The following is a 72089-nucleotide window of genomic DNA, read 5'->3' as shown; positions in this document are numbered from 1 at the left end:
CTCTAAAAATTAAACAACTAAAAAAAAAACAATAACATTAAATCCAATCTATCATATCCTACAAGATGAAATATATTTCTTTCCTGTAGTCCTTGAGTTGTCAATACCTTAGAAGAAGAAAATAACTTTTATTAAGAACAACAACATAATAGCCTCACAAGAAGAAATGGACTGCACAACTATGTCATTCGTGAAAACATAAGAAAAAATGTATGTATTTAAGCCATTAACAAGCAACATAGTGTTGCACCTGTCTCATTTAACTCTACAGAAGACCAGAAAAAGATAGTTATTTTGTTATTTAAACATTAAGATATTAGAAACACTGGTTCAATTTAATGTAATCTGTGTCAAGAAAACTCAAGGGATGCAATTATAAAAAGAAATAAATATATTTATGATATAACAATGCATGGCATTATTAATTTAGAAATCACATCTCAGATCAACAAAGATTAACCAAACCAAAGAGTAAAAAGGTCAAATAGGCAAACCACTTAGAAAGAAAATACAGGATCCAGCAAAGCTAAAGTCTTCACTGCGTAATACCTGAAAGCCTTTTCTACTATGCAAATGCCCCTTGTGTTTCAGCTGCATGTTTCTGAATGACTATGAATTTTTACTGTATTCTTTTATGTCTTTACTGGTGCATCCAGGCCAGTAAAGCCAAACTCCACAAACCTAATGTCCATAACATTAGAATGAATGCAAAATATCCCAAATAACATCCAAATCAAAAGGTAAAAATGTTACACGGACTAACCACTTAGTAAAAAGTACAAGAATGGTCCAGCAAAGTTATACCCAAAGTTATAGTCTTTATTATGTAATACCTTATACCCATTGGATACATGCAAATGACCCCTTAAAGACATAACATTGTTTTAGCTACAAGGCTTCTGAATATTCTTATCCCTTTAAATGTTATGTTTTAAGTGTTTATGGTACATTTAGGCCAGTAAAGCCAACCCCCATACATTAGAAATGCAGACTTCAGCCTTTTTTCACTCACCAGTGAAGCATAACTGGATTGTTTGGCTATACTTTTGAAACACAGAGTTTTAAAAAACAAGACTATTTTCTCTAAGAAATAGGGTGCCTGCAAACTACCCCAATAACATCCAAATGAAAGGGTCAAAAAGTCACATAGACAAATCACTTAGTAAAAACTATAAGAACAATCCACCAAAGTAATAGGTTTCATTCTATAATAGCTTAAACCTACTGTAGTTGAGGCCCATGGTTTACTAGCAAATTTCCTCTTAAGGACATACCAGTGTTTTTACTGCATGGCTTCTGAATGCCTATGACTTTTTGCTGTCACTTCTTTTCAGGCTACTAATGCAAACCCTGTGGATATGCAATGTATTGCCCTTTTTCTGGGCTTGTCAGTACAGCATAAATGAAATATTAGGCCATGCATTAGAAAAACAGAGTGGAAAAACAAATGTGATGCCCATAACATAGGTGACCGTTAAGGACATCAAGCTTGTTAATCATACTCTCTTGAGATTTTGATTAAAAGATGTTTAATATTCAAATGATAAGAAGAGCAGAGTGCTGACATCCGCATAATTTAAATACTTATAAAGGTTAGCATGTCTATCTGGTGCAGCTTAAACAGTCAGTTCTGGTGGTGCCCTATTATTATTTGAATACATGATTAACTTAGCACTGATGCAATTATTATGACATCTTGGCAGAATAAATAACAACCTTATTTTTAAAACAGAAATTGGAATCAAATTGTCATTACAAGAGGGTGATCAAATATTAATATTTATTAGAGGAACTGAATCTGAAAAGGAGAAAGGTGAGAAAGAAAGTAGAAAAGAAAATAGAAATGTATATGAGCTTATATTATTTTAAGCCTAAACTATGATTCCATTCTACATAAAATACAGCTATAAATTAAATCTGAGTATTATATTCAATAAATTTGTAAACATGCTAAAATTTCGTTATAAACTTATTGGGAATGAAAAGTGACTACAAATTTTAAATCTTAAAAAAATAAAAATGTATTTCAAGTTTATTGAATAGTCGTGTGCAGTTTGTGATGATGTCAGATATTGCCAGCTATGCCATGAGAAGTAGGGCAGTGGATGTGTAACATATGCCAGAGCAGCTAGCTGGAATTTTGTAAAGGATTGAATGTCATTTGTATATCAAACTGATTTGTACAGATGCTTGCGTTAAAAATGTATTTGTAAAGCTGCTTGAGTTAAAAATGCACCAACAGTGTGTCTTGTTGGACAGAAAAAGAAATACACTTGTATGCCAGACTGTATTATAAATGAAGCAAAGAGAAAGTTTTGAAGCCTTAAAAAGTGATTCTTCCATCAGAATCATGAGAGCAGACAAGGAGGGTCTATGGTGGTGGGAAATATAGTTGATTATTTCAACAGTGTATATGATCTTTTAAAGGATATGCATTCATACAAAAAAAGTGACAAAGTTGGAAATAAACAAAGCATATAACTAGATTGATGCATGGTTGGTGGTGATCAACTGGATAAAGGGGTTATTTTGGAGATTATGTTTGAATTTTTTCAAGTGAACAAACCCAAGGTTGGGTATTTCTTTGGAATACCCAAAGTACATAAAAATGAGCAGAATCCACCATCTAGACCAATTGTTGCAGACAGGGCATCCAAGTTAGAGCTCCTATCTAAATATGTTGACAGGGCCCTATTAATGTTGGTACAAGGAACCAAGTCATTTATTAGAGACTCAAAATACTGTTTGGATAAAATAAGAAATTTATAGATAGACAAAAATGACATATTAGTTACTACATATGTACAATCCTTGTAGACCTGCATCCCCCATGAAAAAGGTTTGGAATGGGTAGGTTATATGTTAGTTGAAAGTCAGCAATTTGAAGTAGGGAAAAGTAAGTTTATTTTGGAAAGCATAGAACACATTCTGTCTTATAATTTTTTTCACTTTTGAAAATGAATTTTTTTACAGACAAGGGGGGTGGCTATGGGGGCAAGGATGGCACCCAATTATGCCAGTTTAGTTATGGCTTATTGGGAGACCAATCTCTTGCCCCACATAGCAGGGTACAATAATCTTTTATGTTATTGCAGATTTATTGATGATTTTTTTTGTGTGTGGAGGGGCACAGAAGGTAATTTAAAGGATTTTGTTAAAGAAATGAATGACAGCACAAGTTTTTTTTTTTTTAATTTTCATTGGAATATAATTTCTTTAGGATTAGTTATTTATATTTAGACATCATAAAGGAACAAGGACAACAGACCTTAAGTACAGTTATAAGTTACAAGAATGTGGCTAGTAATAGCTTACTTCATTACACTAGCATGCATCCTACGTATGGCAAACATAATATAGTGAAGGGGCAGCTAATTAGGGTAGAGAGACTAACAAGTGATGCTAGCAAAATAGACAGATTTGTGGGAGAATTACATGAGAGGTTTAAGCACAGGGGATATCCCAGTAAGATAGTTAGTAATTTATTGGAAGGTGCAAGAAAAGAGACGAGGGAAGGAGAAGGAAGGGCAAAGCAGGATAAGAATTGCCAAGCGGCCATGGCCTTAATCTTCACGGTGGACAGCGAAGCTATCAAAGGAATTATTAATAATAATTGGAGAATTTTAGTAGCAAATAAAGAAGTTGAGGCTGCAGTGGGAGAAGAACCCATATACATTAATAAAAGCGCTAGGAATTTCAAAGAGATTCTAGAAAATAAACATGCACCCAGTAATAGTAGTGTTAAGGGTATGTATAAGCGTTTAGACTGCAAAGAGTGCAGATTTATAGCAGAGGGACCCTATGTAGAAGTAAGTACCTATGAAAAAAACATTACAGTGCCAGGTAGGTTTACTTGTCATTCAGAATTTGTGGTATACATGGCAAAGTGCCTAGCATGTAATTCCTTCTACATAGGAAAAAACAATAGATCACTGAGAAGTAGAATTTATGAACATTATAATGGAATAAAAAAGAAAGATTATAATAATGCATTGTTTAAACATACATTAGAAAGTCCCAAGTGTTCAAAGTTTTTGTTTTCAGTAATAGACTATGTTTCTCCTAATTTTAATGGGGACAAAGAAGGAGAGTTTGAATACAAAGATCTTAAATGGCAGATTCTGCTCAATGCTTATAACAAACCTGGTCTTAATAGTGGGGCAAATTATAAAGTTGTTTTGCATAGAAAAGCAAAATATAATAAATGCAAGTAAAATTGCAGTTTTTATAAGTGTCTTATAGTAGTGTTTTTAGTTTATTTATGTTACTTGTATAAAAATATATTAATTGGTTAATTGAATAGTAATTTTTTGTTACTGAAGGGTATTTAAGTGTTTGCCATTGGGGTTATGGGTGCTTCTGATGAAGCTAAGAGATGGCACACCACCCTCTAAGCTATGTTTATAAAAAGCAGCGAGATGACCATGGCTCGAACAAGGCTGGGTGTTTATTAACAATACATCAATAAAAAACTAATCCAAAGTACGATACAGTTAAGCGCTTTCATCTGCATAAGCAGACTTCCTCAGAACAATAACCACAGTTTAAATTCTTCCTTTTAAAAACTTTTTGGCGCCAATAATACATCCGGATATTTAAAGTGCTAGTGCATATATTCAAATGTATTCAAATTAGAGTAAAGTAATGCAATTTGATGTTAATATATTGTTTTTAATTATCATAGTAAACACAACATGAGGAGGTGATTTGAATATATGCACTAGCACTTTAAATATCAGGATGTATTATTGGCACCAAAAAGTTTTTAAAAGGAAGAATTTAAACTGTGGTTATTGTTCTGAGGAAGTCTGCTTATGCAGATGAAAGTGCTTAACTGTATCATACTTTGGATTAGTTTTTAATTGATGTATTTTTAATAAACGCTCAGCCTTGTTTGAGCCATGGTCATCTCGCTGCTTTTTATAAACATAGCTTAGATGGTGGTGTGACATCTCTTAGCTTGATATTCAGGTGTTGTCTTGGCTCTATTTGTGTTGTTTCTGATTAAGGCCATTTTCATTGCTTAAAGTGCTTAAGCCTGTATTTGTGTTAATAAAAGGAAGTTTTCTTTGGGATTCACCACTTGGCAGATTTTGGAATTTATTGCAATGCCTTGCAAGTGTTTTTTGGTTATATACCAGACTGTATTATAACTACTGAAGTTAATATTATTAAAGACTGGAAGCAAAAGGAGTCTGCAGCACAAATAAATTCTTAAGACTGTTTATTGTTAGCGCTTTCGGCTCGGACTATTCCAAGCCTTCTTCAGACAAAACAGTTAAACACTGACAGCTAGAGTTTAAATACTAACATCCATTAATCCGTTAATTAATTAATTGGTAAAATGCAATTAATCTAAAAGTGTGCCTTAAAGCACCAAAACATCTTTTATGTACAAATCTATGTTATAAAACCATAGTATGGTAAAAATCCATAGTGGCATACCAAAAATGTACCTTATATGGTATATTAAAAATGTGCAAGATAAAATAACAACCTAAAATACAGGTACCCATATTAAGAGTCCTCATAATAATAATAAAATACAAGAGATCTTGAATATAAATGAATGTTACACAAGTTTGTAAATATTGAAAGTGATTATGTGCAATAAGTTAATACAAATATAGACCCATTGTAAGGGTTACATTAAATTGTATAACTATTAACCTCTATCTTCTTAATGCCAACAGTTTTAATACACATTTTATGGAGAAAGCCTCATTTAATCCTGGAAAGGCTTGAGCATTTGTGGTAATTTGCCACTTTAATTCATCCAGCTCCAATAACAGCTGCCAGGGGCCTCCTCTAATATCTAGTGTTCTTTGCTGTAAAATTAAGAATTTGAAACAGTGGGATGGATTATTATTAATATGCTTGGCTAAGGCATTATTAGGGTCTTTTTTGTTGATTGCGTTACAGTGCTCATATATTCGTTGTTTAAATTTGCGTTCTGTTTTGCCAATATAGAAGGCATCGCATGTTTGACATATAGCTGCATATGTAACTGCCTTAGTATTACAATTGAATTTGTGGTTAAGATGGTATTCATTGCCATTGATGTTACAAACATTAGTGACTAGAATGTGTTTACATTGTTGGCAAAAACCACATTTAAACATGCCTTTAACTTTAGAATGTGTGTAACATATGTTGTTTTTCTTTTCCAAAATCTCTTTAAGGTTCGACCCACGTTTGTAGCTTATTTTTGGTTTACTCCCTAATACTTTAAGGAGCGTTTCATTACTGCTAATTATGGCCCAGTTTTTATACAAGATGTTCTTTATGAGATCAGAATCCCTAGAATATATGTGCAAAAAACTCGTCTGATATGACACATTAGATCGTGTGTTAGCATTATTAGAATCATTCAATGTGACTTCTAAGCTTGAACAGCTGCCAACTACTGTTTGGATTGGATTCAATTCATTCCTTTTATATGTGTTCAATAATGGAATGAAATGACCATGAGCTCTTTTTTGTGTGACTTCAGACTTTATCTTCGTAATGATATGGTTGGGATAACCTCTATTCAAAAACATTTTTTCCATTTTACCCAGGGGGTAGTACAGGACCATTAAACAACAAACCTGACAATAATACTTCCTTAGTTAATGAAGAGAACTTATTGGAAGAGCCAGTTCGCCGTAGCGAAAGGCTTATTAATCGTAACAACAATAGTAACGACATTGGAAGGGGTAATGAAAAGGCAGATCAGGGTTTTCAGTCCAGTTCCAACCCCAAATCCAACAACGGGAGGAAGAACAGGAACTGGACAACAACGAGGAACCCCAAGAAGAACCGCAGGAGATAATCAACAATGGGCCTGTGGATTGTGAAAAAGTAAAAATTTTCACTTCTTCTGAAGGCGATTTTAAAATATTTAATTACACTAGCCTATCGGTCGAAGATGATATGGTCGATTTTCTTTCAAAAGGACTTCCATTTGTACCCTCAAAGAGTATGAATCTAGCGGACACTATAATAGATTTGAAACTGTTTGTCCGAAAGCTTAATCTAAACCTGTTGATGGGTAACAATTCTAATGTTATTAATCCCATCAGGATAGTAAGTACATTTAATCCAATATTGCATTCTGATCTTACAACCTTTGAAAGAATCTGTGAGTTTGATTTCAGATTTCACATTGAATGATTCTAATAATGCTAACACACGATCTAATGTGTCATATCAGACGAGTTTTTTGCACATATATTCTAGGGATTCTGATCTCATAAAGAACATCTTGTATAAAAACTGGGCCATGATTAGCAGTAATGAAACGCTCCTTAAAGTATTAGGGAGTAAACCAAAAATAAGCTACAAACGTGGGTCGAACCTTAAAGAGATTTTGGAAAAGAAAAACAACATATGTTACACACATTCTAAAGTTAAAGGCATGTTTAAATGTGGTTTTTGCCAACAATGTAAACACATTCTAGTCACTAATGTTTGTAACATCAATGGCAATGAATACCATCTTAACCACAAATTCAATTGTAATACTAAGGCAGTTACATATGCAGCTATATGTCAAACATGCGATGCCTTCTATATTGGCAAAACAGAACGCAAATTTAAACAACGAATATATGAGCACTAATCAACAAAAAAGACCCTAATAATGCCTTAGCCAAGCATATTAATAATAATCCATCCCACTGTTTCAAATTCTTAATTTTACAGCAAAGAACACTAGATATTAGAGGAGGCCCCTGGCAGCTGTTATTGGAGCTGGATGAATTAAAGTGGCAAATTACCACAAATGCTCAAGCCTTTCCAGGATTAAATGAGGCTTTCTCCATAAAATGTGTATTAAAACTGTTGGCATTAAGAAGATAGAGGTTAATAGTTATACAATTTAATGTAACCCTTACAATGGGTCTATATTTGTATTAACTTATTGCACATAATCACTTTCAATATTTACAAACTTGTGTAACATTCATTTATATTCAAGATCTCTTGTATTTTATTATTATTATGAGGACTCTTAATATGGGTACCTGTATTTTAGGTTGTTATTTTATCTTGCACATTTTTAATATACCATATAAGGTACATTTTGGTATGCCACTATGGATTTTACCATACTATGGTTTTATAACATAGATTTGTACATAAAAGATGTTTTGGTGCTTTAAGGCACACTTTTAGATTAATTGCATTTTACCAATTAATTAATTAACGGATTAATGGATGTTAGTATTTAAACTCTAGCTGTCAGTGTTTAACTGTTTTGTCTGAAGAAGGCTTGGAATAGACAATAAACAGTCTTAAGAATTTATTTGTGCTGCAGACTCCTTTTGCTTCCAGTCTTTAAAAGTTTTCAGTCTTTGCTCGTGTTTGTTTTGAAGTTAATATTACAGCAGAGGATACTGGTAGAGAAGAGGTTAAGCTCAGCGCCAGCTAACTTTTAAAAATAGTATGAAATTACATTACTTAATTTAGGCCATAAAGATTGTATCTTACAGTTCTGATTGCAACCAGAGACAAAATTTCTGGGACAGAGAATGGTTTAATAGCTCCTGTAGGAAGAGAGGAAGTGTTTTATTGTTTTATGTCTTCCAGAATCTGCAACAGATCTTATCAAATCTATGTGTGTATTGTTGACACTTATGTGGGAGATTCTGGGTCATTTGCTAGGAAAGGGGGTAATATGGGAACCAAAAGTCAGATGAGCAGATGTATGTGATGTCATTCTGTAATCCAGGGCAAAAAATTATGTTTTAATACTAGATGAGACTGTAGTCTCAGAGCAGTCTGTTTTTGGAACCTGATATAGAAAGATCTCTCACCTACTTCATCTTGCTTTGCTTTAGTAAGTGAAGCAAGCAATAGCATTTCTTCAGATCAGTCAGGAAAATATAAAGAGATTAGTTAAGTACTATTTTTCTGTATCTGTGTGAATCTACACATCTGTGTTATTTTTAATATTTCCTGTGATTGAAACTCATGTGATTATTATAAAAAGATATTCCATATTCTCATGTTATTTTATTATTTATTGTTAAATATATTTAAACATTTCATTGCGGCAAGTCCTTTAAAGAATATGTTAATCTTCAAGAATACTTATATCTATTTGTTGACTCTGAGGCCACTCCTGAAAGCCTTACTGCATTGGTCAAACACAACTATTGGTATTAATATTAATTTCACTCAGTATAATTGGGTACCCTTGTAAGAGCCTTAGAGTAGCTAGCTTTGGAGTGCATGGTGGCAGTGTAACTACTTTATAGTCTGGGTAAAAGGGAGCATAGTTAGTAAATTTGTGCCAGCCTTTCCCAGGTGAGTGTGTGTGAAATTCTAATCTGTAAGACTGTGTGTGTCAGCTGCTTGGAGTAGGGACAGAAAGCACTAGTTTCACAGAGAAGGTGCTAGAAGACTTGGCTTGGACATTCAGCTGAGGACTCAACTATACAGCTATGCCAGTGGGGAGTCTCATTGGGGCCCTGGAGAGAGACAGAGAGAGAGAGAGAGAGAGAGAAATCCCGACTCCAGAGTGAGTGTGTTTCCTGTGAGCTCTTAAGGGAAATTGTGCTTGATGCAGAGAGCTGCATCTGGAAATACTGGTTTCACTTCCTGTTTCATGGTTCTGATTATGTATTTTATATAAGACAAAAGCACTAAACCATGACTGATTTTTATCTCCAAGTTTTTTTTGTTTTGTTGTTAAAGTTTCAAGTTTGTTAGGCTGCTGGTGTTCAGTTGTTTTGTTTTGGTTTAGTATTAACATCAGTACTGGGTTTCCTGCTCAATTTGGGATTTTTTTTTACTTTGCAATGGTTCCCTGGTTATGTCAGCCAATAACTCATAGGAGCTATTCCATGGAGGTTCATTTTCTTCCAACATGGATCATGGAGATTTAACAGGCTTGATTCAGCAACTCGCACAATTTTTATCACAACACACCTCGATTTTTAATACTCAAGACAGCAGAGATGTTATTACACCTGTACAGAGAGTAGCTCCTTCCAGTAATACACCTATCCAGGTCTCAGGAGATATTCAGGATTTTCCATCCAGTACTAAAGTTAATAAATGGATGGGCATTCTGGAATTTGGTCCATGTAAGGAATAAATCCAATCTGCTGATGGACAATATTTAACATTGCAACAGTAGATTCAAACTTTAGAGTGTATTTAAATTTCAATCATTGCAGCTTGATAATGTTTTTGGGGAGGAAAGTGTGAAAAGGGGTCATGTCCCAAAGGGTCTACAACTCTGGAAATTTCCACAGGGTATCACTGAGCATTCCCCCTTTCATTCTGAACTCCTAGAATATTTTGATCATACTGGGTTGGAAATCTGTCGGTTTATTATCAAGGAGAATGAGAGAAGGCTGCTTAAACTTACAGAGAAGATTAGCAAGTTTGCTGACTCTATTACCAGCAATTTGGATTTTGTTTTTAACATAAAGCTCATTTTAACAAGATTTTTTATTCAATGGACCAGAAGGCTGTACAGGTAAAACAAAAGAAAGACAGAAAGTTGGAGCATGACAATTTGGATTACCAGAATAAGACAGTCTAATCCAAACCTCAGGGCACTGATACTAATGCACATGCCACCTCTCACTACATTTTTGATGAAAACTTTCCCATTGGGCAAGTGCACCATTCACTGTTTTTGAAGGGATTAAATTTCATCCCTCTAGTAGAGCAAATTTGGAACATGCTTTATTGGATCTGAAGCTCTTCACTCATAATTTGAATTTCCAGGTGTTGTTTGGTGATAAGGGTGTATTACAAACTGTGGATAATCCCTTCAAAAGGAAAAGCTTAGCCAATCCCCCTTACTTCCCACTATCAACATACTTGGGAAACTATTTGTGAGAAAGAGATTTGAGAGCTTCTCAGTTCCAACTGAAATAAGCAATTCTATAATCTCTCCTCAACAGACAGGGAAACCCTAAAAACCATCACTACAAATAAAGAAATAAGATGTATGAAGCCTGATAAAGGTGGTGGCTTAGTGATTATGGGATACCTGGACTATGAGGGACGTATGTGCAATTTATTAGGAGACACTCAAACTTATATTTTGGTCTCCCTCAATGAAATATCTATTGTATACAGAAGTATCAAGATCACTCTTGATGAATTGCTGTTATTTGACAACATTACACATGAATGTACGAGTTTCTTTCTGTGGTCACTTCAGTAGTTCCCAAAAATTTTGGAATCCCAAAAGTGCATTTGAATGTCAAAGACTCTCCATTCATTGTAACTGCAGAAGTGCTGGCAAAGTTTAACTGACCAGAACCTGAAAACTTAGTTTACCAAAAGTCCTAGTTCTCAGTTTGGATATCACAGAAGTAAATTCCAAAAAAGGTGGAGTCCCAGTTCAGAGCCCTGGAAGATTAATCTGGTTACCTGGATATGTTCAGGTGAGACACGTGCAACATGAACTATATAGATACTGTCTTTCACCCAGTCTGCTATCCACTATCATCCTTACTACATAAGGTTGCATATTTAAGGCTTTTAGTTTGCTTACAATGCTCACATTGGGTATGGTGTCAAAAACCTTGGTTAGGTCAAGATACAGTGAGTTAACACCATGGCCACTTTCAACAGTTTGTGTGACAATCTTGATGAAGTTAAACAGATTTTAAACAGGATCTTCCTTGGAAGAATCTGAACTGCTGCAGGTCTAGCCTAATGACATTTTGATATCATAATAGAGAACATCTACGATACATGCAATAGGTTTCAGGTTGAGCTTGTAAAGCTGATGAGTCTATAATTACCAGGGTTTATAATAGGACCACCTTTGTGGAGTGGTGTTGCCACTGCTGTGTGTCATAATTTGGGATCATATCATATTGGTAAGTTTAGGTTAAACAATTTCAGGAAAGGTACAGCAAGGGCATGTTTGCCACTGTTTACTAAACATCCATGTGTGTCATCAGGTTCCATTTTTGTTTTTTGATAGTGCATTCAGATCATGTTTCTTTGTCATAATAGGGGGTATCATGATATTAAAGATTATCTAACAAACCAAATAAATTTAACCACATTGATCAACCAAACAAACCAGCACACTACTAACTATGCAGATTTCCTTCCTCCTATAACTGGCTTTCTTTTCTTATCCATATTTTATTTGTTGACTGGGGTAGAGCACTGACCTCTCTGGACTATACAACTAGCACTCTTCCTGTATCTACCAGATTTATTCCTAAGGAAGTTCTCCTAAAACAGAAAATTAGTTTCCTATGACTGCCTTGCTTACACATTCTACATCATTCACTTCTGAACGTGTCTAGTTTCATTGCTTGTCCTAAGTTATCTTCTTCCTTGGTACTCGACTCGACTGCCCCGCCTAGTCTTAGCCTGTATCTCCTTCTGGGGCCTGTTCAGTCTCTTCAGTATATTGTAGGTGGTCCAGCACTGTTCATTGTCATCATCTGACTGTACATGTGATATCAATGATCTTCCAGCATTTCAGCTGAATTTTATCGTAGGTCCTGTTCCTAGACAATGCACATTCCCTCCAAAAGTTTCTCACTCGTTCTCTTTCAGTTGGCATTAGCCCTTAACATTAACCTTCTCCTCATTCCTTGTTTCCAGTCTGTGTCCTGTGGTTGCTTTCATATCTGTGCTGGCTTTGCTCTATTCAAAGTATCACTCACTGTCTAGTGGGATTATGTAATCTTTTTTTCTTGTTTCTTCTCTTTACATATTCTTTGCTTATTTTGGATGATGATTGGGTGTGTTTTGAAGTTCTCCTTCTGTTGAACTAAATCCAAAAGTAAGCAGGAAACCTGGTACTGATGTGAATACTATTCTGAAACAAAAGAACTGAACACCAGCAGTCTAACAAACTCAGAATTTGCATAGCAAAACAAAAACTTGGAGATAAAAACAATCACAGTTTAGGGCTTTCGTCTTGTATAAAAGACACCATCAGAACAATGAAACAGGAAGTAACACCACTTATTAAAGGAAATTCATAAACTGGCTGATCCTTCAATATTCCCTGTAGGTTAAGAATATTGAGTAGATTATTTGTGAGAATCAGCATGTTTGTCCTTGTAACAAAGGACCCAACAGTTGGTTAACAGCCATCCCATATTCATATACAAAAGGAAGCCCAACATCAAAAATTTTTTTGGAGAGACCTTGTCTTGACCTTGGATCCAGATTTCCTGTGACTCTGAAATGTGGGAGATGTCCTCAATGCTGTTACACTTAGAACAATTATTTGAGTCCCTTAGTAGACATTATTATGAAACATGCGAAAGGGGTCAAGTTTAATTGCTATTCTGAAGCAGTGGTATAGATCGTGGTGTGCACCCAGTGTCAAGTGTTTCATGTAGGCAAAGCCAACAATGCCTTCAACAAAAGAATCCATCAGCATGTTTATGGCATAGAGAAGGATGACTGCAAGAGTGCTCTTGCTATGCATTCCCTATTCTGTTTAGGTTTTAAAAGATATACTTTTTTTTTTATTTTGGAACAAGTACAAGCAGCTGCCTACACAGGGGACTGGAAGAACAAATTATTGCATTGTGAAATGTTGTGGCAATTTAGATTAGATGCTACACATTTGCCAAGGATTAGTGATGGCATTTTTATCACCAGTGAACTTAGAGCTTCCAAGTTGGAAAAAGGGTAAATAGTGTTATTTTTGTATTCACTGCCTCTTTAAGATTTTCCTGGGTTTCATTGATTTCTCTTACCTCAGTGAGTGTTTTTTTTTTTTGGGTGTGTTTATGAATTTCCTTTAAAAACTGGTTTCACTTCCTGTTTCATGGTTCTGATGATGTCTTTTATATAAGACGAAAGTGCTACACCATAATTGTTTTTATCTCCAAGTTTTTGTTTTGTTATTAATGTTCCAGGTTTGTAAGGCTGCTGGAGTTCAATTCTTTTCTTCTGTTGAACTAGTTTGCTTGTTTCAGTAAACTCAGCTATGGCCAGTTCCTTTGACCACTCTTGCTATGTCTTTGCTATCTGGCCTGCAAAAAGACTGGCTGCTTCATCCAAGCTTTGAGTCGAATGTCTCACTATCTGCCCCACCATTGCTAGGTAAGTAACCCATGATGGGATATTCCAGATTCACTTATCCATGGTTCTGCTGGTGAGCGTGTCATTATTTTTTTTTACAAGTCTAAATAGAAGCCCTCCTGTCATTTACCTTCTGAACATTCCTGTTTCTTTTTGGCAACTAGCCTGTGGAATTTTCTCTTTGATCAAGAATAAATTGCAGGCTTGTACCTGGGCAGCCTAACATTCTCTGTCTTCTTCCCAGCTTTGTGAACCCTTTCTCCTTATTTACTAGGCTCCTTATAAATGCATCAGCTGTCCTGTAGCAACTATAAGCATTAGATGCTGCCTCCTTGATTTATTTTCTAAATTGTCCAACGTCCACTTATATTTGTAGTTGATCTTTTTTCAGTAGGGAACTTCTTTCATTTTTCTCTTCCATTCTAGTTCTTAATTTCTCACTTTCTTCACACTAATGTTTTATATTGCACTGAACTTCATCCAGCTGTTTCTGCTGCCAGCGCTCCATGGATTTCAGTTTTGCCATATCTTTAGTCACAACAGAGAGGATTTACCATATTAGGAATATGTGTTCCTCTGTTGAGGTGACTTTAACTGGTTAAATTGCACCTCTATACTTTTATTTCCTTTTTTCCACCATTCTGTTCTAAATAATGGGCCAGATGCCAAAAGAATTGCTCTTAGTGTAATTCTGTCCTAATTCCAAAAGACTTGCTTTTAGTGTAAGTGACTTACTTCACTGTATGCCTGTTTATAGACAGGCATTACACTCGGGTCCAGATTTCAAAATACCTTCTTTCAGCCTTCTCTTGGTGTAAGTGGTCACTTACACTGAGAGCAAGCCTTTTGGAACTGGACGCAATATTTCCAGGCTGTTCTTCCTGAATGATGCTTATTTGCTTGCAACTCAGAGCTCATGGATCAAACTGCCAACTTTTTAACAGTTGGCAAAGCCAAACTCAAAGAAATATCAAAATGTCTATATGGGAAAAATAGGAACAAAGGGATAACGCAGGGCAAATGATCAACAAAGGGAGCATAATGAGATGTCCAGGCATTTATATGTATATCCTTAGGCCTTTTTAAAATTTCTTGCCAAACTCTTCAAGCAAGTAATTGTGCTTGCCTATTAAGTTGGGTAGGGCCATAAATGATAATTTGGATGAAGAATGAATTTCTGTCTAGCCATCCAGTCATCAAGACATGCCTTAAAGGTAGCCAAAGTTGTATTTTGTTTGATCTGCAGTGTTAACCTATTCCACAGGTTGAGAATATGTTAAAAACCTACCTCTCCAGTAAGGCTTGTTTATTTACTGGTCTTAATTTAGGTCCATAGTGCAAGTGTTTGGGGAGCCACTGGTTTTGCAAAGAAATAGTAGGTCAAATAGATGAGGGTCTTTCATGGTCCAAAAATCAAGACAAAGGTCACCTTGGAGCAGCCAGTACACAACAGAGTATAAGGAAAGATATGCTATCAGCCAAATTCATCTTGGACAAAGAGATTAGCTTTCAGCAAAACACAGTGCAACAAATATATTGTCATTTTTTTCTGTACTATGCAATTTACACGTTAATCTTAAAAATACACAGGTTCAAATACATACAATAGCAAATGCTGGGTTTGTGCACTGAACAGATACCATCATGTAATCTTGTAAAGTACTAACTCATGGGGATCTAACATTTCTGTACATGCATTTGCAGTAATGCCTGTTCAGTTCACATGAAGCTTGTTTTTTGTATGTGTGTGTGTGTGTGTGTGTGTGTGTGTGTGTGTGTGTGTGTGTGTATGTGTATGTGTGTGTGTATATATATATATATATATATATATATATATATATATATATATATATACCAAGAGAGAGAAAGCTGTACTTCGAAACATTGAAGCACACAAACGTTGAACAGCGAAACATTAAGCTTGAAAGCCAAAACACCCCAAAAAAACCCCCCAAAAAAACAAAACAGTGTGCCCCCACACACCCTACTAATTATAGATACCAACTACCCATCGCTATACAGTTAGGAAAGGGAAAATTACCAGATCTCCACTATTCACAATCTTGCATGGACTTAACACAGGCAGAAGTGAAAAAATGAGCTTTGATCACTTCTGCTGAGTTAAAATATTCAATTATATGCACAATGTCCATGTGTGTATATATATATGTATATATATATATATATATATATATATATATATATATATATATATATATATATAACATAAGCCAAATATAAATATATAAATATATAAATATAAATATAAATATATATATATAAGCCAAACTTCCTATAATCTATGCCTCTCATTAACATGGATGTATTTGTACTACCTCTATTCAATTGCCCTATTTTTAGCATTAATGATGCTGTACCTATCTTTGTCTTTGTCTTGTTCTATTGTACTTAACTTTGTGGAGCTTTTCTCCCCGGGCCTCTACTGAAAATGGACATATATCCAGCTAGACTAGCCCGGTCAACAAATGTAAAATAAAATAAATAAAAAATAAACATATATATATATATATATATATTAATAATTTCAGATGAAATATAAAAGCATTAAAAAAACAGCATTTTAGGCAGTGACGCAAGCCTCCGTACATGCCCTAAACCCCCAGGTAATTATATATATACCAACTTCAAAATCACAAAACACTGGAGAAAGGGCCAACTCCGAGACCCTGCTGTACAGTCTTGTACTCAGTGCTGCTGGCAGGTAGAAAACAGAAAAACAGCATTCAGTCTTCTGAGCATTCACTCTTAAATTATACCCATATATAAATATTGATAGATGCATGTATGCATGCATACACAGTGTGATGGTGTACAGTGGCTAATGCCAAATAATGTTTCATAAATCTAATTTGATATTTTAGACATAAATATGTTTAAGTAATCTTACTTGCATTTGTTTCAGATATCATTAAGTATACTGTGCTACTTATTCATTTTACAGAGAGAAAAGTCATGTCATTAAAAATATAAAGTTTTTAATAATATTGATAATATTTATAAATACTGGTGTTTATATCACATAAGAACTTTTTGGCTACTGTAGTCTGCCAGTTCTCTATCATTGGTGTAAAATCTGAATTTTGATTAATTCCTGACCATGCACACTTGGCTTACTTGTATAATTATTTTTATGCAATAAATTTGTAGTCCTGAATTCATTTCTCTATTTAGGAACCTATAGCTAACATCATATTGTTTGGCCATACTAATTGCTCTATCAGTACATAAACATTTCTTTATCTATCCTGATCTTTCTTCCCCCTTTGTAGCAGCTCCCCTTTCCTTATTAAACAACTGTTCTTTTGACAGAAAATATGTGCATTCTAGCCTTACAAAATGACTAGCCTATTTGAAAGGTTTTTTTTCATACATTCCAGACTTCCCCCTGAGTCTATCTATATCTCTGTTATAGATCTGATCCATCTCCTTCAATAACCTGTATTCAAAACGTCTCCTAAAATTGTTTCAGGCACAAAGCTACCAGTACCAGGGCTAAAGCATATCTGATATCCATTACAAAGTTGCAGACTGCGGCATTTTAATGGATTCAAAATGAATGAGACAAGTCTACATAAAATGTATGATTGTAACAACTTAACTGCTTTACCTTCTCATATGCACTATAATTTTTTTATGTAATTGTTTGAATTGCTTTTAATAGTCACTGTAATTTAAGACAGCTTTCTTTACGGTTGTACTGTGTGTACTTTGAGTCTTGTTAATTTACATAACCCCAGGCCCATTATGGAAATGAGTTGTAATAGCTAGCAGAACTGCCAAACCTGTAGCATTTCAATGAGAAGCATCTGGAAATTATAAACGAGTTTTCAATATGCACCTTTGTAATTCAGTGCAAATGTCTTTGCTTTCTTGTTAACTTCTTTTCCTCCAACATGCTATTGTGTTTTAGTCTAAAAGAGTTTCTTTAGATACTATTAACATGCACATCAAAAACTGATGCACTGTGACCTCTTTCATACCAAACCTATTCCTCCTGCTGTAAGGCACTAACATTTTTATTATGATGTCAGCAAATATAGGCTAATTTCATTCCTAAGAATAATTCAAAAAGACTACATAAGACAGCTGTGTGTGAATGCATACACATGTGTTAGCTTCAGAACAAGTAGCAATGTTTCAGTTCATCAAGCACAAAGTTTGGACAGCGTAATTACATTGCTAACGTAAATATAACAGAATGACAGCTTGTCTCTAATCAATACGCAAAATTAACCAAAGCATAAACAGATTTTTCTCACCAGTTAAACACTGCACAGTAATAACATTTGCAAATAAGATGATAATATAAAAATAGAATCTCAGAACTTCACTGCAGGTAAATTGCATTATAATTATTTGATAAAAGCACTTTGCTTAAGCAAGACAATTAGAAAATTGAACAATTTCACACTAATGTTGTGTTGTTCATTACATAAAATGTGCAAGTAGCATTTTTGCCATGGGGACTTTTTTCTTTTTATTTCTTAGTTCTACTTTGCAGCTGTTAGCAGTTTTACCATTAAAATCTTCACACTAAATTTCTTTACTTTCTGTGATGAGCTCTGTATGTATAGTCTGTCTATTATGTAATTGTTTGTGCAAAATATCTGTGTGTTCCTTGAAGGGTTTCATTTAAAACATTTTTTTATTTGTTTAATTTATTTATTTATTTGTTTGCATTTGTTTACCATTCAGCAGTGACCCAGGCAGGAATGCTCCATCATTTATAGTACTTGTACAAAAATGCTGATACCACCTCTGTAATGGTCCCTGAAGAAACATTTCAAAGATTATCTTACCATGAAAATATTTTTTCATCAGCTATGATAGTGCCTTGAAATAGTTCATAAATAATTACAGTCTGCCTACTATATATCTAATGAGGAGAGAATCATTGCTGACAAGACTAAATAAGGAGAAATCTGATATGAGGAACAACAGCTTGTAGCATGTTATTCATAGATGTTTATCAGACATTATCAACTAACAAACTGCATGTTAAAAGGAGATGCATTTCTGAACCTGTAATTTAATGTAAACAGTATTGTTGAAATGTTTGGATTATTAGCTATTATTTTGCTTAAAATATATTCAGTGTCAAAGACATGGGCTGGGATTTGGACACACCTGGCATGGTCTGGCATTTAGAGACACCCGGCATGGGCTGGGATTTGGAGATACCTGGCATGGCTTGGAATTTGGAGTCAACTGGTAGGGTACAAGATTTGGAAACACCTAGAAGGGTATGGGATTTGTAGACACCAGATAACAATGGTAAGGTATGGGATTTGGAGATACCTGGAATGGTCTGGGATTGCGAGACACCAAGCAGGGTATGGGATTTAGAGACACTTGGCATGGTCAAGGATTAGGAGACACCAGGCCTGGGCTGGGATTTCAAGACAACTGGCATGGCCTGCAATTTGGAGGCACCTGGTAGGGCATGGGATTTGGAGACACCTGTAGGTATGGGATTTGGGGACAACTGGTAGGGTATAGGATTTTGAGATGCCTGGTAGGCATCTCAATTTGGAGATACCTTGTAGGGTCTGGAATTTGGAGACATCTGGTTGGGTGAGGGATTTGTAGACACCTGGTAGGGTATCCACCACAAGCCACCTGTACATGGTGTCTGTGAGATACTAGTAATCTTCTGAATCACTAGTCAAAGGACTGCATTGGTACTCATGCACACTAAGCAGACTGTCATGGGGACATACTTCATACAAGAAGGCTGAAATTACAATGAATGTGTTGATGGGAGTGATTCAGAAAGAGCTGGGGCAGTGTGACAGTCATGATGTTACATGCTTGTAACTATATCGTTGTTTGCCTGCAAATGTTGATGCCTACTGTCTTATCCTGTGGGATACTTTCATCAAGAATCATGAGCAAATTGTGGATTTGAGATAATTATTCAGTTCTGCTTCCCAACCTCCACCCTCTGGCCCCCACATATATAATAATAAAAAAAAATACAGAGGAAATAAGATGAATGAAAATTGGCTTAAGCCAACATCTGCTCAGTCTTCCCAAGTCTGGGCTTAAACTGAATCTTAACAATCAGTTGATGGATTGACTTGAGACAGACTTCAAGGTTGGTAAAGCCTAGTGCAGACTCTTAAGTGAAAGTGAGGTAAAGCTGAAAACCATTAACACATGACTGCTAACAGGTCTAGTTCTTTGATGACCTCCTTAAGGATCAGCATATACTTTTTGGACAATAATGGTACTGATCTCAAGCCCTGTGGCACCTGCACTCCGTGGTTTCAAGAGGAATTAAGCCATGACACCACCTGCTGTGAGTGGACTGAAAGATATGGAGCAAACCAATGATGTATGGTGTCAACAACACCATAATATAATTTCAGATACCAGTAAAAATGCCATGATTCAGGGTGTCAAAAGTGAACAAGAGATCATAAGCTACCAAGACCGAATATAATCTTTAATCTTAAGCCATAAGGAGGTCACTCATCACCTCATAAGAGTCATTACGGTGCTGTGTTAAGTTCTAAAAGCATGACAAATGAGGTTTGGTAACAAACCAAGTTGTCCTGGGACATCTTCAAAAGGGGTTTGGCTGATATATTAATGGGAGTTAAGTGGGTTGGGGAGGTGAAAGGGTTAAATGGAGGGAGGGATGATTGGGAGGAAATGAGATAAGGGTGGGGAGGGGCTTAAGAGGTTTAGACAAGTGTAGCTGGGTAAGTAATCACATTTTGGCATGAACTTGCTCAGGCAGGTACCATGTCCTAGACGACCTGGGTGTATTTTGGTGCAGGTAGGCCTTGGGGGCAAGTGGGGACATGGTGAGGCTGGTGAGTGACATTTTATGTATAGTATTGGAGGGTCAGCTCAGTGTTTTGAAGGTTCTGTGGCTGTATAAACTTGTTCTAACTACTAGAGGTTTCAGGGGGCTGCTGGTGTTGCTGTGTTTTAGCTTGGTGTCTCACAGCTGAAGATTTGTTGGGTTTACTACTAAATGGTGCAAGTTTTTCCCCAGCATGCTACCTTATAATTGGGGTCCGTTCTTTGTAGCCAATACTTCATTTGTCTGCTGTTTAGTCTTAAACTTTGGTAAGAATGCTGACATCTTCCCTGAAATAAAAAGCGGTAAGTAATGAACAAACTTGCTTCACATGTAGGAGAGGATCACGTTGTTAAGCTCTGTGCAGAAAGTTAAACTGCAGGGCTGTTTCCAAAGAGGAATCAGCTGTTGAACAGCTCCTGTAGCTCAGGTTACTGGTTGATTTATCTTGACGTTTCTTGCTAGTCAAGTAGCGTCTTTTGCAGTTACGGAAGTACTTTTAAAAGGTAAAGGTTTTTTTTTTTTTAGTCAACCTAAGTTCTGACTGGCCTTTCGCGGGCTTGAGGGAGTCTAGTAACATCATGCATGGAGGAGTGATGAGGTTCTTCACTTTGGAAAAAAGAAATACGGGCAGTTAACTGGCCCAGACATGGACATTGCTGCAGAGATGGAGGGAGGCGGGTTACTTTTCTGTTCCTCATTATCGCTTAATGAGACAAATCTGTTGGAATGTACTAATTATACAAGGCCATGTGCTTTTTGCTGCCCGCCCGTTTCTGTGAAGGAATTAACTCAACATGCTGGGGATAGCCCATTCCTTGACTATTGGTGATAACAATGGAATTATGACTTTATTTAGTTGTTGTCCCAATGTTTAATCAGTGTTTGTGGGTGGACTGAGTGGTTACTTTTGCAGGGATGATTCCCCAAAAGAAAAAAAAGGGGGGGCACGGGTTTCCTTTCACGGGTTTTAGGTTGACAGTGTGAGCTCTGCCTGAGGTAACAGTGTGAGCCGTGCATGCGTGGTGTTGCGGGGGAGGTGTCAGAGCAGCTTTAAGTTGTGCCCTTCACATTAAGGTATGTATTCCATTAAAAATAAATAAATCATTTTTTAGTAAGCTGAAGAAGGGTCATGTCTCTCAGTTATCCAGGGTTTAGAAGTGGGGGTTTGATCTGGAGTTTTGGATCAGGTTTTGTGCTGGTTATCTTTCTTTGCTGAAATGTTTCAAAGGTTAATCCATTAAGAGCAGGTTTCTGATTCTGGAGCTGCCCGCAGGAAAATGGCAGAGCATGAGTGGTGAGGTACTAATCGGTCCTGGGGGACATTTTGTATTTTAGTGGCAACCAGTAGTGGGATACTTTTAATGGTCAAGATTTCTTTCAGCTGTATAGTTTTTTGCAGAGTGTATGGATTTTGCTTTGCAGTTTTGGTCTGTTTCACATAAAGTTTGTGATTTCTGGCAAATCACTAGAACGATCTGATGACTGATGTCATTAAATAATGACAGACATTTGTGTTTCAGACTTTATATCCTTCCAAAGGGCATGCCATGACAAATGGTTATGCTAGCAACTTTATAAGTCTATAAGAGCTATATTTTAAAAAAAAAAATTGTCCCTAGGTTGTGCCTTTGACTCCTTTTCTGTGAGGCTTCCCAGAATTTGTACTAACAGGTTGAGGGGTATGCTTCAATCTACAAATTATGCAGAGTGGTTGGATCCAAAGGGAGTTTGGCATAAGGGTAAGGTGTTTATTCTACACATGCAAGGTGCAGGGTTTGACTAGCACAATGAGGGTTTTGCCTTGGCATCCCCTACCTCGGCAGACAGTCGACTAGGAGATATGCCACATACACACCTAATTATAAGTGGGTAAAGGAGAAGGTGGCTGTTGGCAAGGTGAAGACTGGGATAATGTTAACTGCAGATAAGGAGTACTCATTCCTTTTCAGCTTGTACTTTGAGTTTTCTTCAGGGGTGCAAGGACAGAATTGTAAGAGCAGTATGTTACGATATGCACAGAGAGGGTTTTTGGCCACATTTTGCTCATGGAGGTATGGCTCTGAGACTTGTGTGAAGATCATTACTACACAGTGGGCTACTGGCAGTTGGCCATGCAGTTGTGTTTGGGGAGGAATCTGTTGGGATGTTTGTGGTGCTCACGTGTTCCTTTGACTGAACTCCTCAAACTGGTTGACATTTTGAACTTTGGGGGGTGGGTGGTGGATTACTCTCATAGTTTAGTCTGTTCTCGTATCATTTTTCCTTCTGGTTAATCCTTGCTAAATGGAGTCACTAACAATGATGGACTTTTCATTTCAGGAAGTACATAACATAAGATCATAGGAAGTTACTAGGCTATTGGCCCTGAGGCCCTTATAAGCCTAGCCAAGAATTTAGCTCACATTTAGACAAGTCCACATTTAGACAAGTTGGCACTCAGAGCCCCTGTCCAGCAGGGACACAGGTGGAATCTCAGGGGTGGATTTTCTGTTATGGAGGTTTGCCCCATCCAGTTAACCAGGTTATGCTTGAAAAGGGATAATGAGGTACTCTGATGTGTAGAGGGTGCATATTCCACAGATGAGGGAGTCTCTGGGATACAAATCTGTCCTGTTAACAAGTCCTATTGATGTCATGGCCCAGGTTGAGGTCGGAACGCTGCGGCTGTAATTTGGAATAGGTGGATATAATGTGGAGCCTTCTCGTTACTATGAGGGTGTCATTTTGTCCTTTTCTTTGTAGATGGTGGTGTGCCGAGTACCAGTTGTGGCGATACAGTGATTTCACAGACGATGGAAGCAGTGGTAAGTGAGGAGGTTATAAATGGGCAACAGTTACTGACAGAAATGGGGGCTTTGGAATGCTGCTGCTATAATTTGGAATAGGTGAGTATCAGGTGGAGCCTTCTCTTTACATTTTAGAGTATTTACTTTGGTCCTCTTCTTTGCAGATGGTGGGTGATGAGTACCAGTGGTGGCACTACACGGTGATTTCTCAGATGATGGAAGTGGTGGTGAGTGAGGGGATTACACATAGGGAGCACAAGTGGGCAACAGTTACTGGCTGAGATAAGTGGATTTCAAAGTTGTTGAGTTTTGGTAGAGGAGTTACATTGCTAGCCAGAGAAGGACAGGCACTTTAGTTTCTAATGTCAAGGTTAATTGGTTGTACAATCTGATCTATTAACTGTTTCAGTATGTTAGATCAAGGTTGGTAAGTTGTCCCTGATTTTTAGGCATTTGCATTCGATAGTGAAGGGAACAACAGCCATTGGCCATAGGGAAGAGTTTTGGTTCCTGCAGTGGGCATGATGACATTAAAGGTAATTCATTTTAGTGCTCTTTAAGGCACGTCATGGTGGATGGGGTTCAGGTAGGTGGGATGGAGTCACAGCAATCTTAAGATTATAGGAAGTTAGTAGGCTACTGGCTCTGGGTGATTACAAGCTAGACAAGTTTGGCTCTTATTTTGAAAGGTAATGGATTTCTTGCATGGATTTTGATTGTTGGAAATGCTACACAATGGGGTTGTAAAGGGAAGTATGTTTGGGGCAAGGTGACGTGGGGGATTGTTTATAGAAGGTTTGGGGATTACAGACAAGGCAGAATCACAACAGTCATAGGAGCATAGGAAGTTATGGGGTAATGGTGTAGGGTCTGGTAGGTAGCCAAGATCGATTTTTAATTCCACATGCTGCTTCTATTGTCTTTCTTAGGACAGGGGTAGAACCCTAGGGTGAGTTTAGTCACCCTTCCAGTTGTTTGGTAGTGGGATAAGGAGGTATTGTTATTGTATATACAAGGCAGTGTTTTGTTTTAAACATGGGTTTTTGGGGAGTTAGGCATTTCTGAAGTTGCATGGCAGCTAGTTTAAGGTGGTTACTTTGGTAGGGTTTAATAAGTTGGTGTGTTTCACCGTGGAGGTTACCTATGGGTTATTTCACCGGGATGTTCTTTGGGGCAGATGGATAGTGTTGGTCATGGAGTTTGGCATTTTGTTGACAGATTCGGTAGTTTTAACTTTCCTGCCCTATTTAACAGTTAACAGCTTGGTTGAGAAACCTCATGAGATGGTTAAAGGATACCAGAATAGGCTTGTTGATGCAATGAACTTGGTATGTTTGTATGTGTATCAGTCTTATCATGAATATGGGTGGTAATAAAAAAAAAATTGATAAGATATCTTACGTCAGGGGGTTTTCCATTCAGTAATGCATGCATTTCATACTCTTAGTGGTGCATAATGTCATTAAGAAATGGACTTTGCAGGTGCAGAGAATTTACAGTTTTTCTTTAACAGATCACACTGAGGTTGCAGATGGGGACTTGCTGAGCTGGCATTTTTGGTGGTCTGAATGAATTTTGACTCGACAGGTGAGTGAGGCTGCTGAGGAATTTATCAGCTGATGGAGCATTAAGAATGAGGTTATGGATTTCCAGCAGAGCAGCTGTATAGGGGTTTGATTTGTTCATTGCTGTGGAAGCATCAGGGTGAATTTCATGCTGTCTTGTTGATAGTTGGGGCGTGTTTTTTTTTCCTTGAATGGATTTGGTGGGCAGATTACTATGGTAGCATACCAAGTTATGTTACTGTTGAAGGAGATATTAGGTGAGCTGAGGCAGGTAAGATGATGGTTAGGATTACATGATTGTGGCAGGTTTAAGGGGACAGTTATAGGAGAGATTTTGGTAAAAGATTTGTTGTCTTAGGATTAACAGGTTGCATTGAATAAGTGGATCAGGATGGTGAGCTAGGTGGTGCTTTGTTTATAGGAGGAACTGGCTTTGAGTGACAGTTTTACAGGAGGTAGGGTTGGATTATTTTACCACATTTTGGAGGGTGAGGGCTAGTCACTGACCTGGTGTGGCTGGAGTCTGTAGGCATTTCAGACTAGTAAAGGCTTTGTATGTGGTGTATGTATCTTGTCTACATGGGCTACTTTATTTAGTTTCATTAGAGTGTGTTTCTGTGCTGGTATGATATGGTGGGTTTGTGACAGGATTCTAAGGTGCTTTACAGATGATGGTACACCGAATGATGTTTGATTTGATTCTTCCCTTTATGGGAAGTCATGGGTTGAAGAATTTGAGTTGAAGGGAGGGGGAACAGCCTGGTCAGGCTGGTTGATGGAGAAGAGGGACAGGCTTGCCCTCTTCTGTCCCCCCTCTGGTGTGTGGAGATTTATTCCAAGGATTTGTGGAAAGGAAATGAGCAGCTGGAGGATGTCTGCTGAAAAGGTAAGCAAACGGAGGTAAGGATGCTGCTTATTTGGTTGGTAATTTGATGAATGGTTTGTGAAGTGAGATGGGACGCTGCTTCATAAGTAAAGTAAGCGAGCAAAGGTATGGGCGCTGCTTACTGGGCAGGATGAGCAGGTACGCCATCCTGAATAACATTACAAGGATGTTTATGCTGTGTTTAGAACCAACTATACTATGTCCAGTTGTAAATAAAATTGGTAATCAAAGTTATGGAAGTTTAATAAAGGTCGTCAAATGTCATTCGGTGCGATGTGTTTATTGAAGGGGACCGGGACAACTTGGGCTGAAGATGTGATGAGAATTGACATAAGAGAACGTTTGCACATAAACCACTATCTCATAAACCTTACCTATAAAAGATAAGTAATTAGCCAGGATGGTAGGGCCCAGAGTGGACTTCATTGGATGGGAATAATCAAACTCTTATGGATGTTATAGACAACCTTTCTATCCACTAAATAAGGTTCCTCAGGAGTGGATATTATTTTCTATGCAGTAGGTCAGTGCTCAGTCTTAATCTACTGACTTTAACCTCAACCACTAGGAGGTATGATGTCAAGTGTATTTAAATTGTACTGACCACTGGCCTGGTCATGTGGTGCAGAGCGAGATAACCAAAAGGAGGTATGACGTCAAGTGTATTTAAATTGTACTGACTACTGACCTGGTCCTGTGGTACAGAGAGAGATAACCAAAAGGAGGTATGATGTCAAGTGTATTTAAATTGTACTGACCACTGACCTGGTCCTGTGGTACAGAGAGAGATAACCAAAAGGAGGTATGATGTCAAGTGTATTTAAATTGTACTGACCACTGGCCTGATATCAGGAAAGCAGGAGCTTGCACGCCTGCAAAAATAATTGGTAGAATGTGCATTACAATAGATCTACAGCAATATATTGTGTCTGCAAATAACATTATTTATAGATGTTTCTGTTAAGATTATTTGCAAGATGCAGCTAATTAAAATTAATCCAACCAAAGCATTCAATTCTTTCTAAAATAGCCTACATTTCGTTTCTAAAGTGCTACAGGATCCATCTTTTTCATGAGTCCTAATTCTAAAGTGAGGTCCTACCTTGTCAAGTTGGGAGACGTACATTTTTAAAGTCATTACATGGCCTTCAAGGTCTATGCTAAATATTCAGTCTAACTGGCATGAACAATACAGTAGTGGTATGTTTTTCTTTTAACCTCCTAAATAAACATTGATGATTACATATTGTGTAGGTTCATGGAAGATTAATTTTAATCATTTTTGGAGCATGTGGCTTTGTTAAGAAAGGATTGTTTTCTGTATTTGTTACTCTGAATTATAAGAAGAAAGGCAAAGGAAGTAGATTATTTTTCAGGTGCAAAAAAGATATTTTATCAAGAACTATAGTTATTTTCAGTCTCTGTTCTTTTTGGACTACTTGTAACAGGCATTAAAAATGTTTTTTCTAAGCAGCAGTAGCAGCAGTGGGTAGAACTGTGGCATTACAGAGATTTCCTGATACTGAAACTGTGTTACATCTTAACCCCCTTCTCAACAGCAGCCTGCATTAGTATAGAAAACATTTTTTTCTCATTGTGGTTTTACACCTATGAGACATATATTTTTTTTTCTGCAAAACAAATATTTTCTCCAGTATACCATTCTTATTGTCAAACTCTGTTTTGTCTTGCAATAGTGGTTTGCAGGAAGCTTAAAGCTGAGAGTTTATTATCAGGTGTAGTACGCTTAACTTCCCTAGTAACCCAGTAATCTGCCTGTCCCTAACAGAAGTATGTACTGCATATCAGCAAGTAACAGCCCTTGTCCTAATTGAATATTAATTTCTGAGATGCATACTGTTTTATCGGGTAAGAGATTTTATTCCTCAGTTATGCAATCAGTTCTGTCAGAGTAGCAGCAAAGGAGGCAACACTATTTTTGTTGACAGTACAGCTTCACTTTGCATATACCTAGCATGTAACCCTTTCCAAACATGGAATGTCTGGGTTACCTTCAGTATAGAGGTAGAATGGAGAACATAGATGTTCATACCAGTCTCTTCTTATTCCCATTCTGTTTTCAGGACAGGTAATGGTAATTTTAGATGGTATACAGAGAGACCACTTCTCGGGGTGTTTAAATCATGCTGAACTGGTACCACATTTTGCTGTACCCCTTTCCCATTCCCTTAGGCGTGCAAAAGGGTCGACATTTCCATTTAAAGTGCTACAAGAACTATCTTTTTCATAAGTCCTACTTTCAAAGTGAGGACCTCCCTTGTAATGTTGAGACAAGTATATTTTAAAGTCATTCTATGGCCTTCACAAGCTATGCTACATATTCACAAACTGTCAGCTGACTAAGTTGCATTGCAGTTGTCGCAGAATGTATTCCACCTCCTGTAATGGCGAAGGTAACATCATTATCTTCTCCTCCCACAGGGGATGAGGGAGTGGTACCAACATGGTTCTCATATTTTCACACTTGCACTGGCTATGCAACAAAGAGCAGCTTTGGGTAGAACTGCTACTATATTGTGCTCTGAGATTCAATACCAACTTTTCGTAAATACAAGCACCCAGGCATGTGACCTAAAGACAACAGTTCACATGGTGAATTTAATTTCATGCTAATGTACTTGCGATGACAGGCAATATCTCAGGTAAAATGGGCCAGCTATGACATCCCTGTTGATAAACATTTTTAGAAGTACCCTATAAAGATGAAACTAGCTGTCATGTCAGGTTGCGTAATAAATACCTGTAAAAGTTTAACATCTCAGGGTCCACTTTGCCAAGTCCCAAGATGCAGAGACAAAATTAACAAAAATTTTGTCTTACATGCAATAATTCTGAGCTTGTCATTTCTCAGAATACTCTCTTTTCTCTGAGGTTTGGCAATCTTGGGGTTGGTATATATAGATTCAGGAAGGAGCTCGTCCTTCTCATTGGGGTGCAGAGTAGCTACACCTCTAAAAAAACAAGTTTAAAAGAGAAGACTTGTTAGTCACTCTTCTTCTGTATCTTCTGTCTGCCTTTTTGATTGCTGGAATTGGCAATTCAACCTTTGAAAATTGAATAGAGAGGCATAAATTGCACACGGAAAGAAAGTAAAAAATTAAAAACTTCATGAAGTATGAACCTCTACTGGATTTTCTGGAATTTTTGTGTACAAAATGACATACAAATCACTGTAGTTAGCTCATTACCATTAGGGCTATATAGGCATATGTTTTGTGTGTGTGTGTGTGTGTGTGTGTGTGTGTGTGTGTGTGTGTGTGTGTGTGTGTGTGTGTGTGGGTGTGTAAGACTACCAGATCTGCAAATTGGAGACAAAGCAGCAACCCATTAGAAAGCACACAGCCTGAAGCAAATATTGTTGGTAAAGCAGATGAATCAATGTCCATTGTAGTGTGTCAAAAGTGGTAGCACTATAGCAACAAATCCCAGACATTTGTAGAAGAAACTTACCAATCTGTCAGACTTCCCTCAAAAAATTCAACAACTTCCTATATAACACATGCCTGGATGTTATCACTTTATTAATTACTAAAAGGAAATGTGTTAAATTTGGAAATACACTCACAGAATAAAGATTTAAACACCATGGTAAGACTGTGAAGCAAACAGTAACAACAGCTACTCAGTTTGGAAAATCTACTTGCTAGTAAATATTTAAGCTTATGGAGACATAAAACAATCAATGCTTCTCAGTAGTATCACCACAAAAGGGAACATGTATACAAACCTGCTTTCTATTGCACTTTTTTGTTTCTAAGGCAATGACTTAAGACCCAAGAAAATGAAGAAACAAAAGTTAGCATATTGGGCTAGTCTGCATGAGAGCCAATTAAACACAATGCTGGCCCATCATGTGTTTATACCTGGTACAAAGCTTATAGCTGATCTTGCTGGTCAGTTCTGAGACTTACATGATATTAAGGATTGAATGTTGATATTGCATTGGGACATTGGGAATCTGAAAGGAAGTATAGGATAGTATATATATATATATATATATATATATATATATATATATATATATATATATATGTGTGTGTGTGTGTGTGTGTGTGTGAAATCCAAATAGGTTACAAGTGGAAAAACTCATATTGCATGGAACCAGTAACTCGGATTAATTCCAAACAAGTCATACCGGCACTTGATTCCTTTTTTTGTTTATTAAGACTTCATCCATATAAGAATAAACATTATAATCATCAAACAGCAGAAGTCAATGCAATAAACCATGGTTTCATCCTGAAGGGCTTTTTCAATGCTTCATCCCCTGCTAATTATATATACCAGCTCTGAGATTGCACTACAGTGGGGAAAAGGGAAATTCCCCAGTACCCACTTTACCACAGTCTTACACAGAACAACTGCCTGCACACACCACAATATTGACTTTATATATAAATAAATTTATATATATATATATATATATATATATATATATATATATGTGTGTGTGTGTGTGTGTATATATATATATATATATATAAAGTACACACACACACACACACACACACACACACACACACATACATAAATATATGCTTGTGCGTGCGTGCACTCGTGTGTGTGTGTGTGTGTGTGTGTGTGTGTGTGTGTAGGTGCAATGTTATCTATGTGTATAAGGGAATGTAGGCTTAAGAAAATGAAGTTTGCCTGCCATACCCTGCACTGATTATAGTGTAATTTCTTACAGAATTTAAAACTTTTGTTGACTCTCAGGAGGACCAGAGCTTCATAAGAGAGTGGAGGAAGAAAGAGCAGGTGAACCAAATGGGATGAGGAAGAGTAAACTAAATAAAGCATTAGCATGAGGTGAACTTAAAGCATTGAAATGACTTGTTGGGCAGAAGGCTTTTCTAATTTTAAAGACAAGAATGATGCATCAGCAGCATCTGTCAAAAGCTGTTGAACACCCAGTGCAGTGATTAGCTGTTGTAGCAGCGATTGTATTCATTATCTCTATGGGAACTTGTTTATGCCACATCATGTATAAAGGTCATTTGGGGGTGTGCATGATGTTTTCACTATGATATACAAGTATGATATTTTTTAACTAAGTAATTATTGATCATCGTTTCAAGTGATGCTGCAATACCGGGTCATTTAGGTGTGTGATATCATATGACTGACTTGGATTATAGCACAAATTTATTTATACTGAAAGCGTTTTTTTTACCTGAGACTGCAGGCACTATTATATTAGATTGAACTGAGCTGTCATTGTATGGTATAATACAAACAATGAATGGCAAATTTCTAATGGCTAATATTTCAAATAACTGCATGATAACTGAGTGATTATTTAAGGTAGTAAATGAAAAACCACTATCAAAACAACAGATATGAGTGACACATGATAAACCTAGTTATCACCAGACAGCTGTGCTGGTACAATTTTGTCTGCTTGGCTAAATAAAGTTTATTTTCCTTTTTGTAGTTAGAATTTTAGTATAACATACCTTGCAAGCTTTACGGTGTTTTTTTTTTATTGGGTTTCCAAATGTTTAAAGGGGTGACTTTGTCTGTCACTATTAAAATACAGAGAATGGCGAAAGCTGATGTTGTTGTTTTAAGGAAAAAAAATGAGTATTAGCATTTGAAATGTTAATGGACTACTGTATGTAGTCCTCCTAAGTTAAATAGAGTTCTGGGATACCTAAGACAGCGGAAATCATAAATAGCAGCATTATAGGAAATCCACTTTGATGTGCACAAGGCCCTCGTGACACATTACTGGACTTTTGGAGAACTATCTTTTTTTTTTTTTAAGCAAGGCACAGGAGTACAAGGGTATTATTTACTGTACCTGTACACTACTAATGGGTAAGGTAATGAAAGATGGGACTACAAGGGTATATGGGAGTGCCTCATGTTCTAATTTAGAATGTGCTTACTGTCAAGCTTGACACAAAGAGAATGTTCAACCATTCTCTCTCTCTGTGTTTCATTCTCCCTCCTTCCTGCTCCTCCCTGATCTCCGGCAATGACTTATGACCATTAAGCAGGTTAGAAAAGAAGTGACACAGCATGTCCTGCTACCTCATTAATTCTCCCCTGCTTTAGTGCAGCACCCTCTTGCAAACAAATAGTCAAACAGACCACTCTCTACGTTTTTCTCTGCTGTACCTTGCCCCCATCTGTATGTAGTATTTTTTTTTTGTTGGATGTCACCAAACACCTACCCCTGTTTTTCCTTCTCTACCACTTTAGAAATTTCCCTGCTGTGACTAAATGTCTCTGTTCCTCTGCTCTATATATGACCGTTTTGTTCTTTATCACCCTCAGTGACTAAGTTGTGCTTTGTTACCCTGTAACATGTGAAACCTTCCTCATACACATGCCTTTAACATGTTAAACTTCCCCATGTAATACATTTTCAGTTTCAGCCCCACTCTCTTGCTTTTCAGGGACTGCTAAATATTGCTGCTATAAAGTGTTTATACAGATTCTCACAGTAATGGTTCACAAAAGACTGCTCCCTGTGGTACTTCCCTGGTCTACAATACTATCCTCTAGGATTGGTCTAAGCCCTCACACATATGGTGTTCTTACTCCCAGTCCATTAATGTTACTGTTGACAGTGTGCACCATATTTAAACTTCTGTTTTACTCTCCTCTGATCAGATCTCCTCCAGCTGGTTATAATTACGTAACAGCAAGCATAAGGGTTAAAATTGTTTCATATTCTTTTGCTGTTAGCAGTCTCCACTGGTCTGGACTACTTGCTTACCTCATGTAGTTTCCTTCTTAACAGATAAAGGATTTGTTGCTTAATGTGTAGAGTGACTGTTATTAGCTATTTTGTTTAAATGATTTTTACCTTTATTATAAGTATTTGTATAATTAGGGATCCATGTATATCTGTGATGAAACATTTTACCTAATTACTAAGATGATTGCAAAACAAATTGTTAAGCTATATTACTTAGGTTAGTTGCCTGCAGTGTTAGATGATTCACATGCCCACAGAATGCACTTTCACCATCTCATGGTGCATTCTAAGTCAAGCTCCACCTCTGTTATGATGTATGAATAGAAAGGAATTAACATTGTACTGTTTACCTGCTATACCTACATAATTGCACAATGTTATAATTTGTCTCGCAAAAGTGCTTGCTTACTTTAGAAGAGGAAGATATGTTTGTGTTATATGACACCCTTTTCTTTCTTAGGTTCATAGGTTAATACTAGGCTATTGATCCAGGGGAGCATTTCCAGCCCAGCTACAAGATCTCAAATCGTGACTACTTACAGACATGAATAATTAATATCCAGTTACAACCTACTTCAATGAAAGCTTGAGAGGCAGACCCAGGGTATATTTCTTACATTTCGGCCATTTCAATCAAGGCTTGAGGGGTTAGGATGCATTTATAATTGGCCAGAAATTCCTCCAGGTTATACTTAAAGAGGGTCAAGGAAAGAGGGTCAGGGAGCTACCTTGTTTTACATCCAAGGGAAGTCGATTCCATAACAGGATTTCTCTGGGAAAGATAGCTATCCCACAAGCTTTGGTGAAAATGTTGATTATTTGAGTAGATGTCATTTATGTTGTTATTTGTTTTGTGGAAGTGCAGAAGGTCACTTAGAACTGGATCCTTTGAGGCCCTGTAAACTAGGCAGAGGTCCCCTGTCAATAGTATGCATAAAACAGAAAATTGAGACAGACAGAGAGAACACTTTGAAGCAATCAGTGCAGCTCAAGGAAGATATGTCATTTATTGTCTAGAAGAGGATAGTTGCAGCCTGTCAAGCTGAGTCATATGCTTAGACAAATGAAGACAATTAGAAAATTACACTCTATTATGGGCCTAAAGATGGAGGAATAGAAAGGGTTGATAACTTGCTTGGAGAGTGAAGATCTACCCTTGATGATCTGCCTGACCAGATAAAATGATTTCTAAATGACACTGGATATATGGCCTTCAAAGGATATTTCATCATCAATGAATGTGTACAGACTCCTGATGACTTAGCCAACTTTCAATGGGAATGTCACCTACGTGAAAAATGAACAGGTACTCTTCTTTATTAAAGCATACAATGTTGCATTTCATAGCATTCTGTTTAAGGTTATGATCCAGGGACCATTTGGTAGTGTGTAATAAGTCCTCCTGGAAAATCTGAAAGTACACCGAGGAGTTTATGACTGTTCAGAATTTTCTGTCATCCACAAGCTTAGTCAGCCACAGGCCCAGTTATCAGACATGACATCAGAGAAATAAATACCAAAGAGAAGTGGTCCTAGGACTGATCCCTAAGGGATGCCAAAACTACTGATATTGATAAATGTGTTCCACCAGCATTAATAGCTTGGGTTTTGTAGGTAAGCTGGTTTGTTATCCAGTGGATAACATAGAAGCTTACATTTAGTTTGATTAGCTTATTAATATGTCAGAGTGAGTACATTTAGTTTGATTAGCTTATTAATATGCCAGGATTGCAGTGTAGGCCAATCTGACTGCATTTAATGCATCAGTGATGTTTTCAAAGAAGTCTGCTAATTCAGGAGGTAAGTTCCACCTTTATCAAGCTCTAACTTCTTTTGGCTCTGGTGCTTGTAGCCTGCCCATATCCTTGTTAATAATAATGACTCCATTGTTTTACACATCAGGCTAGTAAGGCTTATAGGGCTGTATTTCTCAGCATCAGTGGTGGGTCCCATTTATGGAGTGTGGTGTCTAAAGTGGTTCTCCATACCTCTGAAATGAATCCAGTGGAGAGGCTGAGGTTAAATAAGCTTAGTAATGAGTCTATAAAACAGTGTCTGCTACTTGCATTGAGGCAGCTTTGCACATTATCAGGACCCATGGAGTTAGTGGTTTGGTCCTTGGAGAGAGCACTTAGGATTTGCTCAAAAGTGACTAGACAGGTGGATGGGGGCATGGATCTGATAATTTGTTGTGGAACGTTAAGGGAGATGGAGAAGTACAGTTTGAGGTAAATATGTCAGCCATTATGTTGGCTATGTCCTCATGTGAAACATATGCGTTGTTTCTAAGTATTAGCTCTGTGCAATGCTAGGCTTTAGTTCTAAAGTTTCTGATATAGTTGAAGAAGGCTTTGTGGTTGTTCCTAGCATGGACAACAATTTTCAATTCATACTAACTTATGAAAGATTTGATTTTGCTTTTGAGTTTTTTGTTTGATCTTTCTGAGATCTTCTCTTCTCTTTATGATTTGGTATTGTTTGGAGATACTTGATAAGAGTTACATTTTCAGATTGCATAGTTTATACTAAGTTCAACAGTTGAATTTATCCATAAATTTGCATGCTTTGAAGTGGGCATAAACATTATCTGCCACTGTGGCAGCGAGTATGATGGGATCACTGAGATGAATGGCCCATTAGTTCTATGATAAGACCTTAATGGAAAACTAAAACAAATTGTGAAACCTCTGGAAAATGTCAAATACCCCTGACTACAACAATTCCTTCTTTACCATAAAATGAAATGTAAACTGGAAATCAAAATTAACCACTGCACCAGGTAAAGTACGATTCCCATTCCACTAAAATGCAGCAAGTAAATCAAACGGGCAAATGACCAGCATGGCATAAAATGGGATACATTTATTTAATACACCAAAAATAAAAAAGAGAATAAGCACCTTTGCGTAGTACAACTATGCTTCATCAGACATGGAAAATCAAAATCACCAAATCAATGTACCTTAGAAGCAAAACTGCTATTATGGCCTCACAACATCAGCAATTGTTGACAGCCATTAGAAAAATAGTTTATTTCAGAAATAACAGAGGCAGGACCTCATCCCCAAAAATGAATGAACGCATCTTAAAACTACTTAAAAATTATAAGTAGTACTATATCTAGGCATCCAACAACTATTTTTCTAACAATACTTGTTTTAGCTATAAAAATAAGGTCTCAAATCCTCAAACCCTCATATACCCTCTTCTTCTTCTGGGAAATCTTCACAAAGCATTGGAAAAAATAATTGACAAGCTAATCCTAAATCCAATGCCAAACCCTACAGCTTTTAGCAGCCTTTCTCTGTATGGCTGCCCACTTCCTTTTGAAACCCCTTGCTCACATACTTAACCTCTGTTTTACAACATCTCTCATTTCCACTTAGTTTAAACATTCATTAACAATTTCTAATGCCAAAACATCTTCCCATTTCCTCCACAAGGCTTCAGATCTCTATGCATGCTATGAATCATAACTAAACTTTTCAAAACAGAAAAAATCTAAAATACACTATTAATATAACAACTACAAATATATAAGCTGTTAGTTGTCTCCCAGTATGGCTTCAGGAATGTTCATAACACTTTGGACTATTTCTGCAGTTAAAGATAAAATGTATTCAATTATGGAAAATAACATGTTAACAGGACCTAGCTTTCTTGCAATAACTAGAGCCTTAGAAAGTGTCAGTCTTTTAAACAAACTCCAGTCATTTGCATTCATCCAAAGTTCCATGTTATGCTTGCAAAATTACCTTTGCAATACCTTTACTGTTAACTAATTCAAGCCTATAGTACCTTTTCTATATATTCTTTCAGTTCACACCCAGAGAACCTTATGATGTCCAGAACTTGAGTCTGTCTTTATTTACTAAGTGACTTACCAGCAGTATTAGACAATACAAGGAGTTATTAATGAAATGACACTAAGATTTCTAATCTAAGATGTTCTGCAGTACAGAAATGAATCACTGTTCATCACATATTATTTATATTTTCATATTTACTTTCATATTTTCAAAGCTAAGAGCCCTATATGTTACTGAGAGGAATGTTGTGATATGCCATTGATGGAGACAGGAAAATTCATCATCCATGACCATTTATATCACATTATACCTGATATATTTCTTGTTGATTGGTAGTCATTATGAAAATAGACACTATTTCAATTAATAGTTCAAAAAACAAGATGCTTACAAACTATTGCAAGACAGGTGAAACCTTAGATCTTGTTGAGGAAAACTGTCTTTCATATTTGCACTGGATATTGCACATATTGAGAGATATTCTGTGTTACTTACATGGCTAATTATAACAATTAAGCATATGTTTTCATATTTTCCAAATATCTTAGCAACCATGTACTCACAGAGGAATTTCTTGATGTCATGTAAAAACTTGTATCTGGTTAGAAAATCTTTGTAAGAATAAATGTCTAGGCTATATGGTTTTCTATCTATGACAATTTGTGAAGTTTAGCAAAAAAATACTTTTGAGTTTGTGTACATTATAATATATTGTGGTATTTATGTAAAGAATATTGCCTCACTACTTACCAGTGGAGAGAATAATTATTACTGATAACATTGCCAGTTATACAATTTTAATAGCGTTTAATGTTTACAAAATATTTGCATTGTTTATCTTATGCTTTTTGAAAATGCTCTGCAATGCAAAATGTGTGTAGCCAATGAGTTACAGCAGACAACTCTTTGAAAAAAAAATGCTTCCTTCATGTTAGGGTACCACAAGAAATGGTGTTAGCATTTATTTATTTTTTCCATCCAAGGAACATCACCCTTTGCATAGATAACATAATCTTATATTTTTCTGTTCCCAACTCTTCATTATTCAAAAATGTCATTGATACGACTTCAACAACCTATACAAATGGACAAGAAAATCCTAGTTTAAACCTTTTCTAAATCTTAGTAGTGCTATTTTGAGAGATGGCAACAATTATGAAGATATACGCCCTTCTCAGTTGTAGCTCCAGGCAAATATAACAATATCACAGAAGTCAAAAGATATAAATACCTCGGTATTCTTTTTGACCCAGGTCTTACATTTAAAGAACATACACATAAAAAAGAACTTCTAAAATAACTGCCCAACTCACCACAGATTATGGCACTTTTGACCATCTCATATGCCAAGGTATAAATGCTCTTCTCACAAAACTATACTTTTGTTAATATTAGCATATGCCCTATCACTGATTACATACACCATACAAACAGCAGTAAACAAGAGCTGTAAGTTTTTCCATCTCTCCCCCAAAGTGGAACACCAGTGCTTTACTATTATAAGAATAATGTATTATCTATTACTGTATACTGCAAAGTGTTGCAACCTACCCTAACTTTTAAACATGTACAATAACACCTGCCAAATAATCAAGAACAAACATTCAATAAAAACATTATCCCCAGGTGGCTTCTCAGAAGCTGCTCTTCCTAACTGGAGCAGTCTCCCTGCAGACATACCTGCAGACATAGTATGATTTCACAGTGATAAGTCTATAGATAAAATAACTCTGTAACCATTTGATAATAATGTAACTGTTTCAGGGAAACAGGCTAACTATCTTATCCCACTCTATCATAACAATATTACGTTAATAAAAGTATAATGCTAACATTAAGTAATATTCCTGCATAGAAACTAACCTCCAACATTTGTATGTTATGACATTATGAAATCAAGGAAAAATTGGTGGTTGCTTATTGCTTATTGGAAGGAGGAGATTTTTGTTGACTGTTTGAAGGAGTGTTGGACATACTCCAGAAGAACAGCATTTTTGAGACTTTAAAATCGGATAGTTTAAAAGAAGAATTTAGTTAAAGACAACACTGATGAACTATGGACAAAAGAAAAAAGATCCCTTAAGAAGAAACTGGGCAGAAGTGATGAAGTATCAAAATACATTTTATGATAATGAAGAAGACCTGTAAGGTCTATTGGTAAAGTAAATCAGGAAACTGAATCATTATTGTATTTATATATGATTTTATGGCAAGCTTTAGGGGTCAAATATTTTTATAACTGCAACTATATTAAAGGGCCTTTGTGATAAGAGTGAAGCAATGTAGATTTCCAAGAATAATTGCAGTCTTGCATATGACAAATAATAATCTTACCCAAAGGGATACAGTATTTATGTTCTGAGATTATTATAGGACATGCATCCTGGGCAGAATAAGTGGGGACAATATGAGGAAACTTCTTTAGATTATTTTCAGGGAATACATTTACCAATGGAGACAAGAGTGCAGGCAGATATATCACAATTATGACTGAAGAGATATTTGTGGCATTGAAGAAGCAGGCTGTAGGAAAGATGCCAGGTATCGACAGTATTCCTACTAAGGGAAGGAGAGTAAGTAAAGATAGACTGGTCATATTTTATATTAAATTGTTTAAATGGGTCGCATTCATAACAGTGAATGGTCAGAATAAAGAATGGCATTATGACAAACACAAAGGGTTGAAACTGAAAATGCTGAGGAGATAGCAGTCCAGTGGCAACTGATGTTTTCCCCTTTCCCCACTGTAGTGCAATCTTGGAGTTGGTATTGATAACAAGCAGGGTATATTATACAATATAAGCCAAGTTTTTCATCAATGTGTGTTTCAGACTTTTGTGTTCATCATAATGCCATTCAGTGCTATGAATGTATTCTGTTAAATTTAGTGTTAGAAAATAAAGATACATCTCAGTTCTACAAGGCAGCAAATGGGGATCTCATACTCAAAGAGGGTAAGGATCCTCGCCTGCCTTCTTTGTACAGACCCATTTCAGTACAGACCCATGACTACAAATTCTTTATGTCCACTCTTATAACATGTTTAGTTTGGAGTAATAGAGAATGATCAGTGTTGCTTTAGCTTTTGACAATATATTGAAAATGGGTTTATTAACTGAAAAGCCCAAAGGGAATGAAATGTTCATTAATTATGAGTCCAGCTGCAGAGAAGACATTTGACATTGCAGAGTGATACTGTCTGATGAAGGATCTGTTGGCACTTAATTTTAAGAAAGAATTAGTGGATTTGGTTAGAGCAAATTATACAGCGTCTATAGCAAGGATGAAAATCCATGAGATCTTGTACATGCCATTTTACCTTATCTCGATAGAACTGACAGGGTTACTTCAGCATATATTAGGCAATATGGATCACATTGTTTTAAGACTGGGGATGAAGAAGTGAAATTTTCACTCTTTGCTAATAATATATCAATTTATACATTCTGGCCTGTTGAGAATATCCTTTATTTATTTATTTGGATTGATTCGGAACCTTTTTAGAGTAAAAGGCTAATGTAACAAAGACACAAACTGTTTTTGTTAACGATGAGCCAGTGTCAGTGTTGAGAAGGTAGTATGCACATGTAATGGAAACTCTATATATTAAGCATTTGGGAGTTTGGTCCTGTTTTATGGAGGAAGATTTAGTTACTAAAACCTAGGAAGACCCAAACATAAGGTTGAGAATGACTTTAGGAGATGGAATCCTCAATTCACCAGCCACACCCAAACCCTCAGCTTTATACATAATGTTCTCCACCCACTTTCCAACCCCTTTAGCCCTCCCACTAAAGACATACCTACTAAGTACCAAAACACAGAAAACATTTTTCCTTCTCTCTCTCTCTCTCTCCTCCAAAATCACTCATTCAATACATTCCAGGTCAACCCCCACAACCACTGCTCCCTTTTATAACTCCATTCCACTACTTACACTAACCGTGATGCCACCAGGACTTATCACTGCACTCCTACTTGTTGTTGTAACCCTCACCAAGAGGTTTATTTCCCACCTATCATACATAATCCACAATCTTTCATCATTACTCGTGCAAATCTGACAGTATCTTCCACTGTCTACTATGCAAGTCCAATAACAAATTCAACCCCTACTTTCCATTCCACCCCTCACTAACAATTCCTTCATAAACAAATTCTACTATGCACAACACTCCTCAACCACAAAACAAACACTCTTAATGTCCACAACAACATCATTAAGTATCACTAAACATTCACCCGAAACATTCTAAAACTTCTTATCAGAGCCAGCAATAAAACTAAACCTGGACCTTACCACCAATCCTATCTATTCACAAACTGCACAGACTCCCATATTTCCTGTGCTCTCATAAATGCACAATATGTTGCCAACAAACTCAACCAATATAAATGTACAAAGCATTGTCAACAAACCCAACCAAATAAGTGCCTTCCTTTCTTCCCACGATACAGACATCACTGCTGTCAATGAATCTTTCTTCCCACAATGCAGACATCAGACATCACAGCTGTCACTGAATCTTGGATCAAACTAAGCAGCCTCATTCTTCAGCGCCTCCTTCCTTCATACCGTTGTGACTATGATGAAAGATCTGGTAGACGGAAAGAAGGAATTTGTCTTGCTACTATGCAAAAGTAATCTTAAGCTCACTGTCTTAGTCAAAGCCAACACTATTGCAGACAAAACCCCCAACTGCATCTTCCAAAAATTCAACACCAAGGAAAGCAAACTCTTACTTATTGCAGCGGCATATCTTATTCCTCCTTCATCTCTTTCTAAATTCAAATCCCTAGTCTCTGAAATAGTCTTGGGTAGCAACTTCAATAAGAAAGGACTCTGCTGCAAAAACAAACATCTGGTTATCTTGAGAAATTTCACCATTAGCTTCTTTGGACCCTCTCAAATTACATTTCTGAATTTCTAGCTAAAATGAACCTCTTACAGCTAATCCCAATACCAACTTACCTAAAACAGCACTCCAACAACCAGTCAGCCTTAAGCCTACTAATCAATAATGAAACAATTGTCCCAAACATTTTCTTTCTTCCCCCTACCTTCAGTGAGCTTTCAAATCAGCAATCTGTCTCTAAATTCTCACCCTAGACTGATCACCTTCTGACACCAGTCCACACAAATTTGAAAACCATCTGATAACCTTAAACTAGTCTACCATACTGAATATCCAATACTCTAACTTAGCAGCTACAACCATAATCCAAATAGTCCTACATTTCCAGGACAAATTATTTCCATGGTACAATACCTTTTAAAATAAGAACAATTCCCATGGCTCACAGAAGAGCTTACATCTCTCCTCAATCCAAGGGATGAACCTGCAGTCTTGGAAAAACAATCTAACCCCAGAAAATCATTCTTCCTTTACCAAACTCTGGAGCTTGGCTTAACAATCCATATGGAGGCACAACGCAAACCATCTCATATCCAAGCAACTTTCCCCTCTTTAATAAATGCAAGCATTAAAGGCAAGATGTCAACCTACTCAATAGATGCAAATCCTCTGACAAAAAAGTATGTCAAAAAATAATCCAGACTAATCAAGAACCAATCATCTGCTTTGGCATTATCAGATAATCAGCCAACCTTTCAACAATCTACCGTATCTCCACTCCCTCCTCAATTCTGTCCCAGAGCCCCCTCACTTCATCCTCCATTTTTACTTCAAAAACCCTCCCATAAAGCAATCAGTAACCTACTCACAGACATGCCCACTGTGCCTCTCAGTTCTGACCATATGTTCCTCCTGATTTATCTCCCAATGCAGGGAACTTATAACCCATCCTTTTATTACATTTTTAACCTTTGCATGATAAAAAAAATAATGAAAAATATCTGAAAAACAGCACTCATTGCTCCCCTTTCAAAACCAACTAAACCTAAAAACACTTCATACATTCATCCTATTTCCATCCTACATAGTCTTGGCAAGGTATTAAAAAATATAATGTATACCCACTCTTAAGATGCATTCAGTACTACCATCTTGTTACCCTAAAACAGCATGAATTATGGGCAGTTCGTAGTAAAATAATGGCACTCTGGTGGCAAACTGATTAACTACTCCTCAGCAATGACAAATGTAACCTGGGAGATGCGATATTCATTGAACTTACATAAACCTTTTAACCTAATCAGCCAACAACTCCTCCATCTCACTCTTCAGAACATTGACGTTAGTGACACATCCCTCACCTGGTTCCCACACTTTTTATTAAATAAATTCTTCAAAGTTAAATGAAGGCTCTTCCTTCTCTCAGACCACACTTCTTTTGATGTGCGTACCCCAAACTTCTATCCTAGCTCTTCTTCTCTTCCTATTTTCATTAATAAATCATCTCATGACCTTCCTAATTTAAAACTCATCCTCTAAGCTAACATAGTAATCTTTAGGTCCAGTCTCAACCACTCTACAATTGAAACACAACATCAAAAATGATTTTAACTCCCTCGACTTCAGGCTCATTGATCACAAATGAATACTTAACCCTAGAAATACAAAAATCATTCTATTTGGCATCACCCAAAAAACTTGAAAATTCAAAAAAGCCACTTAATATCACTATACTCTGCGACACACCAATAGAAACAACCAACTCCTTCAAATCCCTTGGTTTGGGGCTAGAACAGTCACTAGCATTCCATACCTGCGTTGAGAAATCAAGGGCAAAAGTTAAGTCACTTCTCTTCTGGGTCAGAAAAATCTTGCTCTACCCATCCAAAGCAATAAGGGCTGCTATAGGCAAAGGAGTCTTACTGGCTCAACTTGAATATGGACTATTCATAATAGTCACAGCTTCTAAGAAACCTCTTCCATATACTACAGACTATCAAAACAAAATCAGTCACTTCATCGCTATCTTCATCACTGAATGACAATGAGAGCTGCACACAGGTTTACAAGAATGAAATTGAGATGCCATACAGGTATATCGATTTTTGCCTGGAAGACTTAGCACTTAACGGAGAAACTTCTGAAGTGTTATAGAATAATTTCAGAGTAGACAAGCCAAAGATCACATCTATCTTTGGTACTCCAAAAACCCTTAGCAACCTTAGCAACCTCCCCACTAAGATCAACTGTGTTGAAGGTGGGCTCAATGATCAAGACCTTGGCAAAATCATTGATGAGAAGTGGAAAGGCTCCCTTGGACAAGCAAAGCACATCTTGAGGGACTCCTGAGCTTCCTGAGACATTTAAGAAAAACTTGTTTTTGTAGAGAGGGTATGTTTGCACTATTGATATCAAGAACTTATGTTCAGTTATACAAAATGGCAAAGGGATGGTGTGGATTATGGAAATTATAATGGGTAATGAAGGACTGACAGGTAAGGAGCTGAGAGCAACTGAATAATTTATTGAACTAATATTGAAAAATAATTTTATGTTTTTTTTTAAATGAATTCTGGAAGCAACAAAAAGGTATAGCTATGGAGGCAGTATGTGCTGCCATTTATGCCAACTTTGTCTTGTATTGGTAGGAAAAACAGCATTGTTTTTGAAGGCATGCATACTGATTTCATCTCCTTATAGTTGAGATTTTTGGATGACATTTTTATATTGTGGAGAGGAACATTGGCTCAGTTGAATGCTTTTATTAATTATTTAGTTCAAACAATGGACTTTTTGGATTTTTCACATTCTTTTTCAGATCTGAGTATCAATTACCTGGCTGTTTTAGTGAAAAAGATGAAAAGTATAATAGATATAAGTCTATGCTTTTTAGACAGCTCACTTACTCCAGAGTGTTATTAAGTGTGCAATTGTATTAGGTTGTTTTTAGTTCTGATGAAATCTACGTGATTAAAGACAAAAGTGTTCAACCATTTAAATGACTGCACCCATCATTGTTTTTTTTCAGTTTAAGTTTTACTAGTCAGCTCCAAGTAATGATTTTTTTATTATTATTTTGCTTACTTTTTTGCACCTGCAGATAATGGTATTTTCTTGTTTTGTTTTTGTTTACGGAGATGTTATTATAGCTCATGTAAAAATTATTCTTGTAAAGGAAATAGACTAAAACAGCTATGGTCCTCAAAAAAGTGAACATGTGTTTGCATTGTACATAAATCTTCTATTTGATATTTGATAAATAAAAACAGTATTGTTTACATTATGAATGAATTATACTGTAATTATTAGGGAAAACATCACAACAGACATTGGAAAATTTGATCTTCCCAACTGTGGATTCATTCTGCATATGTCATATGTGAATTTTAAAACATATTTATGACCTTACCATGTTCCAAGTTTGCTCAGACCTGTAATACAACATATGTGAATAGATGGAATGTGTATTTCAGTTATACTGTATACTACTACCTTTCATCCAAAAGAAACGGTCGTACCAGCGAATAGGAGTGAGTGTCCAAAACTGTTTATTAAACCAAATATCACAAGCGCTTTCACCCTATCTCAATTGTAGGGCTTTTTCAAGTAGAAAAACAGTGTATCAATTAGCCACCTTTAAATACCTAAATTCAAAATAGGCGCCAAAAAAAAACTTTTCACATGATTTAAAGTGAAAGCACACACCTCAATACTCTAAAACTTTCATAATGTTAACAACAAAGTAACTTAAAATAGTCCTACCACATAACTACAATAAAGATAAATAAATAGTTATAATTCTTAAAAATATTACAAATCATGTATAACATCTTTAAAAGTATAAAAGCAAAACCTAGAGTTTATATACCTTGATGTACATGTAAGTTGTTCAAAAAAGAAATAAAATACATATGAAATACAAACTACATATGACATTGTTTATAGTCTCTCAATTTTTGTTGTTGTAAATTCTCTGCCTTTTTTATTAAGTAGGGCTTAATAGAAATGAAGTCATTTAATTCTGGGGGATGGGTGGCATTCAATCTTAATTGCCAGTAGGTCTCCCTACAACATAACCAATTTTCCCAGTCTCCCCTCTTGGGATCCAATGGAACTTGTTCAAGAATCCCAAAACGAAAGCCTGTGTGTTTAGACTCTATTTGTAAATGCTTACTTAGTGCGTTGTTTGTATTTCCTTTTCTAATACTTTATAGGTGTTTGTAGATACGTTTATTCAATGCCCTCTCTGATTTCCCTACATAGAAACATGGGCAATCCTTACACAGAGCTAAATATACAATACCTTTAGTGGGGGACTAGTAGGTGTGGTAGGTGTGGGTACTGTAAATACGTTTTGGAAGAAGTACCGATTAGCTTAAAAAATTATGAGAATAGAAAGATTTATTTTAAGAAGGGCAATTGTTTCACTAAAGGTATTGTATATTTAGCTCTGAGTATGGCTAAATATTCCTCTTATGTCCTCCACAGCTGCAAGTGAGTGGGCCATGAACCAGGAGGCCCATGGAAGTCGCCTGGAAAGGTTACGACCCGAGGCAGGTCAGTAAAACTCTTGCATGTACTGTCATAGGAAAGAAATCTAAAAGCATTAGTAAGTTAATTGCCTATATAAAACCTGTATCGTGTAAGGCAAGTACTGCATACACCAGAGAATATGGTAGGAAGAGTCTCATATAGTTTGTATGTAAATAAAAGCGTAATAGCCTGACAATAAAGGTCTAACTGCTGGACTGCATGTGCATACTCTGGTATCATATGGTAATGTAGATTTGCAATCACATAATAGTACTGTTGTATTAAGCACTGTTACCCACACTGCGCACCATAAATATAATGGCTAGGAATGCCTGTATATGACTGGTGGAATCCCCAGAGGCCGTTTAGTACAACTGAGAGACACATAGACAGAAAAGAGGGAAAAGGTACTCAACAAAACTAGAACAGCACATGCAAATGAGACATGAACTGTTGTATTTTTAGCACACACAGCCATGGTTTGAATACTGTCAGTGATAGTAGTCTGCATACAGAAGCATACCCCACAACTGCACAGATATGTCCAGAATAACCAGTAAATTGGCCCATATCTGTTGCCTGTCAACCTGTCCCCCTGGGAAATAAGTGGGATGATCCCAGACATATAAGCAGCAAGCAGGAAATAAAACTGATTGACACACATCTATGACAACAAAGCTGGCATACTAGCAACTCCCCAAAACCTTATGAGAGTAATAAGCCATGTATGTCCCATTTACATCCCCATTTTGTCAAGCTGTGGCCAGAGTGTGTACGGTAACAGAGTGAGATGTATGTGCATATTAGTAATCTGGTACTGTGTGTGGCAACATACAGATAGTGCTAACAAACATTCCTCCCACAGGTCTGTCAGATACCAACACTGTGCCCAGAAATACAAGAATGATACCCTGTGCTGGTACTGTTTACTTTGGTATTGTATGGCATTGTGACTGATGCAGTTGCTCTGAATAATAAGGTATTACTCATCACTGTCTGCCACACTGTCCTACAAAATATATCTGTCTAGGAAAACCTGTATAAGAGTGTTGTAATACAAGGTCAGAATGCAAAACCACAGGAGAATTATAAGACAGGAGGCAGATAGGAAATATACAGCATTATCTATATAGCACACACAACTCTGATGGACAGTGTGTAAGTTGTAGCAGACACAACCATGGTCTGAATCCTGGGTGTGGAAGTAGGCTGCATACAGAATCATACCCCACAACTGTACAGATAAGACCAGAATGTCCACTATATGGGCCCATATCTGCTGCCTGTCATCCTGTCCTCCGGGAAGTCTGTGGGATGATCCCAGATGTTTAGGCAGCAAACAGGGAATACAACTGATTATCATACATCTATGAGAACAAACCTGTCACTCTAGCAGCTCCCGAAACTGTTATGAGAGTAATAAGCCAAGTATGTCCTATCTACACCCCCATTTTGTCACACTGTGACCAGAGTGTGTACAGTAACAGAGTGAGATGTATGTGCATAATACTAATGTGTAATCCGGAACTTTGTGTGGCAACATTCACATAGTGCTAACAAACATTGCTGCCACAGGTACATCGGATATGAACACTGCACTGAAAAATAAAAACCTTGATACCCTGTACTGATACTGTTTACTGTGATATTGTATAAAATTGTGAGCATTGCAGTTGCTCTGAATAATAAAGTATCACTGATCACTGTCACCCACACTGTGCTACATAATATAACTGTGTAGGAAAGCATGTATATGTGTGTGGTAAGTCACTAAAGGTTGAAGAGGGCAAAAGTCTAAATATGTCAGTTACACCTGCATGTGGTCAAGACATGGCCAGAGTATGTGCAGAAAGAGATGGACAGCTATGTGCACAACATCAACCCGGAATCTGGGAGTATGTGTAGAAACAGCTAATTAGTGTTAACAAACATTTCCTCCACAGGTATACCAGGTAAGAGGTGTATACTGCAGATAAAACCAGTTCATGTATAACAATGATGAAAACCATATCACTGTCCAAACTAAGGCTATAAGGTAGTGTAGTAATATTTGTAAGGCACAGATAACAGCACTGACTAGGAAAGTAATGTGGACTACAGGAATATACTAGTTGTAAATTGACATCTTCCTCTCCCTCCCACCATATCTCCAACAATAAACTACATACCCACCTCAACCGGTATGTAATGACTTCACTGTTCTGATTATGTCCTATTGGTTGATAAATATTTAAATTCCTTTCCATGCATGTGCTATATTGAATTATTCCAACATTGGTGGCATGGTGCCATCAATGTACCTGCATGCTGTTGTTATTACCACTGTGGTCCCATATATGCATGTGTTCCATTTGCAATGCAACTGTTCTGTATCTCATGTTTGAGTTAATGGGAATATCTATGCATGCTGTTATACCTAACCCTGGAATGTGTTGACTATTACAAACCCACATATGATGATAAAATCTAAACACTACAGCATGTCTGGGAAGGCCAGTCCCAGTGGACCCACCTGTCCCACTTCAGCTGGCCGTGGCACCAGGAACCAGCATGTCTGGGGCCCAACCCGGGACTTCCTCATCCATTGGTCCTGCACCACCTTTGGGTGGAACTGCCTCAGGGGATGGGGCTTGCCCAACCCTTGGGAGTGGGTGCGGACAGGAACCTGTCACCCATTGCCAGGTTGGGGTTGTGGTGCGTAGCGAGCTCAACCAACAGCTTGGTGATCTGCTATGCCAACTTGAGGGCTGTGTGTCATAAGTAGGGGGTCAGCCTGGTTCTGTGACTCAGCCCCCAGCACAGCCACCTTCGGGGCTGTGAAGGTGCAGTGGTGACTGCCCATGGGTGGGGACCTCAGATCCACTGTTTCCACTAGGAGGCTCATGGGCTTCCAATTTCCCATCACCCCTCTCCATCAAGGTGTTTACCCCCCCACATGTGTCATATACCACCACTGTATGTGTCTTGTTTGTCTTGTCTGTTATCCTACCCAACCTACCTCCCCAAATATACCTACTTTCCCTCTCCAGCATCCCACTCTCATGTAAAAAAGGGCAATCTGTTCCTAAAAATAAATCTAGCCCTATACATAGCTGTCCATTTCACATACCTGTCCACTGGACACGTAATCTGGTCTAATTGGCATCACAATTTATTACTGTTGTCCTCACCCCTCTCCCAGGGGTTTGAGTGTTCAAATCTACCTCCAAATTCAGTGTATATGCACAGCTGTTGCTGTAGACAAAAAAGGCAGCTATGGTTCTTCCCTACACCCTTCCTGCACATCCTTATTTATTTTCCCTACTGTATTTCCCTCTTTGTGCCCCTTTTTCACCACTGTCCTATCAACCGTTTTTTCTTTTTTTTTAAAGAAATTAGCGGGGAGGTAAGCAGGAGTGAGCACCTTTAAGCAGTAGTAAGTAGGTTTAAGCCTGTTTGCATGGTGGTGAGCAATGCCTACACAGGTTAAGCAATTTATAAGCTATATATAGGTATATATGGACATACATCTGTAGTTAATGGGAACATAACAAAAACATATATGTCCATATGCACTGTTAATGGGGTTGACAGGCCACAAACAACATATGTCTTGTACAAATAGGTGTCCTCCCACAGCCAAACACGTCTGCCCTGCAATACACTACCAAATGTTGCAAATCCTATAACCAGGACCTGACACAACATGGGCACAAGATGTTAACAGTACTCCATCCTGCCTGTATGATGTCAGGCTGGTATCAGTAACATATCATGCAGTACAGTCTGGCTCCCATAGGGAATGTACAATGTGTAAGCAATCAACATCCCTAGGATACATATATACAGACACATATATTCAGATATATATATATATATATATATATATATATATATATATATATATATACATATGTGCATATATATATATATATATATATATATATATATATATATGTAACTACACATACACACGCAGAGATATGTATAGTAAGATACATATGTAGAAGATGCACACAATATGGAACAGCCACTATGCCTACAGTTACCACCTTACCAACTGGACACTGTACGAGTCACCCATATAAATGACAAGTCATTGCCTGCAACATATACCCACAGAGAGGTCAAAGGATATAACACCACACGCAGGTTTGCATACATGGGAAAGCTTTATTTGTGTACTATTACAGTTGTATATGCCATGTCATATAGCTATTTAGACACTGACATCCATATAAACAGAGTAATGCAACTGCGAAACAGTTATACTAATACAGTAGTCTGGAAAGGTTTACAAATGTTGCTGTCCAGGCTGAGGCCATCAAGTAGTACAATAATAAAGACAGACTGGGTCACAGGATACCAAACAAACAACAGTAAGTAATGCAGATGTATAGTTCAGCAGCATCTATATACAGTCTGTACACAATCCCTAGGGGGGTAAAGACCTCAGATGACACAATGGGATGTAGCTGTTACATAACAAGGCATAACTGACACCATCACAAGCACATTGACAAACAGAACAGTCTGTATGCCAGGAGGCAGTAGGCCTGCATTTACCCAAGGTGGATTGTATGGTAATGTACATACAGATACCTCAAGGCAGCTTATCCCTGATACCCCCACATGTTGTAACAGCCTAGGTTAGTTATAGTGCATCTCCCCAGGCTCAATAATACAGGGCCATATACCACTGTTACATACACTGGCCTCTGGACTGCATAAGGGCACACATGTATTGTGTAGGTGAGGCCCACACATATATGGCCCCAACCCCACCCTATGTGTGGGGGACACAACAGCAGTGGACTGATGGCAGGAATGGCAGCATGACATACTCACAGCCAACTACAGAACAACCCCTGACAGCATGTCATATGTGCAAAGCCTGGTATGTAGGTGGAGGACAGAGGCTGGAACACAGGCCCATCTGTGGAAAACTGTTGTCATACACTAAGCAAGTCGCTGGTGTTAAAGGATAGTCTACAACATACCCTTAGTCAGGAATATGAAATTAGAAACAGAAATGGATGTAGCCATGTACTGATAGCACTCAACACACACACACACTGCCAGTGAAATATCTGACACAAGACCTGTGTGGTGGACAGACAAAACATAATAGGCACACCTCTGGCCATCAAGAGGACAGGCCCACAGTTGAGAGCTATGCAGACAGACTGCATTCCAAGTTAAACTAGTATGTACACACAAAATCTGTATCACCAGTACTATACAATGCATATAAAAACTCTGCTCACACTCTGTCTGTAGTTCTAGAACCTCCTACAAATATGTAGCTGCCCTGAGTGTGCAGGTTCTCCTGTAAGAGGTATTGCTACCTGTTGTCTGTAACGCTGATGCCCACACACAGGAAGGATGTCCATCACACAGGAAATGTAAAGGGACTACGCCCACATGATGCAGGGATTTATAGTAGGTGGTTGCCATGACAGTGGTAATTGGAAGTACTACACAGCAAGCTGCATGCAGGTAGCAAGTGGAGGACACTGATTGGTGCAGAGGCCATCACCTGATCATGTACATCACTTACAAAAGCCATGCTGAAATCTATTCAAAGTAGCTCAATACATTTACTGGAGAGAGACCAAGAGAGAGAGAGATAGTGAAAGTGGAAGCCAAAGTCACAGCAAAAAAATAAATAAAACAATATTGACATCCAGCAAACTATCCAGAACAGACATCATTCCCCCAACAGGTATGTGAAGTATATATGCATGTAATTGAATGTAGTATTTGGTTCATAATCATGGGATAGATGATGTGGAATGATTTATATGTGCCATCAGATGTTATTGTAATGATATTCAAGTGAACAACTGCTATGAACAATAGTGTCTTTCCCTGTGGGTAGTGGGCCATAGCCATCAACTGTGCATATCAGCACTGACTGACAAGATGTAAGCCATCATAGTGTGTGTTGTGTAATGGGAAGTATGTATATTATGTGGCCAATAGCTGGTGGCGGAAGTAATGCCATTATGATAGACACGTGGGATCCACAGCTCACTCTTTGCAGGATACTCAGGTTAATCTGTAATGTAGCATGCCGGAATGCCATAGGTGTGCAATAGGGTTACCTGCCAGGTATGGTCTGCAGCTGTTCATAAACACCTCTGTAGGGCAGCCACATGGCAGAACTGTGTGCATGTACACCCACACACTATACAAACACACCTAGGGCAACCCCATACCTACACACACCACAGCACCACACCCAACTCAACGTAGTACACCCCTCACCCATGCACATGGTGTCAAATGTATGGCCCACCCTTGGCCTCTGGCAATCCAACATCACACCCTGTGCATATGATGATACCTGTGCCACATCCCTGTCATCCATACCATCAATGCAGGGACAGGCTAATATGGTTCTGATGCACACAGTGACTGTACTACAGTGTACCACAGTACTGCAGTGTAACATGTTGTAAGGAGTAATGTATAATGCATATATGGCAGGTAGTGTAGCCATCCAGCAATGATGCATTATAGCTGTTAGTAACACTGGTTGGTTGTGGTCCCTATAATGTTATCCATTTGTGTTGTAGGTTTACATGTGTCAGCACAAGGATGCCCTGTGCATATGATGATACCTGTGCCACATCCCTGTCATCCATACCATCAATGCAGGGATAGGCTAATATGGTTCTGATGCACACTGTGACTGTACTACAGTGTACCAAGGTACTGCAGTGTAACATGTTGTAAGGAGTAAAGTGTAATGAATATATGGCAGGTTGTGTAGCCATCCAGCAATGATGCATTATAGCTGTTAGTAACACTGGTTGGTTGTGGTCTCCATAATGTTATCCATTTGTGTTGTAGCTATACATGTGTCAGCACGAGGATGGCCTGCAGTCATATTCCACAACAGGGTAAGGCACTGTGGTGATAACATGGCTGTGACATATCTGGAGTACATTTGAATACATGTCACAGGTTACCAAAATGGTTATTGCGTATGGATATCCACATGAACAGGTGACCTGCTGAAGCATGTATACCCTGAAACCTGATGTAAACCCATCCACATACACGCACACTGTTACTTGGCAACACTAGGACTAGACCCCTACCTAGCTATGTTGTGATACTGAAGTGTTTGGCTGACATTGCACACACCACACAGCGTTTAGGGTGAGGTGTGTCCCAGGTTACATGTTACATGCAGAACATCCCCACACATGTAAAGTATGCTAATGGGGGATGTAATGGGTGTATATGGACAATACATCGTGTGACATACCTTCATATGCACATTAACAGACACATAACAGGAAGACACACATCTGAGATACCAGAGTCTGTCGCTGCTATGTGTCACTACAGGGGTGCATTGCTGCAGGTGGTCATAGCCATGTACCTAGCTATTGTCCAAGGAGAGATGGGTTGTGTAGGGTTTGTGTGTACAGCAGTATCCTTCCACCTGCCAGGTGGCAGCAGGCAATCTATCAACAGTCACTACTGTGATGACCTTCAGGGTGAGAATGACATGCATCAGCCAATCCTGCACATGGCCACTGAGGTGCTCAAGTTGACATGTATGTAACATGCATTACAACACATGGTTAGTGTCTGTGATGGAGGCCTGTACCCAAGCATGTTCTGTTGACTGTGGTAGCATAGTGGTGGTACCCATGGCATGTGCTGCATAGAGGGTGACATCTCCTATATGTGCCAGTTCTTACACAACTGGGCAGACATGTCATGTCAATCAAGCTTAAGTTGCCTGTACATATCCCAGCTGGATACCTGCCATCTGCACATCTGTACAGTCACTGACAGTCATCAGTTTGGCAAGTAGCTATGCAGTAGAATGAGTGTGTTGACAGATAGACATTTGACAACAATATGTATGCCATAACTACATGTCAGAAGCCCTCACTAACATGTGCTGTACAGATGGTAGTCTACAGTTACATTCCACATGTCGGATTATTACCCAGTAAGGGGTATATATTGTGACACATGTCGTACACCAGGGTTAGAACAGGGAGGCCTCAGTGTCCAGCTAGGCCTGCAGGTGTGCCTGTTGTAAGTACTACATTTAGCACTCTGCTCTTGCCTGGGTAAGCACTATCAACAGTAGTACTGCCATGATACACTACATGCCAGTGTGACAGCATGTACCCTGACCTAATATCCTTGTATGTAACACATTCACATGGATAGCAGTGCTGTACAGGCCACATATACATCTGTGTCCCACACATGACACTCACAACCCTTGCTACTGTAATGACAGCACGTAGGCGCATGATTTGTACATGGCATTACATACACTTATTACAGATGTGAGTACCCTGCTATGTTATCAGACTGGGTGATGAGAACTAGTTACCAGGGCTAAGCCATGGTTAGCAGGCATCAACATTGCTCCAATATAACAGCTAAGCTGATTTGTATTCTGGTAAGCGAGGTCTACACTGTGTAAGCGCCTGTACGTCTACCCATAGCTTAGCACTGCTTAGGTTCGCATAAACCCACTTAAAACTGCTTAAAACCACCTTAGCCACTCTGTGTCTGACAGCCCTTATTCTGCTCAGTAACAACATGAACAGCATTTGCAGGTTTTGAACCCAGGACCCTGTACACTACAGTCACAACACTTACCCACTATGCCATGACCACTGTAAAGACCACTATTTTACCAATATAGCTGTCAATACACATAATGTGTAGTACTGAACAATTGCCTTTACTTCCAAAATTGTGTAGTCCTTGTTATTAATATGACTGTTGCATCACATATTTTGTTTTATCATAATGTACACATAGCAGATACATACAGTGAAATATATCTGGGAGGGTATACACAACTGTGGGGTTTACACGACAGGAATATGGTTATATACATATAGTAGGTCTATATATGTCTACATGTACATACACATGTATACTCATACATATGTCTGTATACACATCTGTATAGTGCAACATATATATGGCTATGTGTACATCTCCTCGTATGTACACACACACACACACATACACACACACACACACACACACACATATATATATATATATATATATATATATATATATATATATATACCTAGATGTATATATACATATATGTATATATAGCTATATATGTATGCGCATCCTATGTGTACAGATATGCCTAGTTATGTTGGTATATATGTAGACATCTATAACTATATGCCCATACATATCAATTCTGATATACCTACTACTGTCAAAATATATGTAGATATCCATACGTATATGTGCATATGTATCTCTATCTGTATATGTGTAGACATATATTGCTCTGTATATGTATATGTATATGTATATATCTGAGTGTTTATATGTATATCTATGTACATATACATATATATCTATGTATTTCAATATGTATATCTGTATATATCTATATAGATATCTGGATAATTATATATACATATATTTTCAACATATGTCCTGAACATGAAGTGTAGCTGTACCTCAGCTCCTATAGTCCCAACTTCATAGTGCAAGGGGATGTCAGGTATGTATAGCAGGTATATTTGTAGACAATTTCTACTGTAATAGGAATTGTCTTTACAGACATGGTATGTGTGGGAGGTCACATCTGCTTTTGACATGTGCGCCATTGGCTACTGACAGACATCCTAAAGACATCATAGTACAGTACCACTACTAGCACATAGTGCTCCTGTGGACTACAGCAGAGATATTTGCCCATATATGCGGACAGTATGACACACTGGACAGTCCAGAGGTATACACAGAACCTCTTAGTGCAAGACATGTGGACCAAGCTTGACAATGTGGATGTTAACAGCCATGTAGATGGGTATAACATGTAACTACTGGTATACATTTGCCCCATAGCTTGTGCGTTCACACACCCCTGTCTGTCTTGACACATAATAACCACTGGTAAAGAGGTGCCATGGCTTCATACTACCCACTAGATATTGACATACATCTGTACAGCATCCCACTGCTCTGTTTGACATACATGACTGTTATGGTGGCCTGGCAGCAGTACATCTGGCAAGTATCTGGACATAACATCTCACTGGGTAAGTACACTAAGCTGCTAAGCATGTAACAAAGCACTGTGCAGGCTATAGGCAGACTGGCTCAACGTTGCCCTACATTTCCTATGGGGGAATGCACATGTACCTGCATATATAGCAGGCTCTAGAGGCATGTTACAGCACAGAGTAACATACACCTGTGTGAAATTGCATAACCACAATCAATATGAACACAGCCACAGCCACATATGGTATGCTAGCATAATATTACAGTATATGGACTATCTGTTCAACACCATCCTTATATGTGCCACTCACACACTAACCCTACATATACTGGGCCACTACGCAGTGTGGTTCGAAGACTGTCTATGTTATGGGACATGTGTGTGTATGGCCCTACAAACATGTAAGCCGATAGGGTAACATACAGTGGAGCAGCATGTAACATCAGATAGAACAGGACCAAGAACAATGACATCTACCACAGTCTGTACATAGGCCAAGGTACATATTAACAATACAGTTACTGTCGACAATCACCATAAGTACACAGACCTCAGTACTGTACACAGAACCACAGGATATCCAGGTTATGTCATCAAGTATAACCCCTACTATACATAACATGTGTAGCAGTCTATATGTCACTGGCTTGTTATCAGATATGATGTCACTAATTATGGTGTACAGCACATATGCACCTCTTATTGCATGACATATGTACAAAGGTTGACAGAGTTGTGGTTGTGGCTGGAGCCACATACACAGGGCCAATATTGACATGTTGCTGTGATAACCTCATACATTTACTGTTGTAACAGGGTTTGTTGCAACATATTTTCTATGAGGGATATGAAGTCAGTAACTCTCACGGCTGTCACCATCTACAGACTGCAATCCTCACACTACCTTCTGCAGTTCACAGATAGGTGCTCTGTGGATAACACATGAAACAAAAGGCACCACACACTGCCCAGTCTGCAAGTGACCCTACAGATGGGGTTTTCCTCATAAACATAGCACTGACATGGCAGGTATTAAAACATGTAGGTGAGCCATATCCACATACACCCTGCTAAACAAACATTATTCCAAATGCAGTATAGCAGCACATACAGTCTGTAGTCAGGTCAGGCACACCCCCCCTCCTGTATGTTGACCTGTTTCCACAGTGTATGTTGTTAGAGGTAAATCCCCATTCCATCTGAGATGCTGTTTGCCAAACAACAGATCAAGTTCCAGCTCACATTGAATGAAAAGGCCCAACACCAACATGATGTTCTTAGATATTGGAGTGTGTTTCCATGCAATTGGTTATGGGAATGTTACCACAGCTGTTCCACATGAAATTAGCTAGAAGAGGGCTGCAATTCATGCAGAGGCCACCAGCTGATTGTGAGCATCACTTAAAATACACATGCTGCTGCCTAAGCAAAGCAGGTGTAAGTCTCCACATCCACCAGAGCGGGAGTGAGAGAGGCAGATGGAGGCAAAGAAAAGACAGGGAGGAGTGGGAGAGTAAAACTTAAGCATGTTTATGTCACACACCTACCAGTACAGGGTATCAAACCCCTGATGACTATGTAGTGCTATCACATGTCTATGCAGTTATTGGATGCACCAAATAGGTTACATGCTGAGGAGCCCTCAAAACGTATATGTGATGGTGAATGACAACTGCAACAGGGATATGGTAGCTATACAGTAGGTGTAGAACACGTGCCTGCCCGCATGAGCAGGTTTCAGCATCAACACAGCCACACTCTAACAGGGATGCACACACATTGACACACTTGGCATGGCCAGGAATACAACTCATCACTAGTGAGATTGCCACAACACAGTACTGTGCAGGTATCATATGCACCACAGGGGTCATACGGGGGTTATATGGGCAAAGGGTATGTGGAGGTGTCTGACATTAGACAGCATGCTTCAGTATGCCATTGGGGACTGTAGTGAGTGTGAATGTGGTCATATGCATCATACAACACACACACAGACACAGGATGCCAGTACTGACATGCATGGGTGCATTGCTTCAAGGGTGTGTAGTGGTCGACTGTGCCAGATGGCTATACAAGGCTAGGTGATGGGTATACCTTGGCATCAGTAACTAAAAAAGATGGAAATCTGAAGAAAGAATAAACCAGTAATCCAAAACAATCTCCAGTCACAGCAGGTACCCAATAAAGGCAGTCTCAAGTGAAACTATATTGTGAGACTGTCTTTATTGTGTACCTGCTGTGGCTGGAGATCATTTTGGATACCTTGGCATCAGGCCACATGATAATGGCCTGCATAGTGGCTCAGGGGTGTAGTGTCTGCATTTGCCCACACAGGTGGGTATTGTATTCACCATCCAGTCACCTGGGAGACTATTGCATGTGGCCAATGCTGTGCATTGCTTGCCATGTATGTGTTCCTTAGTCTATGACATTGATGGTGTCTGGGATGTGCACACCTCCCACCTGCATGTACAGTGACATGTCAAACTGTACCTGGGGTGATAGGCCCATGTTGTGTACACAGATTCTTATCATCAGATGTGCCAGTCCTGGCCTGATGTGCTGGGAACTGTTAATGGACAGCAGGTTGACCCTGCACCTACATTGATAGCATGATACCAATATTCCCTGGTGTCAGTGGCATCTGTCCATACAGGGCATGTTTTGCAGGCATGGTATATCCTTTGTGGGTCACATTTGATGGCACCACAAGTGTTGCAAGTGTCCAGTGGGGAACATGGGGAAGGTGCACTGTCAGCATGTACGTGCCTATTGCACTGATAGACAGGGTGCCATGCCCTCTGTAGCCCACTGCAATCACACCACGGTTACTATCAGTGGGCAATATGCAGAGTACTACCAACATAATGGCTGTTGCCTAGGCAAGTGTGTGTGTGTGTGTGTGTGTGTGTGCGTGTGTGCGTGTGTGCGTGTGTGTGTGTGTATGAAGCATGGGTTGAGAGTGTTCTCTGGGTAATACAAGGGTTGCTAACTTTGTTCACCTGGCCTTGATATCACATTTAGGGGTATGAATTTGCACCCCAGCTTCTTGGCTAATTCACACCTGTTATCCCTGTATGGTGGACATTGTGATACATACTAGGGACACCATATAAGAAATTTGCAAAACCCGCTCCACATTGAGTCCAATTGTTAGACAGTCACACTCATCTCTATAAGGGATATGAATGACAAACATACGTACATGCCGGCACATACACACACACACACACACACACACACACACACACACACACACACACACACACACACACCTGTAATGTCTCTTCCTTACTAGTTTATTACACTACAGCACTATGCAGTTATAGGACACACTACAGAGATTACTGGAGTACTCCTTCCCCAAAATAGAGCATTAGAATTGTAGTGAGTGCGACTAGTCTAAAAATGCATTGCTCCCAACACAGAGAAACACACAGGGAAGTAAATAGTGAGTGAAGAAATAGCCAGGGACTTGTTATGGCTAGGCTTGTATAGGCCCTAGGGCTGAAAGCCTAGTACCAACCTATGAACCTATGAACATACAAAACATCCATAACTGCCATGTGTGGGAATAGAACCCCTACCAGAGTTCTGTATCACACTATAGCATGAAGCTGTTATAGGATGCACCACAGGGATTACTGGAGTACTCCTCACCCAAATGTGTATTTCACAGTGAATGACATCAACAGGATTGCCAAAGTAGGGCATTTGAATTGTAGTGAATGTGACTAGCCTAAAATGCATTGCTCTCTACACAGACATAGAAACACACACAAAAACATCCACAACTGCCATGTGTGGGAATAGAACCCCTACCAGAGTTGTGTATCACACTATAGCTTGAAGCTGTTATAGGATGCACCACAGGGATTTCTGGAGTTCTCCTTCCCCAAAGGTATATTTCACAGTGACTGACATCAGCAGGATTGCCAAAATAGGGCATTTGAATTGTATTGAGTGTGACTAGCCTAAAAAGGCATTGCTTGCTACACAGACATAGAAACACACACAAAAACATACACAACTGCCATGTGTGGGAATAGAACGTCTACCAGAGCTCTACATCACACTATAGCATAAAGCTGTTATAGGATGCACCACATGTATTATTAGAGTACTCCTTCCCCAAAGGAGGATTTCATAGTGAATGACATCAGCAGCCTTGCCAAAGTAGGGCATTTGAATTGTCGTGAGTGTGACTTGCCTGAAAAGCATTGCTCTCTACACAGACACATACACACACACACACACACACACACACACACACACACACACACACACACACAATTGCCATGTCTGGGATTAGAACTCCTATATAATTAGTTTATCACACTACAGCAGTACACAGTTATAGGATGCACCAGAGAGATTATTGAGCTACACCTTTTCCAAAGGTGTATTTCACAGTGAATGCCATCAGCAGCATTGCCAAAGTAGGGCATTTGAATTGTAGTGAGTGTGACTAGCCTAAAAAGCATTGCTTTCTACACAGAGATACACACACACACACACACACACACACACACACACACACACACACACACACACACAGTTGCCATGTCTGGGACTGGAACTCCTAAGTAACTTGTTATCATACTACAGCAATACACAGTTATAGGATGCACCACTGAGATTACTGAGCTACACCTTTCCCAAAGGTGTATTTCACAGTGAATGACATCAGCAGCCTTGCCAAAGTAGGGCATTTGAATTGTAGTGAGAGTGACTAGCTTAAAAAGCATTGCTCTCTACACAGACAGACACACACACACACAAACACACACTTGCCATGTCTGGGATTAGAACTCCTATCTAATTAGTTTATCACACTACAGCAGTACACAGTTATATGATGCACCATGGAGATTACTGAGCTACACCTTTCCCAAAGGTGTATTTCACAGTGAATGACATCAGCAGCATTGCCAAAATAGGGCATTTGAATTGTAGTGAGTATGACTAGCCTAAAAAAGCATTGCTCTCTACACAGACAGATACACACACACACACACACACACACACACACACACACACACACACACACACACACACACACACACACACAGTTGCCATGTCTGGGACTGGAACTCCTACCTAACTAGTTTATCACACTACTGCAGGTACTCAGTTATGGGACGCACCACAGAGATTACTGGGCTACACCTTTCCCATATGTGTATTTCACAGTGAATGACATCAACAGGATTGCCAAAGTAGGGCATTTGAACTGTAGTGAATGTGACTAGCCTAAAATGCATTGCTCCCTACACAGACATAGAAACACACACAAAAACATCCACAACTGCCATGTGTGGGAATAGAACCCCTACCAGAGTTGTGTATCACACTACAGCTTGAAGCTGTCATAGGATGCACCACGGGGATTACTGGAGTACTCCTTCCCCAAAGGTGTATTTCACAGTGACTGACTTCAGCAGGATTGCCAAAATAGGGCATTTGAATTGTATTGAGTGTGAATGCCTAAAATGCATTGCTCGCTACACAGACATAGAAACACACACAAAAACATCCACAACTGCCATGTGTGGGAATAGAACCTTTACCAGAGCTCTACATCACACTATAGCATAAAGCTGTTATAGGATGCACCACAGGTATTATTGGAGTACTCCTTCCCCAAAGGAGGATTTCATAGTGAATGACATCAGCAGCCTTGCCAAAGTAGGGCATTTGAATTGTAATGCATGTGACTAGCCTAAAAAGCATTGCTCTCTTCACAGACAGAGAGACAGACACAAGCACACAGTTTTCATGTCTGGGATTAGATCTCCTACCTAACTAGTTTATCACACTACAGCAGAATGCATGGAGATTACATGGCTATAGCTTTCTGAAAGGTGTATTTCACAGTGAATGACATCAGCAGCCTTGCCAAAGTAGGGCATTTGAATTGTAGTGAGTGTGACTTGCCTATAAAGCATTGCTCTCTACACAGACACACACACACACACACACACACACACACACACACACACACACACACACACACAGTTGCCATGTCTGGGATTGGAACTCCTACCTAACTAGTTATCATACTACAGCAGTGCACAGTTATAGGATGCACCATGGAGATTACTGAGTTACACCTTTCCCAAAGGTGTATTTCACAGTGAATGACATCAGCAGTCTTGCCAAAGTAGAGCATTTGAATCGTAGTGAGTGTGACTAGCCAAAAAAGCATTGCTTTCTACACACACACACACACACACACACACACACACACACACACACACACACACACACACACACACACACACACACAGTTGCCATGTCTGGGATTGGAACTCCTACCTAACTAGTTATCATACTACAGCAGTGCACAGTTATAGGATGCACCATGGAGATTACTGAGTTACACCTTTCCCAAAGGTGTATTTCACAGTGAGTGACATCAGCATCCTTGCCAAAGTAAGGCATTTGAATTGTAGTGATTAGCCTAAAAAGCATTGCTCTCTACACAGACAGACAGACACACACACACACACACACACACACACACACACACACACACACACACACACACACACACACAGACACACAGACACACACACACACAAACACACACACACACAAACACACACACAATTGCCATGTCTGGGATTAGAACTCCTATCTAATTAGTTTATCACACTACAGCAGTACACAGTTATAGGATGCACCATGGAGATTACTGAGCTACACCTTTCCCAAAGGTGTATTTCACAGTGAATGACATCAGCAGCCTTGCCAAAATAGGGCATTTGAATTGTAGTGAGTGTGACTAGCCTAAAAAGCATTGCTCTCTACACAGAGAGAGAGAGACACACACACACACACACACACACACACACACACACACACACACACACACACACACACACACACACACAGTTGCCATGTCTGGGACTGGAACTCCTACCTAACTAGTTTATCACACTACTGCAGGTACTCAAGTTATGGGACGTACCACAGAGATTCCTGGGCTACACCTTTCCCAAAGGTGTATTTCACAGTGAATGACATCAGCAGCCTTGCTGAAGTAGGGCATTTGAATTGTAGTGTGTGTGTGACTAGCCTAAAAAGCATTGCTCTCCACACACACAGAGATAGAGACACTTGCCATGTCTGGGATTGGAACTCCTGCCTAACTAGTTTATCACACTACAGCAGTATGCAGTTATGGGACATGCCATAGATATTACTGGGCTACACATTTCTCAAAGGTGTATTTCACAGTGAATGACATCAGCAGCCTTGCCGATGTAGGGCATTTGAATTGTAATGCGCTTGACTAGCCTAAAAAGCATTGCTCTCTCTACACACACACACACACACACACACACACACACACACACACACACACACACATACACACACAGTTGCCATGTCTGGGATTAGAACTCCTACCTAACTAGTTTATCACACTACAGCAGTACAAAGTTATAGGATGCACCATGCAGATTACTGGGCTACACCTTTCCCAAGGGTGTATTTCAAAGTAGATAACCTCAGCAGGCTTCTCATAGTAGGGCTATGGAGAGGGCAGTGTGTGTGCATGGGCCATAACCCATTCATCTAGAGGTTGACACACCACATGCAGGCACACACAGAGTTATATTCCACAGGTATGTATATACAACTGCTAGATGAATACTTCCTTGTACAGTCATGTTGCACAGCTAGCATTTGCACCACATAGTCTGTAATGCTGACAGATACCGGTGGCTAATGTCTACAGTGAGTGACATTTACATCTCATGTGGTTGTAGCCATTTGGCTGTGTGCTGGGTGGGACAGGCCTCATAATGGATGGCTCTTGTCACAGTCACTCTCTTCCGCACATCTATGTATGTCTACTTTTGGCTTTTTTTTTTTTTTGTTGTTGTCCTTGGATATGTCTCTGGATTCCGATCCACTGTCTGTGCAAGGCATGACTGGTGCATACTGAGGAGTGTATGCACTAACATCTGCAAATGTATGGTCCACTGTTGTTTGCAGACATGGGCTTCATTTATTTAAGTGTGTGAGAATGCCCAGTATGACCTTTCAGTATGTTGTTGTCTGACATTGCCTTCATTTCTCTAAGTGTGTGAGCATGCCCAGTATGGCCTTCTGTATTGAATGTTTGGATCGATTCCAGGTAGTTTGTACTCCAGTGTAGACTTTGTGTTGTACAGCTACACCTAGCAAACTGTTTCTGCAGGGTATCCCTTGATCATTTGGTAATATGGGTACAAACTGTGCAGGGGATGGTGTGTACTGTAGGTGATTGTGTCTTTGCTGCTTTAGCTGCATGGGACTGCTGTTAGCAGAGATATTCAGACATGTGCACTGTTATACACTGTGATATTTTCTGTCCTCGTGTACTATCAGGAGGACATTCTTGCTCACAGTGATTTCTTGGGGGACAAGGGTGACTGCAGCTGTGTCCGGTATTGTGGGCAGACTCCTATGTATTCATAATAAGTTATGCCATTCTAGAGGGGGAGCTGCAGACACTTGCTGCTGGGTCTGTGTATCCAGTTCAGCACCTTGGTACAGTGCTGGCAAAGGATCCCATACTTGTACACCCATTGACATTACAGTATGGCCTTATCTTGCTGTGGCAATGCCTCACAGCTGCACAGATTCGCACAGGTTACCCAGAGGCAGGGGCCATGGGTCAGGACATTACCCTTATTGTGGTGTACGGGCAGGTGTGTAGCCACTCATTTTTGTATTTGCAGCCAGGGATAGTGTGTGCACACAGCTTGGTATCAGACCCTGCACATTCCATGCTGCCCATGCTCCCACCCCCCCCGTTATTCTAACCTTTTCCATACATTATGCATACATTCTCTGATACTTTTCCTAAGGGTATCGTCCCATCACAGGTGTGTGTTAGTGTTGGTCCACATTTCATGCAGTGGGACATGGTGGACATGTTAATGTGGTTTGTCCACATGGCCTTGCATATGGCTTATGTGAAGTGTGGTATGTTGTTATTTGGGTGTCCATGACATAACATGCATTGGCAGTACATGTGAGACATAGGTCTTTGGCAGATGCCTGCGGGCCATTGGGTGTTGCTGTGGGCAGATGTGGCAGGCAGTTGCATTCTGTCAGTCCTACAGTCTCAGACCACCATACAGTATATTCCCCAGGGGTGACAGGGTAGGTATGATAGGTGTTCATGCCAATGCCTTCTATCAGTCTTGATCAGGTGGTGTGGATGCTAGCAGGGTGCTACCTACAGCTAGGGACACACCTGTATAGGACATCTGCACTGCATTCTGCATTCTTCCGCTATTGCCATATACAGGTGGGGTCATATTGTATCCATTTCCCACAGCAGGGATATGACCAGAGAGGTACCTGTGAGTGGTGTTTGCGTGAGCTGGGTGCATGTGGGCTATAGACACTACTTGCATCTAACACACACATATATGCATGGGGCATTCCAGTTATACTGGCATGTGCAGGTACATCAGCTGTTTCCCAATACATCAGTCCTACCTCCTTTATGATCTGCAAGTGTTCAGTCCGACATCACCAGTATCCCCTTCTACAGGACCAGTTAATCTGATGCATACCTGTATGTACATTTCCAAAGGTGTCTCCATTTCACAGTGATACAATATATACTGTATGTCTGGGGTACTTTCCCTGTGTACTGCTTGTATATCTAGCCAACATCCATGCCATGTCAGTCTTTCAGATGGTGACACATATTACCACCATATATTTACAATGGCTTACTGCTAACATGTTATGCTGGTGGGAATTGTTTTTGGCACTGCAATTGTGAGGGCTTGTCCCTGTCATCAGCAGTAGTGGGCAATAGCCACCAGGTCTTACCTCAACATGCATACATACTGACCACTCTCACAGAAGATAAAACACACACCAACCTAACACACACAGACCTGCATATTGTGCAAATGCTATAACCTATCCTGCTACCTTGGCCACCTCTGGGCATTTGTGCTCCACTGGTATTACACCTACTCATACATGTTACTACATTTCTACACAGGATTGGGGGTTACACCTGACTGTTACTACATTTCTATGCTGGATTGGGGAAAGGGGCACACCTGACTCTTTCTACATGTCTACATAGGAGTGGGGGGGGGGCACACATGACTGTTACTACATTACTACATAGGATTGTGGGGGGACACACCTGACTTTTTCTACATTTCTACACAGGATTGGGGGGCACACCTAACTGTTACTACATTTCTACAAGGCTTGGGGGGCACACTTGACTGCTACTACATTTCTACACCGGATTGGGGGGACACATCTGACTGTTTCTACATGTCTACAAAGGGTTGGGGGCACATCTGACTGTTTCTACATGTCTACATAGGATGGAGGGCACACCTAGCACTTGTACACATTTGCTATGACTCTACTGGTATGTCAGGTACTCCATTTCATTCTGTATTCTAACCTATCATGCTGACTAGAGGCATATCAGTGTACTACAGGTCTTAGCTTTGGTTGACCTACAAATTAGTGTCTGACTTCCTACCCTTCACAACTAACATCCCACTACCTGACCTGCTGTAGTCTGTCTGTGTAGGCCTGGGGGGAGGTTACCCATAGGCATCATTCAGAGGACATAGCATAGCCTCTGTTTGTATATGCTGGCTAAGATTGTTGCTGGGTATGTGAACCTCTCTGACTGGTATGTGTGAGTCATATGGATACACATGTTGCCCAGCACATTTCCTGGAGTAGGTTTTGTTGACCTGTGTAGTTCTGGCTACTATAGTGACTCCAGTATTTGTTACGGATCTCATGGTGCCACTATGGGTGTCTACTATCTGCTGGCATACCATTCAACCACCCAATTCCCTTGCATGCTCACATCCATACCATAGATACAGGTAATGACACATTCTACTCCATTCGGCAATTGGTATGTTGATTGACTTACCTTGTGGGTGTGTCAGTATTGAGGATGGTGCTGGAAGGCTGCCTATGTTGGATGTACATAGTACACTCCCTATACATGGTTGAGCACAGGTAGTGTCATGTTTGGCATCCCTTTTATTGTATGTGCGAGTCAGAGAGAGGTGTCATTCCCTAGGTCCCTACTGTGCCAGTGTATGTGCAATGCGTTGCCTCTTTGCCAAGGCCAGGGCATACTGGGCATGCCTACATCTGCCTATTGTGGCAGGCTCAGCTTGTTCCTCCTCTGAGTCACTCTGTGCCTGAGCAGGCCTTGGCATTGGTGGGAGGCTGTGTGGCCCTGCCTTGTGCTCTTCCTGCTGCAGCTGTTTCCGCAGGATCATATTGTGTTGCATGGCACATACCATGACAATTTGAGTACATCTAGCTGGTGAGTACTGCAAGGCTCCACCAGATGTCCAGGTACCGGAACCATGACTTGAGCATCCCAAACACACACTCTATTATAAGTCTGGTCTGTGCATGTGCCTCATTATGTCATTCTTGTTCGAATGTGTGTGCTTTTATGATGGGTGTCATCAGCCACGGCTCCGGTGCGTAACCAGCATTTCCCACTAGGTGACCGTAAGGGATGTCCCCATTGGCAAATCTCTGGTACAGCTGTGTCAGATGCCAGATGTGGGAATCGTGACAGCTTCCAGGGCAGGCAGCACACACATTTATTATAGTTCCCTGGGCATTGCACATGACCTGGCAGTTGATGGAGAGGAAGCCCTTGTGGTTGATTTAGACCCTACCCTGATCACCTGGTGGTGCTTTGATGCATATGTGCATGCAGTCTATAGCACCCACTACCTCAGGGTATTCTGCTATTTAGTGGAAGGGATGCATATTGCTGGTCAACACCTCATGGGTGTTTAGGAAATATACGTGGTCACAGGCATGCGCTGACATGGCATCCAGGAACAGGTGGAATACTCTGGATGTTGATGCCTGTGAGATCCCCATGATATCCCCAGTTGAGCTTCAGGAGGTACCTGTGGCTAGTATTCCTAGGCCTACACATACCTTGGTATCTACTGGGATGGGTTCCCCTCTGTCAGTTTGGTGTGTCAGGTGTGGCTGGCACAGCTCAACAATTTGCTGTAGGAGGTCCATGTCCACCCTATAGCGCTCCTCTATCTCCAGCTCATGTAGCCCCTGGTAAGTTACCCTAGGTCTGTACACTCTTCTATGTCTCCGCACTGTGGCTTGGTCAACAGCATTCACATCCTCACCACCCTCAGCCTCTTCCACATGTTGTTGTATGATGCCTGCTGCCACCCCTATCATTTTGTTGTTTTGTTTGTTAAAAGTTCCCCGCTTGTATTCACTGGTTTTGTAAAGTATGAGAAAAACAGAGGGGAAGGTGTTTGCATAGTTTATAGTAGTGTTCTGGGTTGGGCTGGTCTACTGCCTGTGTAATTGGCTGATTCTGATACATTTCACTTGTCAGCTATGCTAGTTCTCCTAGATTAACTTCCTACTGCTGTTTTCCCTTCCCATTGCCTTCCTGTTTACACACGGGGGTGCGCCGCACAAACACAGTGCTCAAATGTGCACAGAGCTGCTATTTACTTTCTATTTTTTTCCTTTAAAACCTGGTGAACAGTGCACACACCTGCTTAGGCAATGTACAAAGTGCTAGGCATCCTCAGACTCACCCCCTTGCCTAGCTGTGCTAAGCTAGGAGCAATCCTAAGCCACAGGGCTCCAATCCACTTACACCCCTATGATGTCAGCTAACTCCTAGGCCTGCACCAAGCTATTCCTGCTCTTACACTGTTGGGAGCTGACTAGCATGCAGGGGAAATCTAGGATTCACTATCATTCCCCTCATTTGCATAGGATTGCCTGCTAATGCATAGTTACATGTCCCACACTGAGCCTCACCCCTTAGTAACCACTATTCACTGGCCATGTTGTCTTCTGCCTGCCATTGACTATTATGGCAGAATAGTGATTTTAGTTAGAATGCTTATTTTAGATTTATTTTCTTATTTTCCCCCATCCCTTTTGTGCACCACTGCCCTATGCTTAAACAGCCGAGATCGGCTAAAAAAAATAAAAGTTGATTTTTTTTTAACTGTTTCCCATGCCAATGGCCTTATATTTGGCCATTGGCTTGCTTTCTAAATGATACCCACCCTTTATTTGGAGCTGTCATAGCTCCGTTTTGGAATTTGTAGAAATGTACTTTGCTTCTGGCGGAGTACATTTCTGCAGATTACACTTGTCCTGCACGGCCGGTTTCCAGATTCCTGGATCACAAATTCACCTCATTTGCATGGATTTCTCCTACAAATGGGGTAATTTGCATACAGGGGCTGAGTCTGTGCAGGACTAGTGCAGGAGCCCTCATGCATGTCCCTACAGGTTATTCCTGGATCGCATGGCAGACATACTGCCTGCTGGTGCTCCTGCACTAATCCTACACACTGTGCAAGGCTTGCAGAATCTGGGGGAACATGTTTACAGATTCTTCCTTCATATGATCCTCTAGGTGAAGAGCTTACCTCCTAATTTTAGTTATCTAGGCTACTCTCTTTTTATCACAGCAATTGCAAATTAAAACTGCATTATCTTCCTAATAAATGGTATTTTCTGACTACAACTTTGTGAGATTATTCGCACACTCCACACTGCAGTACACGTAAAGGCACATTACACATTTTCCAAATTCAACATGTATTTTAAAGACAAGCTACATGGTTTCCAAATCAAATTATAACAATAGTGATGGAACTTTCTATACCACCTCATTAACTTCAGAATTGCTGTATGTTCTTACAAACAGGTAATATCATGGCAAGTGTGCAATGTTAGAATTTTTCAGAATGATATTCTTATGCATACAGGCATTCCAGTAGATACAACAAGCCATGACCTATCAGGCTATAAAGCGCTATATAAATGTCATTGCACATATATTCTGCTGACATGCCTGCACTGAAAAGAGAATTAAATACCTAAATAAAATGGAGGACATTACAAGTTTATTCTAAAGTGACTTTTATGAAAGATGAGCACTGCGCAGATGTAAAAACAGTAATGGTGTGCAATAGCTGGAGAGCAAAGGAAAGTGTGGATATAGTATCAGGACAAAGAGTGTAACTAAGTGAATATTACATGAGAATTCATTATAATACAAACATATTTCTTTCAGAATCAAAAATGCTAACATTTTTGTTAGAGTCTCCAACTTTTGACATATCTAAGTTCTTTCAGGTGCACACAGAATTAGAAAAAAAAAAACAAGAAATCAACCCATAAAAGAAAAAAATAAACAAGGCAAAGCTCCTAAATGTGTAGAAGGTCATGCAGAGTGTATATCGGGATTTTTATAATTTGATTGGATGTGACAATCTGCAGTCATTGTTATTTTTGTAATATAGATAATTGTATTGTTATGTACCAAATGCATAAGAGAATGCTGAGTTTGCATCTACAGGTCTATCTAACAGGGAATGTAAGAAAGTTTAGTTCTCTATAATTAATTTTATTTAGTGCATTTAGCCATTTGTAAAATGTCTAAAGTATTACAACGTACAGGAAAAACTTTTAACTTCCATTTGCATGACATCATCATTGCACCGAACTAGCTCAAGGCATTCCATTTTAGTTTATTCTATGCATAAACTGCAGCTATATACAGATTGTTATTGCAGACATGAAGATAAAGTCTGTCTTGCACAGCAAACATTAACCAGGTGCCATTTAATGGGATCAGATGAGAGGCGTGAGGTACATTTGTAGTTTAGAGGAAGGAGAGCACATTCAATGCATATATCAAAAGTTAGTTGTAAAGCTCCTGACGGGGACTATGTTTTGTAGAATGATAATGAATCATGTTCCCCAGCTGTGCAGGTAGCTGATACAAGGCTGGGTACATGATGACTATATTTTGTCTTAGGTTCTTCTTTCAAGGTACGCACATGACACACATAATCCTTTTACTGCATGTATTATATAGTCTCCCTGTTCCAATATTAATCATTTTTGAAGCCATTAAACCCACTCTTCAAATACATACATACATACAAATATTTCAAGCACTGGCATTGATATCATTCTAGCCTGCCAATATACTATAACAGTTGTTCCCATAATAAGTGTCCAGGCTGTACTTAAAAATGTCTAAATAAATGCTTGCTTTAATGTAATTTGGTAGTCTATTCCATGCATCAGCTGCTCTCTCAGAGAACCAATTATTAAATTTTTCATTCCTAGAGTCATCCACTGTCTTATGATTCTCTACTACTTTTTAATAACTGCAAACATTCCTAGAGGTAGTTGTCTCTAAATGTTTTATATACCTGAATAAAGTCTCATCTTAAATATCTGTATCAGACACTGTACCAGTTCAAATATTTTAATCTTTCAGAATAACATAAATATTTACATCCATGGATGCCCTTGGTATATCTCCACTGCACTCTTTCCAGTTTACTCATGCTTGTTTTCTTATACGGATTCCATATCGTTATTCCACACATAAGTTCGGGTCTAATATAACTAAGAAACAATGATTTCATCATTTATGATTTCCTAGACCATATAAAGCTTTTTATACAACCTATAGTTCTATAACTATCATTAACCAACTGGTTGATACGATTAGAAAAACTCAAAGCTGGATCTACTCATATACCTAGGTCCTTAAATGAATCTACAGTTTCAGTTGTGTGCTTTATTAAATATTCACAGTTTAACTCATGTCCCCAAATCTCACATGCTTTGTTTTTGATGTATTTATCAGCATGTTATCCTCCTGTGCCCAAGTGGTCAATTTAGTCAAGTTATTTTGCAGATATGCCCTATCTGTAATACATGCAATCAGTCTACCCAATTTCAAGTCATCTGCATATAGACTGTAGACACCGCAGATGAAAAAGATTGATGTGAAAGATACAATCTTAACAAATATGGGCATAGGACAGAGCCCTGTGGGACACCCTGACTGTAACCAAGAATTTCACCTGTCCAATTGCTGTATGATGCTTGCCATCACTTATTTGTAAGCCAGGCAGCTATCCATCTTATCAAAAGTACATCAAACCTTGTTTTAATTTATTGATCAGTGTTCTGCGTATGACACTGTCAAA

This window comes from Protopterus annectens, chromosome 11.part0 (assembly GCF_019279795.1).
Source record: "Protopterus annectens isolate FY-2018-M chromosome 11.part0, PAN1.0, whole genome shotgun sequence".
Classification (NCBI taxonomy): domain Eukaryota; kingdom Metazoa; phylum Chordata; order Ceratodontiformes; family Protopteridae; genus Protopterus; species Protopterus annectens.
This window is presented reverse-complemented; position numbering follows the sequence as displayed.